At 44.0% G+C, this 60948-nt stretch overlaps 3 protein-coding genes across 4 annotated transcripts; 1 reads left to right on the top strand and 2 right to left on the bottom strand.

Annotated features, from left to right (window-relative positions):
- Positions 1 to 2289: 2289 nt before the first annotated feature.
- LOC144011095 (uncharacterized) lies at positions 2290 to 4769 on the bottom strand. Its single transcript, XM_077511554.1, has 9 exons — positions 4716 to 4769; positions 4553 to 4619; positions 4418 to 4476; positions 3540 to 3764; positions 3343 to 3453; positions 3093 to 3257; positions 2926 to 3009; positions 2620 to 2781; positions 2290 to 2539 (listed from the first exon to the last, which is right to left on the bottom strand). The coding sequence occupies exons 1-9, from the start codon at positions 4767 to 4769 to the stop codon at positions 2324 to 2326; spliced, it is 1143 nt and encodes a 380-aa protein (XP_077367680.1). The 3' UTR covers positions 2290 to 2323.
- Positions 4770 to 12767: 7998 nt separating this feature from the next.
- Positions 12768 to 14080, top strand: LOC144011101 (uncharacterized). 2 transcript variants are annotated; one of them, XM_077511561.1, is made up of 4 exons: positions 12768 to 12835; positions 12926 to 13183; positions 13270 to 13453; positions 13567 to 14080. In XM_077511561.1, exons 1-4 carry the CDS (start codon positions 12773 to 12775, stop codon positions 13911 to 13913), a joined length of 852 nt encoding a protein of 283 aa, XP_077367687.1. In that variant the 5' UTR covers positions 12768 to 12772; the 3' UTR covers positions 13914 to 14080. The 2 variants fall into 2 exon arrangements, with proteins under 2 accessions (XP_077367687.1, XP_077367686.1); XM_077511560.1 differs by having other exon boundaries at positions 13564 to 14080.
- Positions 14081 to 25001: 10921 nt separating this feature from the next.
- On the bottom strand, positions 25002 to 29325 carry LOC144011099 (uncharacterized). Its single transcript, XM_077511557.1, has 7 exons — positions 28021 to 29325; positions 26256 to 26480; positions 26059 to 26169; positions 25809 to 25973; positions 25642 to 25725; positions 25332 to 25493; positions 25002 to 25251 (listed from the first exon to the last, which is right to left on the bottom strand). Exons 1-7 carry the CDS (start codon positions 28030 to 28032, stop codon positions 25036 to 25038), a joined length of 975 nt encoding a protein of 324 aa, XP_077367683.1. The 5' UTR covers positions 28033 to 29325; the 3' UTR covers positions 25002 to 25035.
- Between the last annotated feature and the right edge of the window lie 31623 nt (positions 29326 to 60948).

The raw sequence follows: 60948 nt of genomic DNA, 5'->3' as shown, positions 1-60948 counted from the left end.
TCCTGGAAATGAACCTCGGTTGGTTCGGGGTTGAATTCCTGGAAATCGACTCAAGCCGGGGACGGAATCGGAACCACCCACCCCGGGCCGGTGCTCTCGGCCCGGCTTCGCGGGGCAGGTTTAGCCCATCGGTAGCATTCCTGGAAATCGACTTCGAACCACCCCCCCGGGCCGGTGCTCTCGGCCCGGCTTCGCGGGGCAGGTTTAGCCCATCGGTAGCATTCCTGGAAATCGACTTCGAACCACCCCCCCGGGCCGGTGCTCTCGGCCCGGCTTCGCGGGGCAGGTTTAGCCCATCGGTAGCATTCCTGGAAATCGACTTCGGAGGTCAGGTTTAGCCCATCGGTAGCTTTCATGGAAGTTGACCTCGGTCCTCCAGGTTGAATTCCTGGAATTCGACCTACCTGGCAGGTTAACCGATCGGTAGGAATCCTGGAAATGAACCTCGGTTTTTTTGCGGTTGTTTTCCTGGAAATCGACTTCGGGGGTTAGGTTAGCCCATCGGTAGAAATCCTGGAAATGAACCTCGGTTGGTTCGGGGTTGAATTCCTGGAAATCGACTCAAGCCGGGGACGGAATCGGAACCACCCCCCCCGGGCCGGTGCTCTCGGCCCGGCTTCGCGGGGCAGGTTTAGCCCATCGGTAGCATTCCTGGAAATCGACTTCGAACCACCCCCCCGGGCCGGTGCTCTCGGCCCGGCTTCGCGGGGCAGGTTTAGCCCATCGGTAGCATTCCTGGAAATCGACTTCGAACCACCCCCCCGGGCCGGTGCTCTCGGCCCGGCTTCGCGGGGCAGGTTTAGCCCATCGGTAGCATTCCTGGAAATCGACTTCGGAGGTCAGGTTTAGCCCATCGGTAGCTTTCATGGAAGTTGACCTCGGTCCTCCAGGTTGAATTCCTGGAATTCGACCTACCTGGCAGGTTAACCGATCGGTAGGAATCCTGGAAATGAACCTCGGTTTTTTTGCGGTTGTTTTCCTGGAAATCGACTTCGGGGGTTAGGTTAGCCCATCGGTAGAAATCCTGGAAATGAACCTCGGTTGGTTCGGGGTTGAATTCCTGGAAATCGACTCAAGCCGGGGACGGAATCGGAACCACCCACCCCGGGCCGGTGCTCTCGGCCCGGCTTCGCGGGGCAGGTTTAGCCCATCGGTAGCATTCCTGGAAATCGACTTCGAACCACCCCCCCGGGCCGGTGCTCTCGGCCCGGCTTCGCGGGGCAGGTTTAGCCCATCGGTAGCATTCCTGGAAATCGACTTCGAACCACCCCCCCGGGCCGGTGCTCTCGGCCCGGCTTCGCGGGGCAGGTTTAGCCCATCGGTAGCATTCCTGGAAATCGACTTCGGAGGTCAGGTTTAGCCCATCGGTAGCTTTCATGGAAGTTGACCTCGGTCCTCCAGGTTGAATTCCTGGAATTCGACCTACCTGGCAGGTTAACCGATCGGTAGGAATCCTGGAAATGAACCTCGGTTTTTTTACGGTTGTATTCCTGGAAATGGACTTAAGCGGGGGACGGAATCGGAACCACCCACCCCGGGCCCGGTGCTCTCGGCCCGGCTTCGCGGGGCAGGTTTAGCCCATCGGTAGCATTCCTGGAAATGGACTTCGGGGGTCAGGTTTAGCCCATCGGTAGGATTCCAGGAAGTTGACCTCGGTTGAGGTTGAATTCCTGGAATTCGACCTAGCGGGGCAGGTTAGCCGATCGGTAGGAATCCTGGAAATGAACCTCGGTTGGTTGGGGTTGGATTCCTGGAAATGGGCTTGGGGGTCAGGTTAGCCGATCGGTAGGAATCCTGGAACTGGACCTTGTTTGGGGTTGGATTCCTGGAAGTGGACTTCGCGGGGCAGGTTAGCCGATCGGTAGGAATCCTGGAATTGGACCTTGGATGGGGGTTGGATTCCTGGAAATGGACTTAAGCGGGGGACGGAATCGGAACCACCCACCAGGCCGGTGCTCTCAGGTTTAGCCCATCGGTCGGAATCCTGGAACTGGATCTTGGTTGGTTGGGGTTGGATTCCTGGAACTGGACCTGGAACTGGTTGGGGCTCAATTCCTGAAAATGGACTCAGGCCGGGAATGGAACCACCCAGCCCGGGACTCACCATGCCGGTGTTCTCGACGTGTTTGGGGCCCGCTTCGCCGATCGGTAAGAATCCTGGAACTCGACCTTGGTTGGGTTTGGATTCCTCGAAATGGACTTAAGCGGAAAATGGAACCACCGACCCTGACACATTGTGAGAGGCATGCAGCATTGTCTTAAAACATACAATGTAAAAAACCTGGAAGAAGACCCACCAGAACTCCAACATTCCAAATTGACTTTAATTTTCACATCTTTTGATCATCATTCGGATTTGGTTTCTAATGTTCTCAATAGATAGTTCCAGCTCATGGCATAGCTGTCGAAATGCTGGTTGTTCAGCCACGATCTCCCGTATCCTTTTTTTCAGGACCAACTTTTCCTGGATCTCTCTTTCGAAGAGAGTTTTGACCATGGAATAAAATTGTGGTGTGAGTGCGAGTTTTCTTCGTTGACCCTGAAAGACATAAAAATGACAAAGGTTTAATTTTAGGATTTCCACATTAGAGTCACCCTCCGCAGCCCAAGTCTACTTACATTATTATAAAGACTGATTTTTTCTGGAAGGGTTGTTGGCACTGAATTTGGTTCGGGAGATCTCTTTTGCTGTGTTTCGTTCCCTTTTGGATGGACTTTGTCCTTTTTCTTTAACTTGAGCTTCTCCTTCATCTTCTTCTTCTTCTTGCGGGACTTGAGATCCTAAGGACACAGTATGTTATATTTTGGGTTAGGGTTAAGGTTAGGGTTAAGGTTAACCCTAACCCTAACCCCCCCCCGGGGGTTAAGAAATATTACATGTCGGTGTATTACAATGACAGAATTACTTCCAGGAATTCTACTCACAAAGTTCAAGCGCTGGACATGTTTTTCTCCGAACAAGGCACGTTCCAAAATCTTTTCCTCATCTTCCCAGTCACTGAAGTCAGGCTATAGTACAAAAAGGAAAATAGAAGACATAGCTATGGGTCACAACTTTAACAACAGGAGACATGGGACTTCCTGGATTTCACCTCAGCTTCCCTCAGGTGTACATTCTCCATTTCCATCAACTGGGGAGAAGCTTCCCTTGAAACTTGCTGTCCGTCTCCCACTGTTTTGTCAGATGTGTTCAACTTTTTGCTGCCGTCTTTACTCTTCCTTTCCTTCTTCTTTCCCCCAGGTGAGCCCGTCTGTGTCTGTCACCAGAAAGGAAACAGTCATATTTTGGTGGCATGAAGCAGTGTTGCATTTGATTGGACCACTTCCAGGAATTCTACTCACCAAGTGCAGGGAGGAGACCGTCTGCGTTAAGGGCAGGGAGGCTTCCTGTGTTAAGGGGAAGATGATTTGTTCCATGACGTCCATCTCATCTTCGCTTTCAGTCAGGTACATCTATACAACGACAAAATCCAATTTGGAAGACATGGCAATGGGAGGAAAACTTCCACAATAGTGACATGGGACTTCCTGGATATCACCTCAATTACTCCAATGTGTACAGTTTTTTTCCTGGACTGGGGAGTAGAGACGAGGTCCCCGGGCTCCCTTGAAAGTTGCCATCCAGCCCCCACATTCTGCTCAGACCGGTTCACATCTTTGGTAGTTCTCAGCGGGGAGGCCTGTGTTAATGGCACAGAAACCTCCTGTGTCAAAGGCTCGAAAGGTTCTTCCGGGAGCTCCTCCTCATTGCAATTCACGTTCACCTATACAACAATAAAAAAACAATGTATAATACATGGGTGTGGGTCATGTCTTCCACAATAGCGACACAGAACTTACTGGGGGCTGGAGTGAGTGCTCCGTAGAATTCCTGGAACTGGACCTTGGTTTGGGGTCAAATTCCAGGAACTGGACTGGGTTTGGGGGTCCAATTCCAGGAACCGGGCATAGGCGAGGCCGGTGTCCTGGCCCCGCTGCGCGGGGCCTCACGGGGGCTAGCTACGCTTGGGTCCCGCTCCGCACAGTTCCGGGAACTGGACTTTGGTTGGGGGTCCAATTCCAGGAACTGGACTTTGGTTGGGGGTCCAATTCCAGGAACTGGACTTTGGTTGGGGGTCCAATTCCAGGAACTGGACTTTGGTTGGGGGTCCAATTCCAGGAACTGGACTTTGGTTGGGGGTCCAATTCCAGGAACCGGGCACGGACGGGGCAACGAAGCAGCCGCCACGCTTCGCGGGGCCTCAAACACGCAAGGGGCCCGCCTCGGAGGCCAGGGAAAAGCTATCGGCTATCGGTAGATTTTCTAGAACTGTACCTTGGTTGTGGATGAATTCTTGGAGCGGGAACTCGCTTGAGATTTGAATTCCTGAAACCGGACTCTTTTCCCCAAAGGCGACGCACATTTCCAGGAACTCACCTCACTCATCCTTGGAACCTGCAGCGGCGCTTTCTTGTGCTTGCCCTCACACTTCGATGCTAATGAATGGGGGTTGGACAAACGCAGGCTTAAATAGTCCGGTGTTGGTGATGTCACGGTACTGCAGCCAATCACCTTCCGATTGGCCAAAGGCACCTCCTCCCCACACACAAACGCTAACAATTAGCCAGTCAAGCGACACCTTGTGGTGAAAGCAAAAACTGCGTGACTCAGAAAAGCTTTCTTGAACAAACAGACTTTATTTTACGATTTTGTAGTGTAAAAGTATGAGTATTACGGTGAGGTACACCACTCCAAAGATGCACATAATAAATATGGAGATGAGGCACATTTGCTCTGTAAACGCCCATCCGCTCTCATAACATGGCCAAGTGAATCTAGATAGAAAAAAAAAATAAAAAAAACACTAAACGCAATTCACTGAGTAGTGTTTACAAATATGAACGCATCTTTCCGGGAATTACATGTCATCTTTAAGGAATTACATGTCACCTTTAAGGAATTGCGCGCCATTTTTAAGGAATTGCGCGCCATTTTTAAGGAATTGCACGTCATCTTTAAGGAAATTTACACGTCATCTTTAAGGAATTGCGTGTCATTTTTAAGGAATTGCGTGTCATTTTTAAGGAATTGCATGTCATCTTTAAGGAATTGCGTGTCATTTTTAAGGAATTGCATGTCATCTTTAAGGAATTACACGTCATCTTTAAGGAATTTAGGTTGCCATCCTGGATGTAGACATCGCCAACTTACCCTTGACTTGTTTCCATTGCCATGTTCATTTGGGGATCCAGTGTAGTGAGCACAATGCTCGGGATCCATCGTGGAGTTGTCTCATCTGTCCAGAGACCCCATGATTTTTTTTTTTGCAAGTGCACATGCAAAGAAAGCCATTCAAAAATATCATACCTTGCTGGTCATAATCAGGAGGAGGACTTTCCAGATATTGACCCATCCTTTTTTGCGCTTGCTCGCTTGACTTCTGAAGGCGGCACTGACAGCGACTGCTTTTATAGACTCAGCCCAGCCTTGCAACTGGCCATTGACCAATCACTGCGAAGGGGGTGTAACGGTAACGCCCGCCATAAAAAAAAAAAAAACCCATCCAAGTCAATTTCCAGGTTTTATACATATAATTCCACAATTTCACCATGGGCAAACCAAACGTCTATTGGCTCAAAAATTACCAGTGGGAAGGGCCATATCTGACCAAAAAACAATCACTGCAATCAGCTGTTGACCAATAGATGGTCACGTCAATTTCCAGGTTGCCTACATATAATTCCACAATTTCAACGCAGTACAATTCATGGAACACAACCCGTCAATTTCCAGGTTGCCTACATATAATTCCACAATTTCAACGCAGTACAATTCATGGAACACGTCCCGTCAATTTCCAGGTTGCCTACATATAATTCCACAATTTCACCATGGGCAAACCAAACGTCGATTGGCTCAAAAATTACTAGTGGGAAGGGCCATATCTGACCAAAAACCAATCACTGCAATCAGCTGTTGACCAATAGACGGTCACGTCAATTTCCAGGTTGCCTACATATAATTCCACAATTTCAACACAGTACAATTCATGGAACACGACCCGTACGATTCATGGAATCCGACCCGTACAGTTCATGGAACACGACCAGTACAATTCCTGGTATTCAACCCCGACCAGTACAATTCCTGGAATCCGACACGTACAGTTCCTGGAATCCGACGCGTACAGTTCCTGGAATCCGACGCGTACAGTTCCTGGAATCCGACGCGTACAGTTCCTGGAATCCGACGCGTACAGTTCATGGAACACGACCAGTACAATTCCTGGTATTCAACCAGTACGATTCCCGGACCCCGACCAGTACAATTCCTGGAATCCGACACGTACAGTTCATGGAATACGACCAGTACAATTCCCGGGCTCCGACACGTACGATTCATGGAATCCGACCCGTAGAGTTCCTGGAATACGACCCGTACAGTTCCTGGAATCCGACGCGTACAGTTCATGGAACACGACCAGTACAATTCCTGGTATTCAACCAGTACGATTCCCGGACCCCGACCAGTACAATTCCTGGAATCCGACACGTACAGTTCATGGAATACGACCAGTACAATTCCCGGGCTCCGACACGTACGATTCATGGAATCCGACCCGTACAGTTCCCGGAATCCGACGCGTACATTTCCCGGAATCCGACGCGTACAGTTCACGGAATACGACCAGTACAGTTCACGGAACACGACCAGTACAATTCCTGGTATTCAACCAGTACAATTCCTGGTATTCGACCGGTACAATTCCCGGACCCCGACCAGTACAATTCATGGAATACGACCCGTACAGTTCCTGGAATCCGACCAGTACAATTCCTGGTATTCAACCAGTACGATTCCCGGACCCCGACCAGTACAATTCCTGGAATCCGACATGTACAGTTCATGGAATACGACCAGTACAATTCCTGGAATCCGACACATACAGTTCATGGAATCCGACCCGTACAGTTCCTGGAATCCGACGCGTACAGTTCCTGGAATCCGACCCGTACAGTTCCTGGAATCCGACGCGTACAATTCCTGGAATCCGACGCGTACAGTTCACGGAACACGACCAGCGCAATTCCCGGTATTCGACCAGCACAATTCCCGGACCCCGACCGGTACAATTCACGGAATTACGACCCGTACAGTTCCCGGAATGCGACGCGTACGATTCACGGAATACGACCCCGCCGTTCCCGAAAACCGACGCGCACGGTTCACGGAACACGACAAGTACAATTCCCGGACTCCGACCGGCGCGGTTCACGGAATACGACCCGTGCGCGATTCCTGGAATTCGACCGGGCTCACACGCGACACCTGGTGTCCGCTCGCCCGAACCGCACCCGCGTTTTTAAAACGGCCCTTAAAAAATACTTAAACAAAAAACCTTTTCAAACGAAACGCGTCGCCGGCGCCTACGAATTTCGCACTATCCGCGGCGATTTTTCCCGTTTCGATTAGCCGACATTTTCACCGGAACCCGGAATCGCGACCTCGTTCCAAACCCGGTTCCAAGTGGCGCGCGGGAGTTATGCCCCCGCCATTCAAAGTCAATGGAGCGCGCGTTAGCACAGTGGCTAACTTCCAAGTCGAATTCCAGCTTCCCATAGACCGCCATTCATAAGGCTTCCGCGAAAGCGACGTCATTTCCGACTTCGGGGCGTCGGGGTCAGCCCGGCGCCTAACCCTAATTATGCCCCGATAGCATCCCGTTAGAACCCCGCGATTTGGAATCCACATTATCGGCGGCGCATTTCCTGGAATTTGACAAATTTGGAACTAAACGTTTAAAACTCCTAAAAACGGCAAAAATGCATCGCTCTCTTCTGAAATGTATCTAAGGCTAATTTTCGTGTCATAAAAATGCTTTTTTGGAGCAAAAAAATGCAATTTAAAAATTCAAAAAACTGCAGTTGGCCTACTTGGCCACATGATGGCGCCAAGAGACCGTATAATAATTTTAGCACACAAAATTTGACTTTTCTAACTGAGGGCACAAAAGTTGGAATTGGGGTCCGCTTCCTGGAACTTGACCAAAAGTCCTACATATTGACACAAGATGCTGCCGGCTCAAAAATTCGTTCCAAGTTGGTCTAGAACTTGGAAGGTCAGCCCAATTCCTGGAAAATACAACTTGGTCTATATCTTGGAAGGTCAGACCAATTCCTGGAAAATTACCTTATCCACCATTCACTCATTGCCAACATGAAGGTAAAACTCACCCAGTCTCACAAAATTTGACTTTTCTAACTGAGGGCACAAAAGTTGGAATTGGGGTCCGCTTCCTGGAACTTGACCAAAAGTCCTACATATTGACACAAGATGCTGCCGGCTCAAGAATTCTTTCCAAGTTGCTCTAGAACTTGGAAGGTCAGCCCAATTCCTGGAAAATACAACTTGGTCTATATCTTGGAAGGTCAGCCCAATTCCTGGAAAATTACCTTATCCACCATTCACTCATTGCCACCATGAAGGTAAGACTCACCATGTGTCACGCTCCTGGTTCCACACATTCTATTTCTAAAAATCATTCATATTGACAAATTACTGATCATTTTCACCCGCTTTATCAATTCATGACTTGGGCATTTTCAAGTTCAAAACCCTAACTCTATAAAAGCCCTACATGCTTTTTCGTTTCAAGCTTTGCCACTATGAAGGTAAGACTCATCCTGTTTCATTCTCTTGGTTCCACACATTATATATATATATTTTTTTAATTTTTTAATGATTAATATTGACTAATTACTGCTCATTTTCACCCGCTTTATCAATTCATAACTTGGGCATTTTCAAGCTAAAACCCTAACTCTATAAAAGCCCTACATGCATTTTCGTTTCAAACTTTGCCACTATGAAGGTAAGACTAATCCTGTTTCACTCTCCTGGTTCCACACATTCTAGTTTATTTTTTATTTTTAATGATTAATATTGACAAATTACTGCTCATTTCCACCTGCTTTATTAATGAATGACTCAGGCATTTTCTAACTAAAACCCTAATTCTGTATGTAACGATTCTGGAAGCCAATGTACTCTTCCAGGATATATACATGTAATATTTCAGGATAGAGACATGTTCGCTTCCAGGATATATACATGTAATATTTCAGGATAGAAACATGTCCTCTTCCACGATACAGACTCAATTTGGCACTCCCCAAAAGGGGTGTGTCTTCATTTTTGAACCATCCTATAAGAAGAGGCGGGGGCCCCTTTAACCGTTTTTCTCATTTCCAACTGTGCCACCATGAAGGTAAGACTCAACCTGTGTTGCTCTCCTGGTTCCGTGCATTGTATTTTTAAAAAAATGATTATTATTGACAAATTAGTGTTCATTTTCACCTGCTTCATCAATTAATGACTTGGGCACTTTTTGCTAAAAGCCTGTCTTTTTTTATGTCGCTATCCTGGAAGCCGATGTACTCTTCCAGGAAATATACATGTTATTACATGTAATATTCCAGGAAAAAGACATTTTTACATGTAGTTTTCCAGGAAGGAGACGTGTTAGTACATGAGGTGTGCCTTCAATCTGGAAGCACCCAATTAAACGACGGGCCCCTCTACCTGTGTTCTCATTTCCAAATTTGCCACCATGAAGTTAAAACTAACCCTGTGTCACTCTGCTGGGTCCACGCATTCTAGTTCTTTCTTTAGTTTTTTGTTTTAATTATTAATATTGACAAATTAGTGCTCATTTCCGCCTTCTTTATCAATTAAGGACTTGGGCATTTTCAAGCTAAAAGCCTATCTTTTTTTATGTCACTATTCTGGAAGCCAGTGTACTCTTCCAGGATATATACATGTAGTGTTCCAGGATAGAGACAGAGACATGTCAGTACATGTCCTCTTCCAGAATACAGACTCAATTTGGCACTCCCCAAAAGGGGTGTGTCTTCATTTTTGAACCATCCTATAAGAAGAGGCGGGGGCCCCTTTAACCGTTTTTCTCATTTCCAACTGTGCCACCATGAAGGTAAGACTCAACCTGTGTTGCTCTCCTGGTTCCGTGCATTGTATTTTTTAAAAAATGATTATTATTGACAAATTAGTGCTCATTTTCACCTGCTTCATCAATTAATGACTTGGGCACTTTTTGCTAAAAGCCTATCTTTTTTTATGTCGCTATCCTGGAAGCCGATGTACTCTTCCAGGAAATACACATGTTATTACATGTAATATTCCAGGAAAAAGACATTTTTACATGTAGTTTTCCAGGAAAAATACATTTTTACATGTAGTTTTTCAGGAAGGAGACATGTTACCACACGTACTCTTCCAGGAAATATACATGTTCTTACATGTAATGTTCCAGGAAAGAGGCGATTTAGTACAGGTAGTCTTCCAGGAAAAATACATTTTTACATGTACTCTTCCAGGAAATAGACATTATCAAGCATTGCACTGTCTGTCTTTGCCTGTGATATACTTAACGTATGGAGGTCCAATTCCTGAAAAGTGACCTTACCCATCCAGATTGGCAACAACCTCAATATCCACTACGACGCCACTCAAAGTTTTTCATCTCTTACGGGTAATATGTGGAGCAGCTCTCACCTCAGAGAAGGAATTCAGAAATATGGTAAATCGCTCCCTTCAGACCAGCATGGAGGTCCCATTCCTGGAACTTGACCTCATGAACTTTACTCATGACCATTTGTGAATATTGATCTAGATTAATTTTTATTTTATTTTTTTTAACATTCAAATGGCTTTTTCACCCTAGAGACAATGTCCTCTCTGCAACAAGTCCTATGCCTCCCTGTCCCGCCACGTCAAGGGAGTGCACGGGTACAAGGATGACACAATGAGGCGTCTGTACCTTGCGAAGAAAAACCTCCGCTACAGCGGGAAACTCAGGTGCCCCGTGGAGCATTGCGATTCTAAAGAATTCACGCGACTCGATAAGCACCTCCTTTTGCTCCATGGAGTTGAACCAGTATGTCCACTTTACGCAGCAACTTTGTAAAACACACACTGTAATTTTACTTCATATTCCGTTCAATCTTTGCTTATTATTCTACAGGGAAAGACATTGGCCAAAATTATGGCAAAAGCCAAAAAAGCTGCGATTAAGCGGCAATTGAGGCACATGATAGAAACCGAACAAGGAGAAGCAGAAGCGGTTCAAATTCCCCCAGAACTTCTCGGCACACCACCCCACCGCGAGGAGCTTACCGGGTGCCAGGTGCCACTGACACCAGGGAGGAACCTCTTCATTCCATCCCCCGGGCGAGTGGCGATGGCTCCCACAGAAGCAGCAGGGGATCAAAGTTTAACGTTGACCCATGTGGCCGATGGGTTGGCTTTGGTCAAGGTACAATTGCAAATGCTGCTACAGGAAGTTGAAGGCCTGCAGAACTTGACGCAGACTCTCCTGCATCAAAGAGCTGCTGAAACACCACCTCCAACTCCTGCTACCGATGCACCTGCCGCTCTTGCCGCAGCGCCTGCCCCTGCTGCCACTCCCGTGGCTGCAGCTGATGCCACTCCCGCCGCTGCACCTGCCGCTCCACCTGCTGCCACTCCGGCCGCTGAACCTGCTGCCGCTCCCGCCGCTGCACCCGCCTCTCCCGCCGCTGGACCTGCTGCCGCTCCCGCCGCTGCGCCTGCCTCTCCCGCCGCTGCACCTGCTGCCACTCCCGCCGCTGCCCCTGCTGCCACTCCCGCCGCTGCCCCTGCTGCCACTCCCGCCGCTGCCCCTGCTGCCACTCCCGCCGCTGCACCTGCTGCCACTCCCGCCGCTGCCCCTGCTGCCACTCCCGCCGCTGCACCTGCTGCCACTCCCGCCGCTGCACCTGCTGCCACGCCCGCCGCTGCACCCGCTGCCACTCCCGCCTCGCCATCTGCAACAATTGACGATGCTCCTCCAACCCCGTCCACATCGACAGCCCTCTCCATGTGGAAGATCCAGCCGTGCACCACCCCACTGTGCCGCACACCAAACCTAGGTGAGTATTAGTGGTGTTTACTTACACAAAGATACCGCTCTCCTGTGAAGATGCTACCTGTAATTTTTACTTTTAGAAAACCTTCTCAGAGCATTTACAGAACACCTGACCGGACCCAGCCAGACCTCCCAAGCACGGCGAAATATAAACCAACGGCGATCGTATGCCAAAAGGTTTATTTTGCACATGTCTGGGGTGGAGGCCGGCTCCGACATCAATAAGGGCCTCCAGTTCCTGCACGACACGAACAGGCTTCATGAGTATGTAGCTCTGCTTTGTTCTCTACAAATCCAAGTCATTGCATTCATTTCTGTATTAACACTGCTTATCCTTTCCATCGTTTGCTCTTCAGTTTTCTCAAGAAACTTCAAGAAACCCTCAAACCCACGAGCCAAAAGCACGTTATTGTTGACGTCGAGGCCTTCCTCAACTTTGTTGCAGTGTCGAATTTACCGAAGGTCAGGGCAACAAAACAACATATAAATTATGCTCTGTCGAGGTTGGCCAGCTGGAAGAAGGGGCTGGGGGCAGCCATCGTCAAACAGAGGCTCGAGTACAAGAGAGCTAAGAAAGGTTAGTTTCTGTAAAAACAGGTTACTCTTTCACTTAAAGCCTGATGTCGCTGAGTAATTGGCCCAATTTTTCTACAGACAAACTGGTGAGCTCGAGGAACATGCTCATGTTCGTTAAAAGGGCTCCGAGCGAGGCGAAGGCGGCCATAAATGAGCTGGCCAAAGGGTTGCACAACACCGCCGCTCTTCAATACTGCACAGGGCTGCTGGTGGGAGTGATGGCAATCATGTCGGGGCACCGCAAGTGCGTCTTCATGTCCATCAAGCCAGAGAACATCCTGGAAGCAGAACTGTACAAGGGCACCTTCATCATCAGGGTAAGTGTTAACGACGGAGATTTTCAAGTTGTCATAGAAATCGATTGGCACCGCATAACATTTTCTTCTACATTGGACTTTCACACGCAGGTACCGGATCACAAGACGGCCCAATCCTTTGGGCCGGCTATGGTGACGGTCAACCAGGTCACCATGCACTGTCTGCTGAAGCTGGAGAAATTGAGGCCGCATCTTCGCGGCTTCCACAAAAATCCACAAACCTTCTTTTTTAACACACAAGGCAGCGAGTGTGTTAAAATGGGGGAGTATTTCACGAAGGCGTGGCGTCAAATGGGGCTGCCCGGTAAACCCAACCTCCGGGATATACGGACGGCCATTGCAACATGGGTGTGTGACTTTGATTCATATTGCTACTTCCGTACTCAGAACGGGATTCTTGTCATTGTTGAATATTTTCACCTACTCTCCTACAGGCTGGTCGCAGTCTCGCCGAGCCCGAGACGAAGCGAATCAACAAAAGCATGTGCCACGACCCCAAAACCGCCCAAAAGTTTTACATGCTGGGGTCGGAGGCATCTGCGCAAGAAAGCCACCAAATCCGCATGTCCATCCTGCGCTCTCTGGTCAAATCCTCCAGCAAAACAAAGAGAGGACAATGTAAGTCTTTCACAATCAATCATGATAGACCTTTATTTGCATTAGTCCTTTCATTGCATGTTAATACTTGCTAGCAAAAAAAATGACTCTTTTTCTTTCAAAATCATTAGCAGCAGAAGGCCAGGAGGGCGCAGGCCAGGACAAGGACGAGGACGACGAGGACGACGAGGACGACGACGAGGACGATGAGGATGACGAGGACGATGGCAGCGAGGATGACAAGAATGATGACGACGACGAGGATGACGACGACGATGACACCGATGATGACACTGGCGCCTCCGAGGGGGACAAAACCAGTACGGATGAGGAGGGGACAAACGATGATACCAGCACCTCCTATGAGGATGGCGATAGCCAAAATGGGAGCACAACAGACTTGGAAGGCGGAGAAATGGAAACCCAAACAGAGAATAAAGAAAGAGCGACTGCTGAAATTGCCATGGACATTGACACTTAACACAGAGAAATTGCTGTAAATATGTTAATACAACTTCTTGAATATATGTTTAGATTTCTTGTTTGGTTTGTTTATCTGTTTTAAATTAAAAACAAGAAAATCCTGTCTAAATTACTGTAAATATGTTGTTATAACTTAGATTGTTACTGTATATATGTTTATATTTCTTGTTTGGCTTGTTTATCTGTTTAAAATTAAAAACAGAAAATCCTGTGTAAATTACTGTACATATGTTGTTATAACTGAGATTGTTGTTGTATAAAGGTTTATATTTCTTGTTTGGCTTGTTTATCTGTTGCCTTGAGAGCAAAGTTGACCAATCGCTAGTTTATTTCTTTAAAAATTGCGCTTGGGATCCGCTCCGCACAGTTCCTGGAACTGGACCTTGGTTGGGGGTCCAATTCCAGGAACTGGGCGGAGGCCGGCCACGGAACCAGCGACCCCGCGAGCCGCAATCCCGGGGGGGGCTAGCTCCGCTTGGGACCCGCTCCGCCCAATTCCTGGAACTGACCCTTGGTTCAGGGTCAGATTCCAGGAATTGGGCGTAGACGGGTGAATGACCCAGCGGATCGGCGAGCCTCAATCCCGGTGTTCTCGGCCCCGCTTCGCGGAGCCTCGCGGGGGCTAGCTCCGCTTGGGACCCGCTCCGCCCAATTCCAGGAACTGCGCCAGGTCGAGCCCATCGGTAGCATTCCTGGAAGTTGACCTCGCTCCAGGTTGAATTCCTGGAATTCGACCGAAGGGGAGCTGGACCCACCAAACCCGGGACCAACCATGCCGGTGTTCTCGGCCCCGCTCCGCGGGGCCTCGGTGCGCTTGGGGCCCACTGCGCGGGCCAGGTCGAGCCCATCGGTAGCATTCCTGGAAGTTGACCTCGCTCCAGGTTGAATTCCTGGAATTCGACCGAAGGGGAGCTGGACCCACCAAACCCGGGACGAACCATGCCGGTGTTCTCGGCCCCGCTCCGCGGGGCCTCGGTGCGCTTGGGGCCCGCTTCGCGGGCCGGGTTTAGCCCATCGGTCGGAATCCTGGAAATGGACCTTGGATGGGGTCGAATTCCTGGAAATCGACTCAAGCCGGGAACCGAACCTCCCTCCCCGGGTGGTACCATGGCGGTACTCGGCCCCGCTTCGCGGGGCCTCGGTGCGCTTGGGGCCCGCTGCGCGGGCCAGGTTTAGCCCATCGGTCGAAATCCTGGAAATCGACCTTGGATGGGGTCGAATTCCTGGAAATCGACTCAAGCCGGGAACCGAACCTCCCTCCCCGGGTGCTACCATGGCGGTGTTCTCGGCCCCGCTTCGCGGGGCCTCGGTGCGCTTGGGGCCCGCTTCGCGGGCCAGGTTTAGCCCATCGGTCGAAATCCTGGAAATGGACCTTGGATGGGGTCGAATTCCTGGAAATCGACTCAAGCCGGGAACCGAACCTCCCTCCCCGGGTGCTACCATGGCGGTACTCGGCCCCGCTTCGCGGGGCCTCGGTGCGCTTGGGGCCCGCTGCGCGGGCCAGGTTTAGCCCATCGGTCGAAATCCTGGAAATCGACCTTGGATGGGGTCGAATTCCTGGAAATCGACTCAAGCCGGGAACCGAACCTCCCTCCCCGGGTGGTACCATGGCGGTGTTCTCGGCCCCGCTTCGCGGGGCCTCGGTGCGCTTGGGGCCCGCTTCGCGGGCCAGGTTTAGCCCATCGGTCGAAATCCTGGAAATGGACCTTGGATGGGGTCGAATTCCTGGAAATCGACTCAAGCCGGGAACCGAACCTCCCTCCCCGGGTGGTACCATGGCGGTGTTCTCGGCCCCGCTTCGCGGGGCCTCGGTGTGCTTGGGGCCCGCTTCGCGGGCCAGGTTTAGCCCATCGGTCGAAATCCTGGAAATGGACCTTGGATGGGGTCGAATTCCTGGAAATCGACTCAAGCCGGGAACCGAACCTCCCTCCCCGGGTGCTACCATGGCGGTACTCGGCCCCGCTTCGCGGGGCCTCGGTGCGCTTGGGGCCCGCTGCGCGGGCCAGGTTTAGCCCATCGGTCGAAATCCTGGAAATCGACCTTTGATGGGGTCGAATTCCTGGAAATCGACTCAAGCCGGGAACCGAACCTCCCTCCCCGGGTGCTACCATGGCGGTACTCGGCCCCGCTTCGCGGGGCCTCGGTGCGCTTGGGGCCCGCTGCGCGGGCCAGGTTTAGCCCATCGGTCGAAATCCTGGAAATCGACCCTGGATGTGTCGAATTCCTGGAAATCGACTCAAGCCGGGAACCGAACCTCCCTCCCCGGGTGGTACCATGGCGGTGTTCTCGGCCCCGCTCCGCGGGGCCTCGGTGCGCTTGGGGCCCGCTGCGCGGGCCAGGTTTAGCCCATCGGTCGAAATCCTGGAAATCGACCTTGGATGGGGTCGAATTCCTGGAAATCGACTCAAGCCGGGAACCGAACCTCCCTCCCCGGGTGCTACCATGGCGGTACTCGGCCCCGCTTCGCGGGGCCTCGGTGCGCTTGGGGCCCGCTGCGCGGGCCGGGTTTAGCCCATCGGTCGAAATCCTGGAAATGGACCTTGGATGGGGTCGAATTCCTGGAAATCGACTCAAGCCGGGAACCGAACCTCCCTCCCCGGGTGCTACCATGGCGGTACTCGGCCCCGCTTCGCGGGGCCTCGGTGCGCTTGGGGCCCGCTGCGCGGGCCAGGTTTAGCCCATCGGTCGAAATCCTGGAAATGGACCTTGGATGGGGTCGAATTCCTGGAAATCGACTCAAGCCGGGAACCGAACCTCCCTCCCCGGGTGCTACCATGGCGGTGTTCCCGGCCCCGCTCCGCGGGGCCTCGGTGCGCTTGGGGCCCGCTTCGCGGGCCAGGTTTAGCCCATCGGTCGAAATCCTGGAAATGGACCTTGGATGGGGTCGAATTCCTGGAAATCGACTCAAGCCGGGAACCGAACCTCCCTCCCCGGGTGCTACCATGGCGGTACTCGGCCCCGCTTCGCGGGGCCTCGGTGCGCTTGGGGCCCGCTGCGCGGGCCAGGTTTAGCCCATCGGTCGAAATCCTGGAAATCGACCTTGGATGGGGTCGAATTCCTGGAAATCGACTCAAGCCGGGAACCGAACCTCCCTCCCCGGGTGCTACCATGGCGGTGTTCTCGGCCCCGCTTCGCGGGGCCTCGGTGCGCTTGGGGCCCGCTTCGCGGGCCGGGTTTAGCCCATCGGTCGAAATCCTGGAAATCGACCCTGGATGTGTCGAATTCCTGGAAATCGACTCAAGCCGGAAACGGAACCTCCCTCCCCGGGTGCTACCATGGCGGTGTTCTCGGCCCCGCTTCGCGGGGCCTCGGTGCGCTTGGGGCCCGCTTCGCGGGCCGGGTTTAGCCCATCGGTCGAAATCCTGGAAATCGACCCTGGATGTGTCGAATTCCTGGAAATCGACTCAAGCCGGAAACGGAGCCTCCCTCCCCGGGTGCTACCATGGCGGTGTTCTCGGCCCCGCTTCGCGGGGCCTCGGTGCGCTTGGGGCCCGCTTCGCGGGCCGGGTTTAGCCCATCGGTCGAAATCCTGGAAATCGACCCTGGATGTGTCGAATTCCTGGAAATCGACTCAAGCCGGAAACGGAACCTCCCTCCCCGGGTGCTACCATGGCGGTGTTCTCGGCCCCGCTTCGCGGGGCCTCGGTGCGCTTGGGGCCCGCTGCGCGGCCCAGGTTTAGCCCATCGGTCGAAATCCTGGAAATCGACCCTGGATGTGTCGAATTCCTGGAAATCGACTCAAGCCGGAAACGGAACCTCCCTCCCCGGGTGCTACCATGGCGGTGTTCTCGGCCCCGCTTCGCGGGGCCTCGGTGCGCTTGGGGCCCGCTTCGCGGGCCGGGTTTAGCCCATCGGTCGAAATCCTGGAAATCGACCCTGGATGTGTCGAATTCCTGGAAATCGACTCAAGCCGGAAACGGAACCTCCCTCCCCGGGTGCTACCATGGCGGTGTTCTCGGCCCCGCTTCGCGGGGCCTCGGTGCGCTTGGGGCCCGCTTCGCGGGCCGGGTTTAGCCCATCGGTCGAAATCCTGGAAATCGACCTTGGATGTGTCGAATTCCTGGAAATCGACTCAAGCCGGAAACGGAACCTCCCTCCCCGGGTGCTACCATGGCGGTGTTCTCGGCCCCGCTTCGCGGGGCCTCGGTGCGCTTGGGGCCCGCTTCGCGGGCCGGGTTTAGCCCATCGGTCGAAATCCTGGAAATCGACCCTGGATGTGTCGAATTCCTGGAAATCGACTCAAGCCGGAAACGGAACCTCCCTCCCCGGGTGCTACCATGGCGGTGTTCTCGGCCCCGCTTCGCGGGGCCTCGGTGCGCTTGGGGCCCGCTGCGCGGGCCAGGTTTAGCCCATCGGTCGAAATCCTGGAAATCGACCTTGGATGTGGTCGAATTCCTGGAAATCGACTCAAGCCGGGAACCGAACCTCCCTCCCCGGGTGCTACCATGGCGGTGTTCTCGGCCCCGCTTCGCGGGGCCTCGGTGTGCTTGGGGCCCGCTTCGCGGGCCAGGTTTAGCCCATCGGTCGAAATCCTGGAAATCGACCTTGGATGGGGTCGAATTCCTGGAAATCGACTCAAGCCGGGAACCGAACCTCCCTCCCCGGGTGCTACCATGGCGGTACTCGGCCCCGCTTCGCGGGGCCTCGGTGCGCTTGGGGCCCGCTGCGCGGGCCAGGTTTAGCCCATCGGTCGAAATCCTGGAAATGGACCTTGGATGGGGTCGAATTCCTGGAAATCGACTCAAGCCGGGAACCGAACCTCCCTCCCCGGGTGCTACCATGGCGGTACTGGGCCCTGCTTCGCGGGGCCTCGGTGCGCTTGGGGCCCGCTGCGCGGGCCAGGTTTAGCCCATCGGTCGAAATCCTGGAAATCGACCTTGGATGGGGTCGAATTCCTGGAAATCGACTCAAGCCGGGAACCGAACCTCCCTCCCCGGGTGCTACCATGGCGGTACTCGGCCCCGCTTCGCGGGGCCTCGGTGCGCTTGGGGCCCGCTTCGCGGGCCAGGTTTAGCCCATCGGTCGAAATCCGGGAAATCGACCCTGGATGTGTCGAATTCCTGGAAATCGACTCAAGCCGGAAACCGAACCTCCCTCCCCGGGTGCTACCATGGCGGTGTTCTTGGCCCCGCTTTGCGGGGCCTCGGTGCGCTTGGGGCCCGCTGCGCGGGCCGGGTTTAGCCCATCGGTCGAAATCCTGGAAATGGACCTTGGATGGGGTCGAATTCCTGGAAATCGACTCAAGCCGGGAACCGAACCTCCCTCCCCGGGTGGCACCATGGCGGTGTTCTCGGCCCCGCTTCGCGGGGCCTCGGTGCGCTTGGGGCCCGCTGCGCGGGCCAGGTTTAGCCCATCGGTCGAAATCCTGGAAATGGACGTTGGATGATGTCGAATTCCTGGAAATCGACTCAAGCCGGGAACCGAACCTCCCTCCCCGGGTGGTACCATGGCGGTGTTCTCGGCCCCGCTCCGCGGGGCCTCGGTGCGCTTGGGGCCCGCTTCGCGGGCCAGGTTTAGCCCATCGGTCGAAATCCTGGAAATCGACCTTGGATGATGTCGAATTCCTGGAAATCGACTCAAGCCGGGAACGGAACCTCCCTCCCCGGGTGGTACCATGGCGGTGTTCTCGGCCCCGCTTCGCGGGGCCTCGGTGCGCTTGGGGCCCGCTTCGCGGGCCGGGTTTAGCCCATCGGTCGAAATCCTGGAAATCGACCTTGGATGTGTCGAATTCCTGGAAATCGACTCAAGCCGGAAACGGAACCTCCCTCCCCGGGTGCTACCATGGCGGTGTTCTCGGCCCCGCTTCGCGGGGCCTCGGTGCGCTTGGGGCCCGCTTCGCGGGCCGGGTTTAGCCCATCGGTCGAAATCCTGGAAATCGACCTTGGATGTGTCGAATTCCTGGAAATCGACTCAAGCCGGAAACGGAACCTCCCTCCCCGGGTGCTACCATGGCGGTGTTCTCGGCCCCGCTTCGCGGGGCCTCGGTGCGCTTGGGGCCCGCTTTGCGGGCCGGGTTTAGCCCATCGGTCGAAATCCTGGAAATCGACCTTGGATGTGTCGAATTCCTGGAAATCGACTCAAGCCGGAAACGGAACCTCCCTCCCCGGGTGCTACCATGGCGGTGTTCTCGGCCCCGCTTCGCGGGGCCTCGGTGCGCTTGGGGCCCGCTTCGCGGGCCGGGTTTAGCCCATCGGTCGAAATCCTGGAAATCGACCCTGGATGTGTCGAATTCCTGGAAATCGACTCAAGCCGGAAACGGAACCTCCCTCCCCGGGTGCTACCATGGCGGTGTTCTCGGCCCCGCTTCGCGGGGCCTCGGTGCGCTTGGGGCCCGCTTCGCGGGCCGGGTTTAGCCCATCGGTCGAAATCCTGGAAATCGACCTTGGATGTGTCGAATTCCTGGAAATCGACTCAAGCCGGAAACGGAACCTCCCTCCCCGGGTGCTACCATGGCGGTGTTCTCGGCCCCGCTTCGCGGGGCCTCGGTGCGCTTGGGGCCCGCTTCGCGGGCCGGGTTTAGCCCATCGGTCGAAATCCTGGAAATCGACCTTGGATGTGTCGAATTCCTGGAAATCGACTCAAGCCGGAAACGGAACCTCCCTCCCCGGGTGCTACCATGGCGGTGTTCTCGGCCCCGCTTCGCGGGGCCTCGGTGCGCTTGGGGCCCGCTTTGCGGGCCGGGTTTAGCCCATCGGTCGAAATCCTGGAAATCGACCTTGGATGTGTCGAATTCCTGGAAATCGACTCAAGCCGGAAACGGAACCTCCCTCCTCTGGTGCTACCATGGCGGTGTTCTCGGCCCCGCTTCGCGGGGCCTCGGTGCGCTTGGGGCCCGCTTCGCGGGCCGGGTTTAGCCCATCGGTCGAAATCCTGGAAATCGACCTTGGATGTGTCGAATTCCTGGAAATCGACTCAAGCCGGAAACGGAACCTCCCTCCCCGGGTGCTACCATGGCGGTGTTCTCGGCCCCGCTTCGCGGGGCCTCGGTGCGCTTGGGGCCCGCTTCGCGGGCCGGGTTTAGCCCATCGGTCGAAATCCTGGAAATCGACCCTGGATGTGTCGAATTCCTGGAAATCGACTCAAGCCGGAAACGGAACCTCCCTCCCCGGGTGCTACCATGGCGGTGTTCTCGGCCCCGCTTCGCGGGGCCTCGGTGCGCTTGGGGCCCGCTGCGCGGGCCAGGTTTAGCCCATCGGTCGAAATCCTGGAAATCGACCCTGGATGTGTCGAATTCCTGGAAATCGACTCAAGCCGGAAACGGAACCTCCCTCCCCGGGTGCTACCATGGCGGTGTTCTCGGCCCCGCTTCGCGGGGCCTCGGTGCGCTTGGGGCCCGCTTCGCGGGCCAGGTTTAGTCCATCGGTCGAAATCCTGGAAATCGACCTTGGATGTGTCGAATTCCTGGAAATCGACTCAAGCCGGAAACGGAACCTCCCTCCCCGGGTGCTACCATGGCGGTGTTCTCGGCCCCGCTTCGCGGGGCCTCGGTGCGCTTGGGGCCCGCTTCGCGGGCCGGGTTTAGCCCATCGGTCGAAATCCTGGAAATCGACCCTGGATGTGTCGAATTCCTGGAAATCAACTCAAGCCGGAAACGGAACCTCCCTCCCCGGGTGCTACCATGGCGGTGTTCTCGGCCCCGCTTCGCGGGGCCTCGGTGCGCTTGGGGCCCGCTGCGCGGCCCAGGTTTAGCCCATCGGTCGAAATCCTGGAAATCGACCCTGGATGTGTCGAATTCCTGGAAATCGACTCAAGCCGGAAACGGAACCTCCCTCCCCGGGTGCTACCATGGCGGTGTTCTCGGCCCCGCTTCGCGGGGCCTCGGTGCGCTTGGGGCCCGCTTCGCGGGCCAGGTTTAGCCCATCGGTCGAAATCCTGGAAATCGACCTTGGATGTGTCGAATTCCTGGAAATCGACTCAAGCCGGAAACGGAACCTCCCTCCCCGGGTGCTACCATGGCGGTGTTCTCGGCCCCGCTTCGCGGGGCCTCGGTGCGCTTGGGGCCCGCTTCGCGGGCCGGGTTTAGCCCATCGGTCGAAATCCTGGAAATCGACCCTGGATGTGTCGAATTCCTGGAAATCGACTCAAGCCGGAAACGGAACCTCCCTCCCCGGGTGCTACCATGGCGGTGTTCTCGGCCCCGCTTCGCGGGGCCTCGGTGCGCTTGGGGCCCGCTGCGCGGGCCAGGTTTAGCCCATCGGTCGAAATCCTGGAAATCGACCTCGGTCCAGGTTGAATTCCTGGAATTGGACTTCGGGGGTCAGGTTTAGCCCATCGGTCGCATTCCTGGAATTCGACCTCGGTCCTCCAGGTTGAATTCCTGGAATTCGACCTAGCGGGCAGGTTAACCGATCGGTAGGAATCCTGGAAATGAACCCCGGTTGTTTGGGGTTGGTTTCCTGGAAATCGACTTCGGGGGTTAGGTTAGCCCATCGGTAGAAATCCTGGAAATGAACCTCGGTTGGTTCGGGGTTGAATTCCTGGAAATCGACTCAAGCCAGGGACGGAATCGGAACCACCCACCCCGGGCCGGTGCTCTCGGCCCGGCTTCGCGGAGCAGGTTTAGCCCATCGGTAGGAATCCTGGAACTGGACCTTGGATGATTGGGGTCGAATTCCTGGAAATCGACTCAAGCCAGGGACGGAATCGGAACCACCCACCCCGGGCCGGTGCTCTCGGCCCGGCTTCGCAGAGCAGGTTTAGCCCATCGGTAGGAATCCTGGAACTGGACCTTGGGTGGTGGTTGGGGTTAAATTCCTGGAAATCGACTTCGGGGGTTAGGTTAGCCCATCGGTAGAAATCCTGGAAATGAACCTCGGTTGGTTCGGGGTTGAATTCCTGGAAATCGACTCAAGCCGGGGACGGAATCGGAACCACCCACCCCGGGCCGGTGCTCTCGGCCCGGCTTCGCGGGGCAGGTTTAGCCCATCGGTAGCATTCCTGGAAATCGACTTCGAACCACCCCCCCGGGCCGGTGCTCTCGGCCCGGCTTCGCGGGGCAGGTTTAGCCCATCGGTAGCATTCCTGGAAATCGACTTCGAACCACCCCCCCGGGCCGGTGCTCTCGGCCCGGCTTCGCGGGGCAGGTTTAGCCCATCGGTAGCATTCCTGGAAATCGACTTCGGAGGTCAGGTTTAGCCCATCGGTAGCTTTCATGGAAGTTGACCTCGGTCCTCCAGGTTGAATTCCTGGAATTCGACCTACCTGGCAGGTTAACCGATCGGTAGGAATCCTGGAAATGAACCTCGGTTTTTTTGCGGTTGTTTTCCTGGAAATCGACTTCGGGGGTTAGGTTAGCCCATCGGTAGAAATCCTGGAAATGAACCTCGGTTGGTTCGGGGTTGAATTCCTGGAAATCGACTCAAGCCGGGGACGGAATCGGAACCACCCCCCCCGGGCCGGTGCTCTCGGCCCGGCTTCGCGGGGCAGGTTTAGCCCATCGGTAGCATTCCTGGAAATCGACTTCGAACCACCCCCCCGGGCCGGTGCTCTCGGCCCGGCTTCGCGGGGCAGGTTTAGCCCATCGGTAGCATTCCTGGAAATCGACTTCGAACCACCCCCCCGGGCCGGTGCTCTCGGCCCGGCTTCGCGGGGCAGGTTTAGCCCATCGGTAGCATTCCTGGAAATCGACTTCGGAGGTCAGGTTTAGCCCATCGGTAGCTTTCATGGAAGTTGACCTCGGTCCTCCAGGTTGAATTCCTGGAATTCGACCTACCTGGCAGGTTAACCGATCGGTAGGAATCCTGGAAATGAACCTCGGTTTTTTTGCGGTTGTTTTCCTGGAAATCGACTTCGGGGGTTAGGTTAGCCCATCGGTAGAAATCCTGGAAATGAACCTCGGTTGGTTCGGGGTTGAATTCCTGGAAATCGACTCAAGCCGGGGACGGAATCGGAACCACCCACCCCGGGCCGGTGCTCTCGGCCCGGCTTCGCGGGGCAGGTTTAGCCCATCGGTAGCATTCCTGGAAATCGACTTCGAACCACCCCCCCGGGCCGGTGCTCTCGGCCCGGCTTCGCGGGGCAGGTTTAGCCCATCGGTAGCATTCCTGGAAATCGACTTCGAACCACCCCCCCGGGCCGGTGCTCTCGGCCCGGCTTCGCGGGGCAGGTTTAGCCCATCGGTAGCATTCCTGGAAATCGACTTCGGAGGTCAGGTTTAGCCCATCGGTAGCTTTCATGGAAGTTGACCTCGGTCCTCCAGGTTGAATTCCTGGAATTCGACCTACCTGGCAGGTTAACCGATCGGTAGGAATCCTGGAAATGAACCTCGGTTTTTTTACGGTTGTATTCCTGGAAATGGACTTAAGCGGGGGACGGAATCGGAACCACCCACCCCGGGCCCGGTGCTCTCGGCCCGGCTTCGCGGGGCAGGTTTAGCCCATCGGTAGCATTCCTGGAAATGGACTTCGGGGGTCAGGTTTAGCCCATCGGTAGGATTCCAGGAAGTTGACCTCGGTTGAGGTTGAATTCCTGGAATTCGACCTAGCGGGGCAGGTTAGCCGATCGGTAGGAATCCTGGAAATGAACCTCGGTTGGTTGGGGTTGGATTCCTGGAAATGGGCTTGGGGGTCAGGTTAGCCGATCGGTAGGAATCCTGGAACTGGACCTTGTTTGGGGTTGGATTCCTGGAAGTGGACTTCGCGGGGCAGGTTAGCCGATCGGTAGGAATCCTGGAATTGGACCTTGGATGGGGGTTGGATTCCTGGAAATGGACTTAAGCGGGGGACGGAATCGGAACCACCCACCAGGCCGGTGCTCTCAGGTTTAGCCCATCGGTCGGAATCCTGGAACTGGATCTTGGTTGGTTGGGGTTGGATTCCTGGAACTGGACCTGGAACTGGTTGGGGCTCAATTCCTGAAAATGGACTCAGGCCGGGAATGGAACCACCCAGCCCGGGACTCACCATGCCGGTGTTCTCGACGTGTTTGGGGCCCGCTTCGCCGATCGGTAAGAATCCTGGAACTCGACCTTGGTTGGGTTTGGATTCCTCGAAATGGACTTAAGCGGAAAATGGAACCACCGACCCTGACACATTGTGAGAGGCATGCAGCATTGTCTTAAAACATACAATGTAAAAAACCTGGAAGAAGACCCACCAGAACTCCAACATTCCAAATTGACTTTAATTTTCACATCTTTTGATCATCATTCGGATTTGGTTTCTAATGTTCTCAATAGATAGTTCCAGCTCATGGCATAGCTGTCGAAATGCTGGTTGTTCAGCCACGATCTCCCGTATCCTTTTTTTCAGGACCAACTTTTCCTGGATCTCTCTTTCGAAGAGAGTTTTGACCATGGAATAAAATTGTGGTGTGAGTGCGAGTTTTCTTCGTTGACCCTGAAAGACATAAAAATGACAAAGGTTTAATTTTAGGATTTCCACATTAGAGTCACCCTCCGCAGCCCAAGTCTACTTACATTATTATAAAGACTGATTTTTTCTGGAAGGGTTGTTGGCACTGAATTTGGTTCGGGAGATCTCTTTTGCTGTGTTTCGTTCCCTTTTGGATGGACTTTGTCCTTTTTCTTTAACTTGAGCTTCTCCTTCATCTTCTTCTTCTTCTTGCGGGACTTGAGATCCTAAGGACACAGTATGTTATATTTTGGGTTAGGGTTAAGGTTAGGGTTAAGGTTAACCCTAACCCTAACCCCCCCCCCCCCGGGGGTTAAGAAATATTACATGTCGGTGTATTACAATGACAGAATTACTTCCAGGAATTCTACTCACAAAGTTCAAGCGCTGGACATGTTTTTCTCCGAACAAGGCACGTTCCAAAATCTTTTCCTCATCTTCCCAGTCACTGAAGTCAGGCTATAGTACAAAAAGGAAAATAGAAGACATAGCTATGGGTCACAACTTTAACAACAGGAGACATGGGACTTCCTGGATTTCACCTCAGCTTCCCTCAGGTGTACATTCTCCATTTCCATCAACTGGGGAGAAGCTTCCCTTGAAACTTGCTGTCCGTCTCCCACTGTTTTGTCAGATGTGTTCAACTTTTTGCTGCCGTCTTTACTCTTCCTTTCCTTCTTCTTTCCCCCAGGTGAGCCCGTCTGTGTCTGTCACCAGAAAGGAAACAGTCATATTTTGGTGGCATGAAGCAGTGTTGCATTTGATTGGACCACTTCCAGGAATTCTACTCACCAAGTGCAGGGAGGAGACCGTCTGCGTTAAGGGCAGGGAGGCTTCCTGTGTTAAGGGGAAGATGATTTGTTCCATGACGTCCATCTCATCTTCGCTTTCAGTCAGGTACATCTATACAACGACAAAATCCAATTTGGAAGACATGGCAATGGGAGGAAAACTTCCACAATAGTGACATGGGACTTCCTGGATATCACCTCAATTACTCCAATGTGTACAGTTTTTTTCCTGGACTGGGGAGTAGAGACGAGGTCCCCGGGCTCCCTTGAAAGTTGCCATCCAGCCCCCACATTCTGCTCAGACCTGTTCACATCTTTGGTAGTTCTCAGCGGGGAGGCCTGTGTTAATGGCACAGAAGCCTCCTGTGTCAAAGGCTCGAAAGGTTCTTCCGGGAGCTCCTCCTCATTGCAATTCACGTTCACCTATACAACAATAAAAAAACAATGTATAATACATGGGTGTGGGTCATGTCTTCCACAATAGCGACACAGAACTTACTGGGGGCTGGAGTGAGTGCTCCGTAGAATTCCTGGAACTGGACCTTGGTTTGGGGTCAAATTCCAGGAACTGGACTGGGTTTGGGGGTCCAATTCCAGGAACCGGGCATAGGCGAGGCCGGTGTCCTGGCCCCGCTGCGCGGGGCCTCACGGGGGCTAGCTACGCTTGGGTCCCGCTCCGCACAGTTCCGGGAACTGGACTTTGGTTGGGGGTCCAATTCCAGGAACTGGACTTTGGTTGGGGGTCCAATTCCAGGAACTGGACTTTGGTTGGGGGTCCAATTCCAGGAACTGGACTTTGGTTGGGGGTCCAATTCCAGGAACTGGACTTTGGTTGGGGGTCCAATTCCAGGAACCGGGCACGGACGGGGCAACGAAGCAGCCGCCACGCTTCGCGGGGCCTCAAACACGCAAGGGGCCCGCCTCGGAGGCCAGGGAAAAGCTATCGGCTATCGGTAGATTTTCTAGAACTGTACCTTGGTTGTGGATGAATTCTTGGAGCGGGAACTCGCTTGAGATTTGAATTCCTGAAACCGGACTCTTTTCCCCAAAGGCGACGCACATTTCCAGGAACTCACCTCACTCATCCTTGGAACCTGCAGCGGCGCTTTCTTGTGCTTGCCCTCACACTTCGATGCTAATGAATGGGGGTTGGACAAACGCAGGCTTAAATAGTCCGGTGTTGGTGATGTCACGGTACTGCAGCCAATCACCTTCCGATTGGCCAAAGGCACCTCCTCCCCACACACAAACGCTAACAATTAGCCAGTCAAGCGACACCTTGTGGTGAAAGCAAAAACTGCGTGACTCAGAAAAGCTTTCTTGAACAAACAGACTTTATTTTACGATTTTGTAGTGGAAAAGTATGAGTATTACGATGAGGTACATCACTCCAAAGATGCACATAATAAATATGGAGATGAGGCACATTTGCTCTGTAAGCGCCCATCCGCTCTCATAACATGGCCAAGTGAATCTAGATAGAAAAAAAAAATAAAAAAACACTAAACGCAATTCACTGAGTAGTGTTTACAAATATGAACGCATCTTTCTGGGAATTACATGTCATCTTTAAGGAATTACATGTCACCTTTAAGGAATTGCGCGCCATTTTTAAGGAATTGCGCGCCATTTTTAAGGAATTGCACGTCATCTTTAAGGAATTTTACACGTCATCTTTAAGGAATTGCGTGTCATTTTTAAGGAATTGCGTGTCATTTTTAAGGAATTGCATGTCATCTTTAAGGAATTACACGTCATCTTTAAGGAATTTAGGTTGCCATCCTGGATGTAGACATCGCCAACTTACCCTTGACTTGTTTCCATTGCCATGTTCATTTGGGGATCCAGTGTAGTGAGCACAATGCTCGGGATCCATCGTGGAGTTGTCTCATCTGTCCAGAGACCCCATGATTTTTTTTTTTGCAAGTGCACATGCAAAGAAAGCCATTCAAAAATATCATACCTTGCTGGTCATAATCAGGAGGAGGACTTTCCAGATATTGACCCATCCTTTTTTGCGCTTGCTCGCTTGACTTCTGAAGGCGGCACTGACAGCGACTGCTTTTATAGACTCAGCCCAGCCTTGCAACTGGCCATTGACCAATCACTGCGAAGGGGGTGTAACGGTAACGCCCTCCATAAAAAAAAAAAAACCCATCCAAGTCAATTTCCAGGTTTTATACATATAATTCCACAATTTCACCATGGGCAAACCAAACGTCTATTGGCTCAAAAATTACCAGTGGGAAGGGCCATATCTGACCAAAAAACAATCACTGCAATCAGCTGTTGACCAATAGATGGTCACGTCAATTTCCAGGTTGCCTACATATAATTCCACAATTTCAACGCAGTACAATTCATGGAACACAACCCGTCAATTTCCAGGTTGCCTACATATAATTCCACAATTTCAACGCAGTACAATTCATGGAACACGTCCCGTCAATTTCCAGGTTGCCTACATATAATTCCACAATTTCACCATGGGCAAACCAAACGTCGATTGGCTCAAAAATTACTAGTGGGAAGGGCCATATCTGACCAAAAACCAATCACTGCAATCAGCTGTTGACCAATAGACGGTCACGTCAATTTCCAGGTTGCCTACATATAATTCCACAATTTCAACACAGTACAATTCATGGAACACGACCCGTACGATTCATGGAATCCGACCCGTACAGTTCATGGAACACGACCAGTACAATTCCTGGTATTCAACCCCGACCAGTACAATTCCTGGAATCCGACACGTACAGTTCCTGGAATCCGACGCGTACAGTTCCTGGAATCCGACGCGTACAGTTCCTGGAATCCGACGCGTACAGTTCCTGGAATCCGACGCGTACAGTTCATGGAACACGACCAGTACAATTCCTGGTATTCAACCAGTACGATTCCCGGACCCCGACCAGTACAATTCCTGGAATCCGACACGTACAGTTCATGGAATACGACCAGTACAATTCCCGGGCTCCGACACGTACGATTCATGGAATCCGACCCGTACAGTTCCCGGATTCCGACGCGTACAGTTCCCGGAATCCGACACGTACAGTTCATGGAATACGACCAGTACAATTCCCGGGCTCCGACACGTACGATTCATGGAATCGGACCCGTACAGTTCCCGGAATCCGACGCGTACAGTTCCCGGAATCCGACGCGTACAGTTCACGGAATACGACCAGTACAGTTCACGGAACACGACCAGTACAATTCCTGGTATTCAACCAGTACAATTCCTGGTATTCGACCAGTACAATTCCCGGACCCCGACCAGTACAATTCATGGAATACGACCCGTACAGTTCCTGGAATCCGACCAGTACAATTCATGGAATACGACCAGTACAATTCATGGAATACGACCAGTACAATTCATGGAATACGACCCGTACAGTTCCTGGAATCCGACGCGTACAGTTCACGGAACACGACCAGCGCAATTCCCGGTATTCGACCAGTACAATTCCCGGACCCCGACCGGTACAATTCACGGAATTACGACCCGTACAGTTCCCGGAATGCGACGCGTACGATTCACGGAATACGACCCCGCCGTTCCAGAAAACCGACGCGCACGGTTCACGGAACACGACAAGTACAATTCCCGGACACCGACCGGCACGGTTCACGGAATACGACCCGTGCGCGATTCCTGGAATTCGACCGGGCTCACACGCGACACCTGGTGTCCGCTCGCCCGAACCGCACCCGCGTTTTTAAAACGGCCCTTAAAAAATACTTAAACAAAAAACCTTTTCAAACGAAACGCGTCGCCGGCACCTACGAATTTCGCACTATCCGCGGCGATTTTTCCCGTTTCGATTAGCCGACATTTTCACCGGAACCCGGAATCGCGACCTCGCTCCAAACCCGGTTCCAACTGGCGCGCGGGAGTTATGCCCCCGCCATTCAAAGTCAATGGAGCGCGCGTTAGCACAGTGGCTAACTTCCAAGTCGAATTCCAGCTTCCCATAGACCGCCATTCATAAGGCTTCCGCGAAACCGACGTCATTTCCGACTTCGGGGCGTCGGGGTCAGCCCGGCGCCTAACCCTAACCCTAACCCTAACCCTAACCCTAACCCTAACCCTAACCCAAACGTTGTGCACTCAAATCTTTTGCTGTATTTAGTTTATTTTGGCATCCGGATGATGATTCTAGCATGAAATTGCTTGGGCACCTGTTAATTTTTAAGATTTTGACACATTCAGCTCAAATGTACACAATTGCTGATTATGGCTGTCAAATCTAAACCAAACGTTGTGCACTCAAATCTTTTGCTGTATTTAGTTTATTTTGGCATCCGGATGATGATTCTAGCATGAAATTGCTTGGGCACCTGTTAATTTTTAAGATTTTGACACATTCAGCTCAAATGTACAATCATGCGCTAAAAACGCATTTAAAGCAATAAAAAGGTGATTATGGCTGTCAAACCTAAACCAAACGTTGTGCACTCAAATCTTTTGCTGTATTTAGTTTATTTTGGCATCCGGATGATGATTCTAGCATGAAATTGCTTGGGCACCTGTTAATTTTTAAGATTTTGACACATTCAGCTCAAATGTACAATCATGCGCTACAAACGCATTTAAAGCAATAAAAAGGTGATTATGGCTGTCAAACCAAAACCAAACGTTGTGCACTCAAATCTTTTGCTGTATTTAGTTTATTTTGGCATCCGGATGATGATTCTAGCATGAAATTGCTTGGGCACCTGTTAATTTTTAAGATTTTGACACATTCAGCTCAAATGTACACAATTGCTGATTATGGCTGTCAAATCTAAACCAAACGTTGTGCACTCAAATCTTTTGCTGTATTTAGTTTATTTTGGCATCCGGATGATGATTCTAGCATGAAATTGCTTGGGCACCTGTTAATTTTTAAGATTTTGACATATTCAGCTCAAATGTACAATCATGCGCTACAAACGCATTTAAAGCAATAAAAAGGTGATTATGGCTGTCAAACCAAAACCAAACGTTGTGCACTCAAATCTTTTGCTGTATTTAGTTTATTTTGGCATCCGGATGATGATTCTAGCATGAAATTGCTTGGGCACCTGTTAATTTTTAAGATTTTGACACATTCAGCTCAAATGTACAGAATTGCTGATTATGGCTGTCAAATCTAAACCAAACGTTGTGCACTCAAATCTTTTGCTGTATTTAGTTTATTTTGGCATCCGGATGATGATTCTAGCATGAAATTGCTTGGGCACCTGTTAATTTTTAAGATTTTGACACATTCAGCTCAAATGTACAATCATGCGCTACAAACGCATTTAAAGCAATAAAAAGGTGATTATGGCTGTCAAACCAAAACCAAACGTTGTGCACTCAAATCTTTTGCTGTATTTAGTTTATTTTGGCATCCGGATGATGATTCTAGCATGAAATTGCTTGGGCACCTGTTAATTTTTAAGATTTTGACACATTCAGCTCAAATGTACAGAATTGCTGATTATGGCTGTCAAATCTAAACCAAACGTTGTGCACTCAAATCTTTTGCTGTATTTAGTTTATTTTGGCATCCGGATGATGATTCTAGCATGAAATTGCTTGGGCACCTGTTAATTTTTAAGATTTTGACACATTCAGCTCAAATGTACAATCATGCGCTAAAAACGCATTTAAAGCAATAAAAAGGTGATTATGGCTGTCAAACCTAAACCAAACGTTGTGCACTCAAATCTTTTGCTGTATTTAGTTTATTTTGGCATCCGGATGATGATTCTAGCATGAAATTGCTTGGGCACCTGTTAATTTTTAAGATTTTGACACATTCAGCTCAAATGTACACAATTGCTGATTATGGCTGTCAAATCTAAACCAAACGTTGTGCACTCAAATCTTTTGCTGTATTTAGTTTATTTTGGCATCCGGATGATGATTCTAGCATGAAATTGCTTGGGCACCTGTTAATTTTTAAGATTTTGACACATTCAGCTCAAATGTACAATCATGCGCTACAAACGCATTTAAAGCAATAAAAAGGTGATTATGGCTGTCAAACCAAAACCAAACGTTGTGCACTCAAATCTTTTGCTGTATTTAGTTTATTTTGGCATCCGGATGATGATTCTAGCATGAAATTGCTTGGGCACCTGTTAATTTTTAAGATTTTGACACATTCAGCTCAAATGTACAATCATGCGCTAAAAACGCATTTAAAGCAATAAAAAGGTGATTATGGCTGTCAAACCTAAACCAAACGTTGTGCACTCAAATCTTTTGCTGTATTTAGTTTATTTTGGCATCCGGATGATGATTCTAGCATGAAATTGCTTGGGCACCTGTTAATTTTTAAGATTTTGACACATTCAGCTCAAATGTACACAATTGCTGATTATGGCTGTCAAATCTAAACCAAACGTTGTGCACTCAAATCTTTTGCTGTATTTAGTTTATTTTGGCATCCGGATGATGATTCTAGCATGAAATTGCTTGGGCACCTGTTAATTTTTAAGATTTTGACACATTCAGCTCAAATGTACAATCATGCGCTAAAAACGCATTTAAAGCAATAAAAAGGTGATTATGGCTGTCAAACCTAAACCAAACGTTGTGCACTCAAATCTTTTGCTGTATTTAGTTTATTTTGGCATCCGGATGATGATTCTAGCATGAAATTGCTTGGGCACCTGTTAATTTTTAAGATTTTGACACATTCAGCTCAAATGTACACAATTGCTGATTATGGCTGTCAAATCTAAACCAAACGTTGTGCACTCAAATCTTTTGCTGTATTTAATTTATTTTGGCATCCGGATGATGATTCTAGCATGAAATTGCTTGGGCACCTGTTAATTTTTAAGATTTTGACACATTCAGCTCAAATGTACAATCATGCGCTAAAAATGCATTTAAAGCAATAAAAAGGTGATTATGGCTGTCAAACATAAACCAAACGTTGTGCACTCAAATCTTTTGCTGTATTTAGTTTATTTTGGCATCCGGATGATGATTCTAGCATGAAATTGCTTGGGCACCTGTTAATTTTTAAGATTTTGACACATTCAGCTCAAATGTACAATCATGCGCTAAAAACGCATTTAAAGCAATAAAAAGGTGATTATGGCTGTCAAACCTAAACCAAACGTTGTGCACTCAAATCGTTTGCTGTATTTAGTTTATTTTGGCATCCGGATGATGATTCTAGCATGAAATTGCTTGGGCACCTGTTAATTTTTAAGATTTTGACACATTCACCTCAAATGTACACAATTGCTGATTATGGCTGTCAAATCTAAACCAAACGTTGTGCACTCAAATCTTTTGCTGTATTTAATTTATTTTGGCATCCGGATGATGATTCTAGCATGAAATTGCTTGGGCACCTGTTAATTTTTAAGATTTTGACACATTCAGCTCAAATGTACAATCATGCGCTAAAAATGCATTTAAAGCAATAAAAAGGTGATTATGGCTGTCAAACATAAACCAAACGTTGTGCACTCAAATCTTTTGCTGTATTTAGTTTATTTTGGCATCCGGATGATGATTCTAGCATGAAATTGCTTGGGCACCTGTTAATTTTTAAGATTTTGACACATTCAGCTCAAATGTACAATCATGCGCTAAAAACGCATTTAAAGCAATAAAAAGGTGATTATGGCTGTCAAACCTAAACCAAACGTTGTGCACTCAAATCTTTTGCTGTATTTAGTTTATTTTGGCATCCGGATGATGATTCTAGCATGAAATTGCTTGGGCACCTGTTAATTTTTAAGATTTTGACACATTCACCTCAAATGTACACAATTGCTGATTATGGCTGTCAAATCTAAACCAAACGTTGTGCACTCAAATCTTTTGCTGTATTTAGTTTATTTTGGCATCCGGATGATGATTCTAGCATGAAATTGCTTGGGCACCTGTTAATTTTTAAGATTTTGACACATTCAGCTCAAATGTACACAATTGCTGATTATGGCTGTCAAATCTAAACCAAACGTTGTGCACTCAAATCTTTTGCTGTATTTAGTTTATTTTGGCATCCGGATGATGATTCTAGCATGAAATTGCTTGGGCACCTGTTAATTTTTAAGATTTTGACACATTCAGCTCAAATGTACAATCATGCGCTAAAAACGCATTTAAAGCAATAAAAAGGTGATTATGGCTGTCAAACCTAAACCAAACGTTGTGCACTCAAATCTTTTGCTGTATTTAGTTTATTTTGGCATCCGGATGATGATTCTAGCATGAAATTGCTTGGGCACCTGTTAATTTTTAAGATTTTGACACATTCAGCTCAAATGTACAATCATGCGCTAAAAACGCATTTAAAGCAATAAAAAGGTGATTATGGCTGTCAAACCTAAACCAAACGTTGTGCACTCAAATCTTTTGCTGTATTTAGTTTATTTTGGCATCCGGATGATGATTCTAGCATGAAATTGCTTGGGCACCTGTTAATTTTTAAGATTTTGACACATTCAGCTCAAATGTACACAATTGCTGATTATGGCTGTCAAATCTAAACCAAACGTTGTGCACTCAAATCTTTTGCTGTATTTAGTTTATTTTGGCATCCGGATGATGATTCTAGCATGAAATTGCTTGGGCACCTGTTAATTTTTAAGATTTTGACACATTCAGCTCAAATGTACACAATTGCTGATTATGGCTGTCAAATCTAAACCAAACGTTGTGCACTCAAATCTTTTGCTGTATTTAGTTTATTTTGGCATCCGGATGATGATTCTAGCATGAAATTGCTTGGGCACCTGTTAATTTTTAAGATTTTGACACATTCAGCTCAAATGTACAATCATGCGCTACAAACGCATTTAAAGCAATAAAAAGGTGATTATGGCTGTCAAACCAAAACCAAACGTTGTGCACTCAAATCTTTTGCTGTATTTAGTTTATTTTGGCATCCGGATGATGATTCTAGCATGAAATTGCTTGGGCACCTGTTAATTTTTAAGATTTTGACACATTCAGCTCAAATGTACAGAATTGCTGATTATGGCTGTCAAATCTAAACCAAACGTTGTGCACTCAAATCTTTTGCTGTATTTAGTTTATTTTGGCATCCGGATGATGATTCTAGCATGAAATTGCTTGGGCACCTGTTAATTTTTAAGATTTTGACACATTCAGCTCAAATGTACAATCATGCGCTAAAAACGCATTTAAAGCAATAAAAAGGTGATTATGGCTGTCAAACCTAAACCAAACGTTGTGCACTCAAATCTTTTGCTGTATTTAGTTTATTTTGGCATCCGGATGATGATTCTAGCATGAAATTGCTTGGGCACCTGTTAATTTTTAAGATTTTGACACATTCAGCTCAAATGTACACAATTGCTGATTATGGCTGTCAAATCTAAACCAAACGTTGTGCACTCAAATCTTTTGCTGTATTTAGTTTATTTTGGCATCCGGATGATGATTCTAGCATGAAATTGCTTGGGCACCTGTTAATTTTTAAGATTTTGACACATTCAGCTCAAATGTACAATCATGCGCTAAAAACGCATTTAAAGCAATAAAAAGGTGATTATGGCTGTCAAACCTAAACCAAACGTTGTGCACTCCAAATCTTTTGCTGTATTTAGTTTATTTTGGCATCCGGATGATGATTCTAGCATGAAATTGCTTGGGCACCTGTTAATTTTTAAGATTTTGACACATTCACCTCAAATGTACACAATTGCTGATTATGGCTGTCAAATCTAAACCAAACGTTGTGCACTCAAATCTTTTGCTGTATTTAGTTTATTTTGGGATCCGGATGATGATTCTAGCATGAAATTGCTTGGGCACCTGTTAATTTTTAAGATTTTGACACATTCAGCTCAAATGTACAATCATGCGCTAAAAACGCATTTAAAGCAATAAAAAGGTGATTATGGCTGTCAAACCTAAACCAAACGTTGTACACTCAAATCTTTTGCTGTATTTAGTTTATTTTGGCATCCGGATGATGATTCTAGCATGAAATTGCTTGGGCACCTGTTAATTTTTAAGATTTTGACACATTCAGCTCAAATGTACACAATTGCTGATTATGGCTGTCAAATCTAAACCAAACGTTGTGCACTCAAATCTTTTGCTGTATTTAGTTTATTTTGGCATCCGGATGATGATTCTAGCATGAAATTGCTTGGGCACCTGTTAATTTTTAAGATTTTGACACATTCAGCTCAAATGTACAATCATGCGCTACAAACGCATTTAAAGCAATAAAAAGGTGATTATGGCTGTCAAACCAAAACCAAACGTTGTGCACTCAAATCTTTTGCTGTATTTAGTTTATTTTGGCATCCGGATGATGATTCTAGCATGAAATTGCTTGGGCACCTGTTAATTTTTAAGATTTTGACACATTCAGCTCAAATGTACAGAATTGCTGATTATGGCTGTCAAATCTAAACCAAACGTTGTGCACTCAAATCTTTTGCTGTATTTAGTTTATTTTGGCATCCGGATGATGATTCTAGCATGAAATTGCTTGGGCACCTGTTAATTTTTAAGATTTTGACACATTCAGCTCAAATGTACAATCATGCGCTAAAAACGCATTTAAAGCAATAAAAAGGTGATTATGGCTGTCAAACCTAAACCAAACGTTGTGCACTCAAATCTTTTGCTGTATTTAGTTTATTTTGGCATCCGGATGATGATTCTAGCATGAAATTGCTTGGGCACCTGTTAATTTTTAAGATTTTGACACATTCAGCTCAAATGTACACAATTGCTGATTATGGCTGTCAAATCTAAACCAAACGTTGTGCACTCAAATCTTTTGCTGTATTTAGTTTATTTTGGCATCCGGATGATGATTCTAGCATGAAATTGCTTGGGCACCTGTTAATTTTTAAGATTTTGACACATTCAGCTCAAATGTACAATCATGCGCTAAAAACGCATTTAAAGCAATAAAAAGGTGATTATGGCTGTCAAATCTAAACCAAACGTTGTGCACTCAAATCTTTTGCTGTATTTAGTTTATTTTGGCATCCGGATGATGATTCTAGCATGAAATTGCTTGGGCACCTGTTAATTTTTAAGATTTTGACACATTCAGCTCAAATGTACAATCATGCGCTAAAAACGCATTTAAAGCAATAAAAAGGTGATTATGGCTGTCAAACCTAAACCAAACGTTGTGCACTCAAATCTTTTGCTGTATTTAGTTTATTTTGGCATCCGGATGATGATTCTAGCATGAAATTGCTTGGGCACCTGTTAATTTTTAAGATTTTGACACATTCAGCTCAAATGTACACAATTGCTGATTATGGCTGTCAAATCTACACCAAACGTTGTGCACTCAAATCTTTTGCTGTATTTAGTTTATTTTGGCATCCGGATGATGATTCTAGCATGAAATTGCTTGGGCACCTGTTAATTTTTAAGATTTTGACACATTCAGCTCAAATGTACAATCATGCGCTAAAAACGCATTTAAAGCAATAAAAAGGTGATTATGGCTGTCAAACCTAAACCAAACGTTGTGCACTCAAATCTTTTGCTGTATTTAGTTTATTTTGGCATCCGGATGATGATTCTAGCATGAAATTGCTTGGGCACCTGTTAATTTGTAAGATTTTGACACATTCAGCTCAAATGTACAATCATGCGCTAAAAACGCATTTAAAGCAATAAAAAGGTGATTATGGCTGTCAAACCTAAACCAAACGTTGTGCACTCAAATCTTTTGCTGTATTTAGTTTATTTTGGCATCCGGATGATGATTCTAGCATGAAATTGCTTGGGCACCTGTTAATTTTTAAGATTTTGACACATTCAGCTCAAATGTACACAATTTCTGATTATGGCTGTCAAATCTAAACCAAACGTTGTGCACTCAAATCTTTTGCTGTATTTAGTTTATTTTGGCATCCGGATGATGATTCTAGCATGAAATTGCTTGGGCACCTGTTAATTTTTAAGATTTTGACACATTCAGCTCAAATGTACAATCATGCGCTAAAAACGCATTTAAAGCAATAAAAAGGTGATTATGGCTGTCAAACCTAAACCAAACGTTGTGCACTCAAATCTTTTGCTGTATTTAGTTTATTTTGGCATCCGGATGATGATTCTAGCATGAAATTGCTTGGGCACCTGTTAATTTTTAAGATTTTGACACATTCAGCTCAAATGTACACAATTGCTGATTATGGCTGTCAAATCTAAACCAAACGTTGTGCACTCAAATCTTTTGCTGTATTTAATTTATTTTGGCATCCGGATGATGATTCTAGCATGAAATTGCTTGGGCACCTGTTAATTTTTAAGATTTTGACACATTCAGCTCAAATGTACAATCATGCGCTAAAAATGCATTTAAAGCAATAAAAAGGTGATTATGGCTGTCAAACATAAACCAAACGTTGTGCACTCAAATCTTTTGCTGTATTTAGTTTATTTTGGCATCCGGATGATGATTCTAGCATGAAATTGCTTGGGCACCTGTTAATTTTTAAGATTTTGACACATTCAGCTCAAATGTACAATCATGCGCTAAAAACGCATTTAAAGCAATAAAAAGGTGATTATGGCTGTCAAACCTAAACCAAACGTTGTGCACTCAAATCTTTTGCTGTATTTAGTTTATTTTGGCATCCGGATGATGATTCTAGCATGAAATTGCTTGGGCACCTGTTAATTTTTAAGATTTTGACACATTCACCTCAAATGTACACAATTGCTGATTATGGCTGTCAAATCTAAACCAAACGTTGTGCACTCAAATCTTTTGCTGTATTTTATTTATTTTGGCATCCGGATGATGATTCTAGCATGAAATTGCTTGGGCACCTGTTAATTTTTAAGATTTTGACACATTCAGCTCAAATGTACAATCATGCGCTAAAAACGCATTTAAAGCAATAAAAAGGTGATTATGGCTGTCAAACATAAACCAAACGTTGTGCACTCAAATCTTTTGCTGTATTTAGTTTATTTTGGCATCCGGATGATGATTCTAGCATGAAATTGCTTGGGCACCTGTTAATTTTTAAGATTTTGACACATTCAGCTCAAATGTACAATCATGCGCTAAAAACGCATTTAAAGCAATAAAAAGGTGATTATGGCTGTCAAACCTAAACCAAACGTTGTGCACTCAAATCTTTTGCTGTATTTAGTTTATTTTGGCATCCGGATGATGATTCTAGCATGAAATTGCTTGGGCACCTGTTAATTTTTAAGATTTTGACACATTCACCTCAAATGTACACAATTGCTGATTATGGCTGTCAAATCTAAACCAAACGTTGTGCACTCAAATCTTTTGCTGTATTTAATTTATTTTGGCATCCGGATGATGATTCTAGCATGAAATTGCTTGGGCACCTGTTAATTTGTAAGATTTTGACACATTCAGCTCAAATGTACAATCATGCGCTAAAAACGCATTTAAAGCAATAAAAAGGTGATTATGGCTGTCAAACCTAAACCAAACGTTGTGCACTCAAATCTTTTGCTGTATTTAGTTTATTTTGGCATCCGGATGATGATTCTAGCATGAAATTGCTTGGGCACCTGTTAATTTTTAAGATTTTGACACATTCAGCTCAAATGTACACAATTTCTGATTATGGCTGTCAAATCTAAACCAAACGTTGTGCACTCAAATCTTTTGCTGTATTTAGTTTATTTTGGCATCCGGATGATGATTCTAGCATGAAATTGCTTGGGCACCTGTTAATTTTTAAGATTTTGACACATTCAGCTCAAATGTACAATCATGCGCTAAAAACGCATTTAAAGCAATAAAAAGGTGATTATGGCTGTCAAACCTAAACCAAACGTTGTGCACTCAAATCTTTTGCTGTATTTAGTTTATTTTGGCATCCGGATGATGATTCTAGCATGAAATTGCTTGGGCACCTGTTAATTTTTAAGATTTTGACACATTCAGCTCAAATGTACACAATTGCTGATTATGGCTGTCAAATCTAAACCAAACGTTGTGCACTCAAATCTTTTGCTGTATTTAATTTATTTTGGCATCCGGATGATGATTCTAGCATGAAATTGCTTGGGCACCTGTTAATTTTTAAGATTTTGACACATTCAGCTCAAATGTACAATCATGCGCTAAAAATGCATTTAAAGCAATAAAAAGGTGATTATGGCTGTCAAACATAAACCAAACGTTGTGCACTCAAATCTTTTGCTGTATTTAGTTTATTTTGGCATCCGGATGATGATTCTAGCATGAAATTGCTTGGGCACCTGTTAATTTTTAAGATTTTGACACATTCAGCTCAAATGTACAATCATGCGCTAAAAACGCATTTAAAGCAATAAAAAGGTGATTATGGCTGTCAAACCTAAACCAAACGTTGTGCACTCAAATCTTTTGCTGTATTTAGTTTATTTTGGCATCCGGATGATGATTCTAGCATGAAATTGCTTGGGCACCTGTTAATTTTTAAGATTTTGACACATTCACCTCAAATGTACACAATTGCTGATTATGGCTGTCAAATCTAAACCAAACGTTGTGCACTCAAATCTTTTGCTGTATTTTATTTATTTTGGCATCCGGATGATGATTCTAGCATGAAATTGCTTGGGCACCTGTTAATTTTTAAGATTTTGACACATTCAGCTCAAATGTACAATCATGCGCTAAAAACGCATTTAAAGCAATAAAAAGGTGATTATGGCTGTCAAACATAAACCAAACGTTGTGCACTCAAATCTTTTGCTGTATTTAGTTTATTTTGGCATCCGGATGATGATTCTAGCATGAAATTGCTTGGGCACCTGTTAATTTTTAAGATTTTGACACATTCAGCTCAAATGTACAATCATGCGCTAAAAACGCATTTAAAGCAATAAAAAGGTGATTATGGCTGTCAAACCTAAACCAAACGTTGTGCACTCAAATCTTTTGCTGTATTTAGTTTATTTTGGCATCCGGATGATGATTCTAGCATGAAATTGCTTGGGCACCTGTTAATTTTTAAGATTTTGACACATTCACCTCAAATGTACACAATTGCTGATTATGGCTGTCAAATCTAAACCAAACGTTGTGCACTCAAATCTTTTGCTGTATTTAATTTATTTTGGCATCCGGATGATGATTCTAGCATGAAATTGCTTGGGCACCTGTTAATTTTTAAGATTTTGACACATTCAGCTCAAATGTACAATCATGCGCTAAAAATGCATTTAAAGCAATAAAAAGGTGATTATGGCTGTCAAACATAAACCAAACGTTGTGCACTCAAATCTTTTGCTGTATTTAGTTTATTTTGGCATCCGGATGATGATTCTAGCATGAAATTGCTTGGGCACCTGTTAATTTTTAAGATTTTGACACATTCAGCTCAAATGTACAATCATGCGCTAAAAACGCATTTAAAGCAATAAAAAGGTGATTATGGCTGTCAAACCTAAACCAAACGTTGTGCACTCAAATCTTTTGCTGTATTTAGTTTATTTTGGCATCCGGATGATGATTCTAGCATGAAATTGCTTGGGCACCTGTTAATTTTTAAGATTTTGACACATTCAGCTCAAATGTACACAATTGCTGATTATGGCTGTCAAATCTAAACCAAACGTTGTGCACTCAAATCTTTTGCTGTATTTAGTTTATTTTGGCATCCGGATGATGATTCTAGCATGAAATTGCTTGGGCACCTGTTAATTTTTAAGATTTTGACATATTCAGCTCAAATGTACAATCATGCGCTACAAACGCATTTAAAGCAATAAAAAGGTGATTATGGCTGTCAAACCAAAACCAAACGTTGTGCACTCAAATCTTTTGCTGTATTTAGTTTATTTTGGCATCCGGATGATGATTCTAGCATGAAATTGCTTGGGCACCTGTTAATTTTTAAGATTTTGACACATTCAGCTCAAATGTACAGAATTGCTGATTATGGCTGTCAAATCTAAACCAAACGTTGTGCACTCAAATCTTTTGCTGTATTTAGTTTATTTTGGCATCCGGATGATGATTCTAGCATGAAATTGCTTGGGCACCTGTTAATTTTTAAGATTTTGACACATTCAGCTCAAATGTACAATCATGCGCTAAAAACGCATTTAAAGCAATAAAAAGGTGATTATGGCTGTCAAACCTAAACCAAACGTTGTGCACTCAAATCTTTTGCTGTATTTAGTTTATTTTGGCATCCGGATGATGATTCTAGCATGAAATTGCTTGGGCACCTGTTAATTTTTAAGATTTTGACACATTCACCTCAAATGTACACAATTGCTGATTATGGCTGTCAAATCTAAACCAAACGTTGTGCACTCAAATCTTTTGCTGTATTTAATTTATTTTGGCATCCGGATGATGATTCTAGCATGAAATTGCTTGGGCACCTGTTAATTTTTAAGATTTTGACACATTCAGCTCAAATGTACAATCATGCGCTAAAAATGCATTTAAAGCAATAAAAAGGTGATTATGGCTGTCAAACATAAACCAAACGTTGTGCACTCAAATCTTTTGCTGTATTTAGTTTATTTTGGCATCCGGATGATGATTCTAGCATGAAATTGCTTGGGCACCTGTTAATTTTTAAGATTTTGACACATTCAGCTCAAATGTACAATCATGCGCTAAAAACGCATTTAAAGCAATAAAAAGGTGATTATGGCTGTCAAACCTAAACCAAACGTTGTGCACTCAAATCTTTTGCTGTATTTAGTTTATTTTGGCATCCGGATGATGATTCTAGCATGAAATTGCTTGGGCACCTGTTAATTTTTAAGATTTTGACACATTCACCTCAAATGTACACAATTGCTGATTATGGCTGTCAAATCTAAACCAAACGTTGTGCACTCAAATCTTTTGCTGTATTTAGTTTATTTTGGCATCCGGATGATGATTCTAGCATGAAATTGCTTGGGCACCTGTTAATTTTTAAGATTTTGACACATTCAGCTCAAATGTACACAATTGCTGATTATGGCTGTCAAATCTAAACCAAACGTTGTGCACTCAAATCTTTTGCTGTATTTAGTTTATTTTGGCATCCGGATGATGATTCTAGCATGAAATTGCTTGGGCACCTGTTAATTTTTAAGATTTTGACACATTCAGCTCAAATGTACAATCATGCGCTAAAAACGCATTTAAAGCAATAAAAAGGTGATTATGGCTGTCAAACCTAAACCAAACGTTGTGCACTCAAATCTTTTGCTGTATTTAGTTTATTTTGGCATCCGGATGATGATTCTAGCATGAAATTGCTTGGGCACCTGTTAATTTTTAAGATTTTGACACATTCAGCTCAAATGTACAATCATGCGCTAAAAACGCATTTAAAGCAATAAAAAGGTGATTATGGCTGTCAAACCTAAACCAAACGTTGTGCACTCAAATCTTTTGCTGTATTTAGTTTATTTTGGCATCCGGATGATGATTCTAGCATGAAATTGCTTGGGCACCTGTTAATTTTTAAGATTTTGACACATTCAGCTCAAATGTACACAATTGCTGATTATGGCTGTCAAATCTAAACCAAACGTTGTGCACTCAAATCTTTTGCTGTATTTAGTTTATTTTGGCATCCGGATGATGATTCTAGCATGAAATTGCTTGGGCACCTGTTAATTTTTAAGATTTTGACACATTCAGCTCAAATGTACACAATTGCTGATTATGGCTGTCAAATCTAAACCAAACGTTGTGCACTCAAATCTTTTGCTGTATTTAGTTTATTTTGGCATCCGGATGATGATTCTAGCATGAAATTGCTTGGGCACCTGTTAATTTTTAAGATTTTGACACATTCAGCTCAAATGTACAATCATGCGCTACAAACGCATTTAAAGCAATAAAAAGGTGATTATGGCTGTCAAACCAAAACCAAACGTTGTGCACTCAAATCTTTTGCTGTATTTAGTTTATTTTGGCATCCGGATGATGATTCTAGCATGAAATTGCTTGGGCACCTGTTAATTTTTAAGATTTTGACACATTCAGCTCAAATGTACAGAATTGCTGATTATGGCTGTCAAATCTAAACCAAACGTTGTGCACTCAAATCTTTTGCTGTATTTAGTTTATTTTGGCATCCGGATGATGATTCTAGCATGAAATTGCTTGGGCACCTGTTAATTTTTAAGATTTTGACACATTCAGCTCAAATGTACAATCATGCGCTAAAAACGCATTTAAAGCAATAAAAAGGTGATTATGGCTGTCAAACCTAAACCAAACGTTGTGCACTCAAATCTTTTGCTGTATTTAGTTTATTTTGGCATCCGGATGATGATTCTAGCATGAAATTGCTTGGGCACCTGTTAATTTTTAAGATTTTGACACATTCAGCTCAAATGTACACAATTGCTGATTATGGCTGTCAAATCTAAACCAAACGTTGTGCACTCAAATCTTTTGCTGTATTTAGTTTATTTTGGCATCCGGATGATGATTCTAGCATGAAATTGCTTGGGCACCTGTTAATTTTTAAGATTTTGACACATTCAGCTCAAATGTACAATCATGCGCTAAAAACGCATTTAAAGCAATAAAAAGGTGATTATGGCTGTCAAACCTAAACCAAACGTTGTGCACTCCAAATCTTTTGCTGTATTTAGTTTATTTTGGCATCCGGATGATGATTCTAGCATGAAATTGCTTGGGCACCTGTTAATTTTTAAGATTTTGACACATTCACCTCAAATGTACACAATTGCTGATTATGGCTGTCAAATCTAAACCAAACGTTGTGCACTCAAATCTTTTGCTGTATTTAGTTTATTTTGGGATCCGGATGATGATTCTAGCATGAAATTGCTTGGGCACCTGTTAATTTTTAAGATTTTGACACATTCAGCTCAAATGTACAATCATGCGCTAAAAACGCATTTAAAGCAATAAAAAGGTGATTATGGCTGTCAAACCTAAACCAAACGTTGTACACTCAAATCTTTTGCTGTATTTAGTTTATTTTGGCATCCGGATGATGATTCTAGCATGAAATTGCTTGGGCACCTGTTAATTTTTAAGATTTTGACACATTCAGCTCAAATGTACACAATTGCTGATTATGGCTGTCAAATCTAAACCAAACGTTGTGCACTCAAATCTTTTGCTGTATTTAGTTTATTTTGGCATCCGGATGATGATTCTAGCATGAAATTGCTTGGGCACCTGTTAATTTTTAAGATTTTGACACATTCAGCTCAAATGTACAATCATGCGCTACAAACGCATTTAAAGCAATAAAAAGGTGATTATGGCTGTCAAACCAAAACCAAACGTTGTGCACTCAAATCTTTTGCTGTATTTAGTTTATTTTGGCATCCGGATGATGATTCTAGCATGAAATTGCTTGGGCACCTGTTAATTTTTAAGATTTTGACACATTCAGCTCAAATGTACAGAATTGCTGATTATGGCTGTCAAATCTAAACCAAACGTTGTGCACTCAAATCTTTTGCTGTATTTAGTTTATTTTGGCATCCGGATGATGATTCTAGCATGAAATTGCTTGGGCACCTGTTAATTTTTAAGATTTTGACACATTCAGCTCAAATGTACAATCATGCGCTAAAAACGCATTTAAAGCAATAAAAAGGTGATTATGGCTGTCAAACCTAAACCAAACGTTGTGCACTCAAATCTTTTGCTGTATTTAGTTTATTTTGGCATCCGGATGATGATTCTAGCATGAAATTGCTTGGGCACCTGTTAATTTTTAAGATTTTGACACATTCAGCTCAAATGTACACAATTGCTGATTATGGCTGTCAAATCTAAACCAAACGTTGTGCACTCAAATCTTTTGCTGTATTTAGTTTATTTTGGCATCCGGATGATGATTCTAGCATGAAATTGCTTGGGCACCTGTTAATTTTTAAGATTTTGACACATTCAGCTCAAATGTACAATCATGCGCTAAAAACGCATTTAAAGCAATAAAAAGGTGATTATGGCTGTCAAATCTAAACCAAACGTTGTGCACTCAAATCTTTTGCTGTATTTAGTTTATTTTGGCATCCGGATGATGATTCTAGCATGAAATTGCTTGGGCACCTGTTAATTTTTAAGATTTTGACACATTCAGCTCAAATGTACAATCATGCGCTAAAAACGCATTTAAAGCAATAAAAAGGTGATTATGGCTGTCAAACCTAAACCAAACGTTGTGCACTCAAATCTTTTGCTGTATTTAGTTTATTTTGGCATCCGGATGATGATTCTAGCATGAAATTGCTTGGGCACCTGTTAATTTTTAAGATTTTGACACATTCAGCTCAAATGTACACAATTGCTGATTATGGCTGTCAAATCTACACCAAACGTTGTGCACTCAAATCTTTTGCTGTATTTAGTTTATTTTGGCATCCGGATGATGATTCTAGCATGAAATTGCTTGGGCACCTGTTAATTTTTAAGATTTTGACACATTCAGCTCAAATGTACAATCATGCGCTAAAAACGCATTTAAAGCAATAAAAAGGTGATTATGGCTGTCAAACCTAAACCAAACGTGCACTCAAATCTTTTGCTGTATTTAGTTTATTTTGGCATCCGGATGATGATTCTAGCATGAAATTGCTTGGGCACCTGTTAATTTGTAAGATTTTGACACATTCAGCTCAAATGTACAATCATGCGCTAAAAACGCATTTAAAGCAATAAAAAGGTGATTATGGCTGTCAAACCTAAACCAAACGTTGTGCACTCAAATCTTTTGCTGTATTTAGTTTATTTTGGCATCCGGATGATGATTCTAGCATGAAATTGCTTGGGCACCTGTTAATTTTTAAGATTTTGACACATTCAGCTCAAATGTACACAATTTCTGATTATGGCTGTCAAATCTAAACCAAACGTTGTGCACTCAAATCTTTTGCTGTATTTAGTTTATTTTGGCATCCGGATGATGATTCTAGCATGAAATTGCTTGGGCACCTGTTAATTTTTAAGATTTTGACACATTCAGCTCAAATGTACAATCATGCGCTAAAAACGCATTTAAAGCAATAAAAAGGTGATTATGGCTGTCAAACCTAAACCAAACGTTGTGCACTCAAATCTTTTGCTGTATTTAGTTTATTTTGGCATCCGGATGATGATTCTAGCATGAAATTGCTTGGGCACCTGTTAATTTTTAAGATTTTGACACATTCAGCTCAAATGTACACAATTGCTGATTATGGCTGTCAAATCTAAACCAAACGTTGTGCACTCAAATCTTTTGCTGTATTTAATTTATTTTGGCATCCGGATGATGATTCTAGCATGAAATTGCTTGGGCACCTGTTAATTTTTAAGATTTTGACACATTCAGCTCAAATGTACAATCATGCGCTAAAAATGCATTTAAAGCAATAAAAAGGTGATTATGGCTGTCAAACATAAACCAAACGTTGTGCACTCAAATCTTTTGCTGTATTTAGTTTATTTTGGCATCCGGATGATGATTCTAGCATGAAATTGCTTGGGCACCTGTTAATTTTTAAGATTTTGACACATTCAGCTCAAATGTACAATCATGCGCTAAAAACGCATTTAAAGCAATAAAAAGGTGATTATGGCTGTCAAACCTAAACCAAACGTTGTGCACTCAAATCTTTTGCTGTATTTAGTTTATTTTGGCATCCGGATGATGATTCTAGCATGAAATTGCTTGGGCACCTGTTAATTTTTAAGATTTTGACACATTCACCTCAAATGTACACAATTGCTGATTATGGCTGTCAAATCTAAACCAAACGTTGTGCACTCAAATCTTTTGCTGTATTTAATTTATTTTGGCATCCGGATGATGATTCTAGCATGAAATTGCTTGGGCACCTGTTAATTTTTAAGATTTTGACACATTCAGCTCAAATGTACAATCATGCGCTAAAAACGCATTTAAAGCAATAAAAAGGTGATTATGGCTGTCAAACATAAACCAAACGTTGTGCACTCAAATCTTTTGCTGTATTTAGTTTATTTTGGCATCCGGATGATGATTCTAGCATGAAATTGCTTGGGCACCTGTTAATTTTTAAGATTTTGACACATTCAGCTCAAATGTACAATCATGCGCTAAAAACGCATTTAAAGCAATAAAAAGGTGATTATGGCTGTCAAACCTAAACCAAACGTTGTGCACTCAAATCTTTTGCTGTATTTAGTTTATTTTGGCATCCGGATGATGATTCTAGCATGAAATTGCTTGGGCACCTGTTAATTTTTAAGATTTTGACACATTCACCTCAAATGTACACAATTGCTGATTATGGCTGTCAAATCTAAACCAAACGTTGTGCACTCAAATCTTTTGCTGTATTTAATTTATTTTGGCATCCGGATGATGATTCTAGCATGAAATTGCTTGGGCACCTGTTAATTTTTAAGATTTTGACACATTCAGCTCAAATGTACAATCATGCGCTAAAAATGCATTTAAAGCAATAAAAAGGTGATTATGGCTGTCAAACATAAACCAAACGTTGTGCACTCAAATCTTTTGCTGTATTTAGTTTATTTTGGCATCCGGATGATGATTCTAGCATGAAATTGCTTGGGCACCTGTTAATTTTTAAGATTTTGACACATTCAGCTCAAATGTACAATCATGCGCTAAAAACGCATTTAAAGCAATAAAAAGGTGATTATGGCTGTCAAACCTAAACCAAACGTTGTGCACTCAAATCTTTTGCTGTATTTAGTTTATTTTGGCATCCGGATGATGATTCTAGCATGAAATTGCTTGGGCACCTGTTAATTTTTAAGATTTTGACACATTCAGCTCAAATGTACACAATTGCTGATTATGGCTGTCAAATCTAAACCAAACGTTGTGCACTCAAATCTTTTGCTGTATTTAGTTTATTTTGGCATCCGGATGATGATTCTAGCATGAAATTGCTCGGGCACCTGTTAATTTTTAAGATTTTTACATATTCAGCTCAAATGTACAATCATGCGCTACAAACGCATTTAAAGCAATAAAAAGGTGATTATGGCTGTCAAACCAAAACCAAACGTTGTGCACTCAAATCTTTTGCTGTATTTAGTTTATTTTGGCATCCGGATGATGATTCTAGCATGAAATTGCTTGGGCACCTGTTAATTTTTAAGATTTTGACACATTCAGCTCAAATGTACAGAATTGCTGATTATGGCTGTCAAATCTAAACCAAACGTTGTGCACTCAAATCTTTTGCTGTATTTAGTTTATTTTGGCATCCGGATGATGATTCTAGCATGAAATTGCTTGGGCACCTGTTAATTTTTAAGATTTTGACACATTCAGCTCAAATGTACAATCATGCGCTAAAAACGCATTTAAAGCAATAAAAAGGTGATTATGGCTGTCAAACCTAAACCAAACGTTGTGCACTCAAATCTTTTGCTGTATTTAGTTTATTTTGGCATCCGGATGATGATTCTAGCATGAAATTGCTTGGGCACCTGTTAATTTTTAAGATTTTGACACATTCAGCTCAAATGTACACAATTGCTGATTATGGCTGTCAAATCTAAACCAAACGTTGTGCACTCAAATCTTTTGCTGTATTTAGTTTATTTTGGCATCCGGATGATGATTCTAGCATGAAATTGCTTGGGCACCTGTTAATTTTTAAGATTTTGACACATTCAGCTCAAATGTACAATCATGCGCTACAAACGCATTTAAAGCAATAAAAAGGTGATTATGGCTGTCAAACCAAAACCAAACGTTGTGCACTCAAATCTTTTGCTGTATTTAGTTTATTTTGGCATCCGGATGATGATTCTAGCATGAAATTGCTTGGGCACCTGTTAATTTTTAAGATTTTGACACATTCAGCTCAAATGTACACAATTGCTGATTATGGCTGTCAAATCTAAACCAAACGTTGTGCACTCAAATCTTTTGCTGTATTTAGTTTATTTTGGCATCCGGATGATGATTCTAGCATGAAATTGCTTGGGCACCTGTTAATTTTTAAGATTTTGACACATTCAGCTCAAATGTACAATCATGCGCTAAAAACGCATTTAAAGCAATAAAAAGGTGATTATGGCTGTCAAACCTAAACCAAACGTTGTGCACTCAAATCTTTTGCTGTATTTAGTTTATTTTGGCATCCGGATGATGATTCTAGCATGAAATTGCTTGGGCACCTGTTAATTTTTAAGATTTTGACACATTCAGCTCAAATGTACACAATTGCTGATTATGGCTGTCAAATCTAAACCAAACGTTGTGCACTCAAATCTTTTGCTGTATTTAGTTTATTTTGGCATCCGGATGATGATTCTAGCATGAAATTGCTTGGGCACCTGTTAATTTTTAAGATTTTGACACATTCAGCTCAAATGTACAATCATGCGCTAAAAACGCATTTAAAGCAATAAAAAGGTGATTATGGCTGTCAAACCTAAACCAAACGTTGTGCACTCAAATCTTTTGCTGTATTTAGTTTATTTTGGCATCCGGATGATGATTCTAGCATGAAATTGCTTGGGCACCTGTTAATTTTTAAGATTTTGACACATTCACCTCAAATGTACACAATTGCTGATTATGGCTGTCAAATCTAAACCAAACGTTGTGCACTCAAATCTTTTGCTGTATTTAGTTTATTTTGGGATCCGGATGATGATTCTAGCATGAATTTGCTTGGGCACCTGTTAATTTTTAAGATTTTGACACATTCAGCTCAAATGTACAATCATGCGCTAAAAACGCATTTAAAGCAATAAAAAGGTGATTATGGCTGTCAAACCTAAACCAAACGTTGTGCACTCAAATCTTTTGCTGTATTTAGTTTATTTTGGCATCCGGATGATGATTCTAGCATGAAATTGCTTGGGCACCTGTTAATTTTTAAGATTTTGACACATTCAGCTCAAATGTACACAATTGCTGATTATGGCTGTCAAATCTACACCAAACGTTGTGCACTCAAATCTTTTGCTGTATTTAGTTTATTTTGGCATCCGGATGATGATTCTAGCATGAAATTGCTTGGGCACCTGTTAATTTTTAAGATTTTGACACATTCAGCTCAAATGTACAATCATGCGCTAAAAACGCATTTAAAGCAATAAAAAGGTGATTATGGCTGTCAAACCTAAACCAAACGTTGTGCACTCAAATCTTTTGCTGTATTTAGTTTATTTTGGCATCCGGATGATGATTCTAGCATGTAATTGCTTGGGCACCTGTTAATTTGTAAGATTTTGACACATTCAGCTCAAATGTACAATCATGCGCTAAAAACGCATTTAAAGCAATAAAAAGGTGATTATGGCTGTCAAACCTAAACCAAACGTTGTGCACTCAAATCTTTTGCTGTATTTAGTTTATTTTGGCATCCGGATGATGATTCTAGCATGAAATTGCTTGGGCACCTGTTAATTTTTAAGATTTTGACACATTCAGCTCAAATGTACACAATTGCTGATTATGGCTGTCAAATCTAAACCAAACGTTGTGCACTCAAATCTTTTGCTGTATTTAGTTTATTTTGGCATCCGGATGATGATTCTAGCATGAAATTGCTTGGGCACCTGTTAATTTTTAAGATTTTGACACATTCAGCTCAAATGTACACAATTGCTGATTATGGCTGTCAAATCTAAACCAAACGTTGTGCACTCAAATCTTTTGCTGTATTTAGTTTATTTTGGCATCCGGATGATGATTCTAGCATGAAATTGCTTGGGCACCTGTTAATTTTTAAGATTTTGACACATTCAGCTCAAATGTACAATCATGCGCTAAAAACGCATTTAAAGCAATAAAAAGGTGATTATGGCTGTCAAACCTAAACCAAACGTTGTGCACTCAAATCTTTTGCTGTATTTAGTTTATTTTGGCATCCGGATGATGATTCTAGCATGAAATTGCTTGGGCACCTGTTAATTTTTAAGATTTTGACACATTCAGCTCAAATGTACAATCATGCGCTACAAACGCATTTAAAGCAATAAAAAGGTGATTATGGCTGTCAAACCAAAACCAAACGTTGTGCACTCAAATCTTTTGCTGTATTTAGTTTATTTTGGCATCCGGATGATGATTCTAGCATGAAATTGCTTGGGCACCTGTTAATTTTTAAGATTTTGACACATTCAGCTCAAATGTACACAATTGCTGATTATGGCTGTCAAATCTAAACCAAACGTTGTGCACTCAAATCTTTTGCTGTATTTAGTTTATTTTGGCATCCGGATGATGATTCTAGCATGAAATTGCTTGGGCACCTGTTAATTTTTAAGATTTTGACATATTCAGCTCAAATGTACAATCATGCGCTACAAACGCATTTAAAGCAATAAAAAGGTGATTATGGCTGTCAAACCAAAACCAAACGTTGTGCACTCAAATCTTTTGCTGTATTTAGTTTATTTTGGCATCCGGATGATGATTCTAGCATGAAATTGCTTGGGCACCTGTTAATTTTTAAGATTTTGACACATTCAGCTCAAATGTACAGAATTGCTGATTATGGCTGTCAAATCTAAACCAAACGTTGTGCACTCAAATCTTTTGCTGTATTTAGTTTATTTTGGCATCCGGATGATGATTCTAGCATGAAATTGCTTGGGCACCTGTTAATTTTTAAGATTTTGACACATTCAGCTCAAATGTACAATCATGCGCTACAAACGCATTTAAAGCAATAAAAAGGTGATTATGGCTGTCAAACCAAAACCAAACGTTGTGCACTCAAATCTTTTGCTGTATTTAGTTTATTTTGGCATCCGGATGATGATTCTAGCATGAAATTGCTTGGGCACCTGTTAATTTTTAAGATTTTGACACATTCAGCTCAAATGTACAGAATTGCTGATTATGGCTGTCAAATCTAAACCAAACGTTGTGCACTCAAATCTTTTGCTGTATTTAGTTTATTTTGGCATCCGGATGATGATTCTAGCATGAAATTGCTTGGGCACCTGTTAATTTTTAAGATTTTGACACATTCAGCTCAAATGTACAATCATGCGCTAAAAACGCATTTAAAGCAATAAAAAGGTGATTATGGCTGTCAAACCTAAACCAAACGTTGTGCACTCAAATCTTTTGCTGTATTTAGTTTATTTTGGCATCCGGATGATGATTCTAGCATGAAATTGCTTGGGCACCTGTTAATTTTTAAGATTTTGACACATTCAGCTCAAATGTACACAATTGCTGATTATGGCTGTCAAATCTAAACCAAACGTTGTGCACTCAAATCTTTTGCTGTATTTAGTTTATTTTGGCATCCGGATGATGATTCTAGCATGAAATTGCTTGGGCACCTGTTAATTTTTAAGATTTTGACACATTCAGCTCAAATGTACAATCATGCGCTACAAACGCATTTAAAGCAATAAAAAGGTGATTATGGCTGTCAAACCAAAACCAAACGTTGTGCACTCAAATCTTTTGCTGTATTTAGTTTATTTTGGCATCCGGATGATGATTCTAGCATGAAATTGCTTGGGCACCTGTTAATTTTTAAGATTTTGACACATTCAGCTCAAATGTACACAATTGCTGATTATGGCTGTCAAATCTAAACCAAACGTTGTGCACTCAAATCTTTTGCTGTATTTAGTTTATTTTGGCATCCGGATGATGATTCTAGCATGAAATTGCTTGGGCACCTGTTAATTTTTAAGATTTTGACACATTCAGCTCAAATGTACAATCATGCGCTAAAAACGCATTTAAAGCAATAAAAAGGTGATTATGGCTGTCAAACCTAAACCAAACGTTGTGCACTCAAATCTTTTGCTGTATTTAGTTTATTTTGGCATCCGGATGATGATTCTAGCATGAAATTGCTTGGGCACCTGTTAATTTTTAAGATTTTGACACATTCAGCTCAAATGTACACAATTGCTGATTATGGCTGTCAAATCTAAACCAAACGTTGTGCACTCAAATCTTTTGCTGTATTTAGTTTATTTTGGCATCCGGATGATGATTCTAGCATGAAATTGCTTGGGCACCTGTTAATTTTTAAGATTTTGACACATTCAGCTCAAATGTACAATCATGCGCTAAAAACGCATTTAAAGCAATAAAAAGGTGATTATGGCTGTCAAACCTAAACCAAACGTTGTGCACTCAAATCTTTTGCTGTATTTAGTTTATTTTGGCATCCGGATGATGATTCTAGCATGAAATTGCTTGGGCACCTGTTAATTTTTAAGATTTTGACACATTCAGCTCAAATGTACACAATTGCTGATTATGGCTGTCAAATCTAAACCAAACGTTGTGCACTCAAATCTTTTGCTGTATTTAATTTATTTTGGCATCCGGATGATGATTCTAGCATGAAATTGCTTGGGCACCTGTTAATTTTTAAGATTTTGACACATTCAGCTCAAATGTACAATCATGCGCTAAAAATGCATTTAAAGCAATAAAAAGGTGATTATGGCTGTCAAACATAAACCAAACGTTGTGCACTCAAATCTTTTGCTGTATTTAGTTTATTTTGGCATCCGGATGATGATTCTAGCATGAAATTGCTTGGGCACCTGTTAATTTTTAAGATTTTGACACATTCAGCTCAAATGTACAATCATGCGCTAAAAACGCATTTAAAGCAATAAAAAGGTGATTATGGCTGTCAAACCTAAACCAAACGTTGTGCACTCAAATCTTTTGCTGTATTTAGTTTATTTTGGCATCCGGATGATGATTCTAGCATGAAATTGCTTGGGCACCTGTTAATTTTTAAGATTTTGACACATTCACCTCAAATGTACACAATTGCTGATTATGGCTGTCAAATCTAAACCAAACGTTGTGCACTCAAATCTTTTGCTGTATTTAATTTATTTTGGCATCCGGATGATGATTCTAGCATGAAATTGCTTGGGCACCTGTTAATTTTTAAGATTTTGACACATTCAGCTCAAATGTACAATCATGCGCTAAAAATGCATTTAAAGCAATAAAAAGGTGATTATGGCTGTCAAACATAAACCAAACGTTGTGCACTCAAATCTTTTGCTGTATTTAGTTTATTTTGGCATCCGGATGATGATTCTAGCATGAAATTGCTTGGGCACCTGTTAATTTTTAAGATTTTGACACATTCACCTCAAATGTACACAATTGCTGATTATGGCTGTCAAATCTAAACCAAACGTTGTGCACTCAAATCTTTTGCTGTATTTAGTTTATTTTGGCATCCGGATGATGATTCTAGCATGAAATTGCTTGGGCACCTGTTAATTTTTAAGATTTTGACACATTCAGCTCAAATGTACACAATTGCTGATTATGGCTGTCAAATCTAAACCAAACGTTGTGCACTCAAATCTTTTGCTGTATTTAGTTTATTTTGGCATCCGGATGATGATTCTAGCATGAAATTGCTTGGGCACCTGTTAATTTTTAAGATTTTGACACATTCAGCTCAAATGTACAATCATGCGCTAAAAACGCATTTAAAGCAATAAAAAGGTGATTATGGCTGTCAAACCTAAACCAAACGTTGTGCACTCAAATCTTTTGCTGTATTTAGTTTATTTTGGCATCCGGATGATGATTCTAGCATGAAATTGCTTGGGCACCTGTTAATTTTTAAGATTTTGACACATTCAGCTCAAATGTACAATCATGCGCTAAAAACGCATTTAAAGCAATAAAAAGGTGATTATGGCTGTCAAACCTAAACCAAACGTTGTGCACTCAAATCTTTTGCTGTATTTAGTTTATTTTGGCATCCGGATGATGATTCTAGCATGAAATTGCTTGGGCACCTGTTAATTTTTAAGATTTTGACACATTCAGCTCAAATGTACACAATTGCTGATTATGGCTGTCAAATCTAAACCAAACGTTGTGCACTCAAATCTTTTGCTGTATTTAGTTTATTTTGGCATCCGGATGATGATTCTAGCATGAAATTGCTTGGGCACCTGTTAATTTTTAAGATTTTGACACATTCAGCTCAAATGTACACAATTGCTGATTATGGCTGTCAAATCTAAACCAAACGTTGTGCACTCAAATCTTTTGCTGTATTTAGTTTATTTTGGCATCCGGATGATGATTCTAGCATGAAATTGCTTGGGCACCTGTTAATTTTTAAGATTTTGACACATTCAGCTCAAATGTACAATCATGCGCTACAAACGCATTTAAAGCAATAAAAAGGTGATTATGGCTGTCAAACCTAAACCAAACGTTGTGCACTCAAATCTTTTGCTGTATTTAGTTTATTTTGGCATCCGGATGATGATTCTAGCATGAAATTGCTTGGGCACCTGTTAATTTTTAAGATTTTGACACATTCAGCTCAAATGTACACAATTGCTGATTATGGCTGTCAAATCTAAACCAAACGTTGTGCACTCAAATCTTTTGCTGTATTTAGTTTATTTTGGCATCCGGATGATGATTCTAGCATGAAATTGCTTGGGCACCTGTTAATTTTTAAGATTTTGACACATTCAGCTCAAATGTACAATCATGCGCTAAAAACGCATTTAAAGCAATAAAAAGGTGATTATGGCTGTCAAACCTAAACCAAACGTTGTGCACTCCAAATCTTTTGCTGTATTTAGTTTATTTTGGCATCCGGATGATGATTCTAGCATGAAATTGCTTGGGCACCTGTTAATTTTTAAGATTTTGACACATTCACCTCAAATGTACACAATTGCTGATTATGGCTGTCAAATCTAAACCAAACGTTGTGCACTCAAATCTTTTGCTGTATTTAGTTTATTTTGGGATCCGGATGATGATTCTAGCATGAAATTGCTTGGGCACCTGTTAATTTTTAAGATTTTGACACATTCAGCTCAAATGTACAATCATGCGCTAAAAACGCATTTAAAGCAATAAAAAGGTGATTATGGCTGTCAAACCTAAACCAAACGTTGTACACTCAAATCTTTTGCTGTATTTAGTTTATTTTGGCATCCGGATGATGATTCTAGCATGAAATTGCTTGGGCACCTGTTAATTTTTAAGATTTTGACACATTCAGCTCAAATGTACACAATTGCTGATTATGGCTGTCAAATCTAAACCAAACGTTGTGCACTCAAATCTTTTGCTGTATTTAGTTTATTTTGGCATCCGGATGATGATTCTAGCATGAAATTGCTTGGGCACCTGTTAATTTTTAAGATTTTGACACATTCAGCTCAAATGTACAATCATGCGCTACAAACGCATTTAAAGCAATAAAAAGGTGATTATGGCTGTCAAACCAAAACCAAACGTTGTGCACTCAAATCTTTTGCTGTATTTAGTTTATTTTGGCATCCGGATGATGATTCTAGCATGAAATTGCTTGGGCACCTGTTAATTTTTAAGATTTTGACACATTCAGCTCAAATGTACAGAATTGCTGATTATGGCTGTCAAATCTAAACCAAACGTTGTGCACTCAAATCTTTTGCTGTATTTAGTTTATTTTGGCATCCGGATGATGATTCTAGCATGAAATTGCTTGGGCACCTGTTAATTTTTAAGATTTTGACACATTCAGCTCAAATGTACAATCATGCGCTAAAAACGCATTTAAAGCAATAAAAAGGTGATTATGGCTGTCAAACCTAAACCAAACGTTGTGCACTCAAATCTTTTGCTGTATTTAGTTTATTTTGGCATCCGGATGATGATTCTAGCATGAAATTGCTTGGGCACCTGTTAATTTTTAAGATTTTGACACATTCAGCTCAAATGTACACAATTGCTGATTATGGCTGTCAAATCTAAACCAAACGTTGTGCACTCAAATCTTTTGCTGTATTTAGTTTATTTTGGCATCCGGATGATGATTCTAGCATGAAATTGCTTGGGCACCTGTTAATTTTTAAGATTTTGACACATTCAGCTCAAATGTACAATCATGCGCTAAAAACGCATTTAAAGCAATAAAAAGGTGATTATGGCTGTCAAATCTAAACCAAACGTTGTGCACTCAAATCTTTTGCTGTATTTAGTTTATTTTGGCATCCGGATGATGATTCTAGCATGAAATTGCTTGGGCACCTGTTAATTTTTAAGATTTTGACACATTCAGCTCAAATGTACAATCATGCGCTAAAAACGCATTTAAAGCAATAAAAAGGTGATTATGGCTGTCAAACCTAAACCAAACGTTGTGCACTCAAATCTTTTGCTGTATTTAGTTTATTTTGGCATCCGGATGATGATTCTAGCATGAAATTGCTTGGGCACCTGTTAATTTTTAAGATTTTGACACATTCAGCTCAAATGTACACAATTGCTGATTATGGCTGTCAAATCTACACCAAACGTTGTGCACTCAAATCTTTTGCTGTATTTAGTTTATTTTGGCATCCGGATGATGATTCTAGCATGAAATTGCTTGGGCACCTGTTAATTTTTAAGATTTTGACACATTCAGCTCAAATGTACAATCATGCGCTAAAAACGCATTTAAAGCAATAAAAAGGTGATTATGGCTGTCAAACCTAAACCAAACGTTGTGCACTCAAATCTTTTGCTGTATTTAGTTTATTTTGGCATCCGGATGATGATTCTAGCATGAAATTGCTTGGGCACCTGTTAATTTGTAAGATTTTGACACATTCAGCTCAAATGTACAATCATGCGCTAAAAACGCATTTAAAGCAATAAAAAGGTGATTATGGCTGTCAAACCTAAACCAAACGTTGTGCACTCAAATCTTTTGCTGTATTTAGTTTATTTTGGCATCCGGATGATGATTCTAGCATGAAATTGCTTGGGCACCTGTTAATTTTTAAGATTTTGACACATTCAGCTCAAATGTACACAATTTCTGATTATGGCTGTCAAATCTAAACCAAACGTTGTGCACTCAAATCTTTTGCTGTATTTAGTTTATTTTGGCATCCGGATGATGATTCTAGCATGAAATTGCTTGGGCACCTGTTAATTTTTAAGATTTTGACACATTCAGCTCAAATGTACAATCATGCGCTAAAAACGCATTTAAAGCAATAAAAAGGTGATTATGGCTGTCAAACCTAAACCAAACGTTGTGCACTCAAATCTTTTGCTGTATTTAGTTTATTTTGGCATCCGGATGATGATTCTAGCATGAAATTGCTTGGGCACCTGTTAATTTTTAAGATTTTGACACATTCAGCTCAAATGTACACAATTGCTGATTATGGCTGTCAAATCTAAACCAAACGTTGTGCACTCAAATCTTTTGCTGTATTTAATTTATTTTGGCATCCGGATGATGATTCTAGCATGAAATTGCTTGGGCACCTGTTAATTTTTAAGATTTTGACACATTCAGCTCAAATGTACAATCATGCGCTAAAAATGCATTTAAAGCAATAAAAAGGTGATTATGGCTGTCAAACATAAACCAAACGTTGTGCACTCAAATCTTTTGCTGTATTTAGTTTATTTTGGCATCCGGATGATGATTCTAGCATGAAATTGCTTGGGCACCTGTTAATTTTTAAGATTTTGACACATTCAGCTCAAATGTACAATCATGCGCTAAAAACGCATTTAAAGCAATAAAAAGGTGATTATGGCTGTCAAACCTAAACCAAACGTTGTGCACTCAAATCTTTTGCTGTATTTAGTTTATTTTGGCATCCGGATGATGATTCTAGCATGAAATTGCTTGGGCACCTGTTAATTTTTAAGATTTTGACACATTCACCTCAAATGTACACAATTGCTGATTATGGCTGTCAAATCTAAACCAAACGTTGTGCACTCAAATCTTTTGCTGTATTTAATTTATTTTGGCATCCGGATGATGATTCTAGCATGAAATTGCTTGGGCACCTGTTAATTTTTAAGATTTTGACACATTCAGCTCAAATGTACAATCATGCGCTAAAAATGCATTTAAAGCAATAAAAAGGTGATTATGGCTGTCAAACATAAACCAAACGTTGTGCACTCAAATCTTTTGCTGTATTTAGTTTATTTTGGCATCCGGATGATGATTCTAGCATGAAATTGCTTGGGCACCTGTTAATTTTTAAGATTTTGACACATTCAGCTCAAATGTACAATCATGCGCTAAAAACGCATTTAAAGCAATAAAAAGGTGATTATGGCTGTCAAACCTAAACCAAACGTTGTGCACTCAAATCTTTTGCTGTATTTAGTTTATTTTGGCATCCGGATGATGATTCTAGCATGAAATTGCTTGGGCACCTGTTAATTTTTAAGATTTTGACACATTCAGCTCAAATGTACACAATTGCTGATTATGGCTGTCAAATCTAAACCAAACGTTGTGCACTCAAATCTTTTGCTGTATTTAGTTTATTTTGGCATCCGGATGATGATTCTAGCATGAAATTGCTTGGGCACCTGTTAATTTTTAAGATTTTGACATATTCAGCTCAAATGTACAATCATGCGCTACAAACGCATTTAAAGCAATAAAAAGGTGATTATGGCTGTCAAACCAAAACCAAACGTTGTGCACTCAAATCTTTTGCTGTATTTAGTTTATTTTGGCATCCGGATGATGATTCTAGCATGAAATTGCTTGGGCACCTGTTAATTTTTAAGATTTTGACACATTCAGCTCAAATGTACAGAATTGCTGATTATGGCTGTCAAATCTAAACCAAACGTTGTGCACTCAAATCTTTTGCTGTATTTAGTTTATTTTGGCATCCGGATGATGATTCTAGCATGAAATTGCTTGGGCACCTGTTAATTTTTAAGATTTTGACACATTCAGCTCAAATGTACAATCATGCGCTAAAAACGCATTTAAAGCAATAAAAAGGTGATTATGGCTGTCAAACCTAAACCAAACGTTGTGCACTCAAATCTTTTGCTGTATTTAGTTTATTTTGGCATCCGGATGATGATTCTAGCATGAAATTGCTTGGGCACCTGTTAATTTTTAAGATTTTGACACATTCAGCTCAAATGTACACAATTGCTGATTATGGCTGTCAAATCTAAACCAAACGTTGTGCACTCAAATCTTTTGCTGTATTTAGTTTATTTTGGCATC

The sequence above is a fragment of the Festucalex cinctus genome, unplaced genomic scaffold (assembly GCF_051991245.1).
Source record: "Festucalex cinctus isolate MCC-2025b unplaced genomic scaffold, RoL_Fcin_1.0 HiC_scaffold_26, whole genome shotgun sequence".
Taxonomy (NCBI): Eukaryota; Metazoa; Chordata; class Actinopteri; order Syngnathiformes; family Syngnathidae; genus Festucalex; species Festucalex cinctus.
Note: the sequence above shows the minus strand (reverse complement) of the source record. Positions and strands in the feature narration are given on the sequence as shown.

Coding starts and splice junctions, on each gene's coding strand:
- LOC144011095 (XM_077511554.1), bottom strand. CDS start 4,769: ATGTGCCTCATCTCCATATTTATTATGTGCATCTTTGGAGTGGTGTAC. Junction 3,765..4,417: donor AGGTTCCAAGGATGAGTGAG/GTGAGTTCCTGG, acceptor ATTGTTGTATAG/GTGAACGTGAATTGCAATGA. Junction 2,782..2,925: donor ATGTCCAGCGCTTGAACTTT/GTGAGTAGAATT, acceptor CTGTGTCCTTAG/GATCTCAAGTCCCGCAAGAA.
- LOC144011101 (XM_077511560.1), top strand. CDS start 12,773: ATGTCCATCAAGCCAGAGAACATCCTGGAAGCAGAACTGTACAAGGGC. Junction 12,836..12,925: donor AGGGCACCTTCATCATCAGG/GTAAGTGTTAAC, acceptor TTTCACACGCAG/GTACCGGATCACAAGACGGC. Junction 13,454..13,563: donor CAAAACAAAGAGAGGACAAT/GTAAGTCTTTCA, acceptor CAAAATCATTAG/CAGCAGAAGGCCAGGAGGGC.
- LOC144011099 (XM_077511557.1), bottom strand. Junction 26,170..26,255: donor TACACATTGGAGTAATTGAG/GTGATATCCAGG, acceptor GTCGTTGTATAG/ATGTACCTGACTGAAAGCGA. Junction 25,252..25,331: donor AAATCAGTCTTTATAATAAT/GTAAGTAGACTT, acceptor TATGTCTTTCAG/GGTCAACGAAGAAAACTCGC.